Here is a 72,089-nt window from a genome sequence, read left to right as displayed (position 1 = left end):
TTACACAATTTGTTCATGTATTGAGAATGCTTCAAGCAGATGGCTGGAACCTAACTTTGTAAGGCACATCAGTGAGAGCCACACGTTGATTCCCATTACTATCCCTAAAGACTCCAACATTTCTGCACAAGGGCTTGCAAAAGTTGCATACAGTAGGGCAAAACACAAGCTTATAGTCATCTTCATACCTCTCAATCTTGAACCAATTGCTAATGGTGTCTTTACCAGGATTTCCAACAACCCCGCCCGTAGTCACAAACCATTGTCCGGCTGAGGAATCAAAATCATCAAGTGTCCATACTGTGGACTCTTCACACACTGTATCAAGGGAAGTTTTAATGTTGAGATCAGTGGAAACCCTAATAACACCTTTCTTAGGGTTAACTGGTGTAAATGTTACTCCTTGGCCACGGAAACCTTCGACCACTACAACATTAAGTGGACATGTCTCGTTTGGTGATCTTGCTACAAGAACAAAACCACTTCCAACAACACAAGGCCCGCGACCGTTGCACGGGGTTGTTGGGACCGGTCGGATGTAGTAGTCTACTCCGACCCGAACCTTGTTGCCTTCTATGTCAACCACTTGCTCAGGTGAAGCATCAACTTCTCTGTGCAAGGGTTGGGTGGACATGCCAAAGAGAATCACAAATGATAGAAATATAGATTTCATAGTTAACTTGTAATTTTAGCTTCGAGTATGTTTGTATTGATGGGAGCTTAGAAAGGTTGCAGGACTCAATTTATAGATAATGATGTGATCTAAAACTATGGATTCAATTGATTTTTAATAAGAATCAAAGTCAATAATGATTTTGGCCAACTCATAAAATTTCTTTATTAAATTATACAACTTCCAATTTCCCAACTCTTGTTAGCTATGTTAACATTAATTGATTGTGTTGGAAATATGGTGAGGCAATTCAACAAGTTAGGATGACATGAAATAAACAAATCGGTTTGCAATTCAGGGACACCAAATTTGAAACAGCCTTCTCATACTTGGTGATTGAGGTATTTTGTCAACATTTTTGACTTTTTAACTAAAGAAACTGAATAACACATATTTGTTTGTTTGTTTGTAGACATATAATTAGGAATTTAATAGTCTAACTGTCTGTTTAGAAATGTATTTTGGATGCTATAATCGCATGATTAGAATGAAACTACTAGCTGAAGCTTCTGTTTAAACTCACGTTAAATTAGTAAAACCTTCACGCGAACATACACTAAATCTTGAGCTGGTTATGAACACACTTCAATTTTAATTGAAAATTTGAAACCGCTTGTTTTTAGCTTGTCCTAGATATAGATTGAGAGCATACACATAGTTATATCATATAGGAATGTCAATGGGGCGGGGGCAGAAGGTACCTTCCCGTCCTTGCGACCAAATCTATTCTCCGATGGAGAACTTTTTATCTCCGCAAGTTTGCCGTCGATAACCTTCTCTCAATGTTTCAAAGTTCTACTAAATTCTCCGTAAGCACAACACTAAGAAATAAATTATCCATAAGCACCACACTATTAGAGAATTCCTCTATATGTGAGCTATTAGAATGGATCAAGTATACAGTGATGAGAAGTTAAATGATCCTTGATTAGAAAATACATCTAAAAGGATGAGACTATTGACAATAGAAATCTCAAAAATAAAGTTTAATGGATAATAACATGTTGTGAAGTTATATGAGAATGAACATACTATTAATCATGATTTCTGAAGTAATTAGAGGTTCAGGTAATAAAAACTCTTAGGGTTTGTTTGGGAATTTGGAGGGAAAGAGAGGGGGAGGACTTTCTAAAAAGAGAAAGATCGAGTGAAAAAAATTGAAGGATTTTGATTGGAAATGTTTGTTTTTATTCATAATATCGAAAACTCATTAATTTGGGGAAATTCAAAAATTGTATTGAAGGAGGGTTTTGAAGGGTTTGCAATATTTTTTCAAAAATACTTTATCTTGTTATAATATTCTAAAAAATTAAAAATATAGTAATGATAAACACTCTTTTACCATTCTATACAAATCATTCTATCAAAAGTCCTCCCTTTCCCTCCAAACTCCCAAACACATCCTTAATGAAATATATATTCTATGTGGAGTGGAGTACCTAAATACAAGAGTACTCTTGATAGACTCAACCTCATGAATGTGATAGTGTAACCACTTCCTATGGAACCTCAAGCTAAGAAAAAGTTATAAATTTAATGTCTAAGATAGAGTTCAAGAGAATAATCACTTTGCTAAAATTTAAATCTTACCATTAAGGTTCAAATCTATCTATACCTTTTTAGATGTACTACTTCATAGTAGGCGTTTATGCTAAATATTGTGGAATTGTTGGAACATTTAATGTCTAAGCATTAATGTTAGAACATTTTCTAAAATATATGAAGTGGGTATTGAATTGAAAAAAAATACTCTTTAAGTTTCTCTTCAGACAACTTTCACATTTTTAAAGTGTTTATATAATGGAGGGAGTCTCATTTGAGTGTGTCCAATAGGATATAAAATTTTTGCGATTAGCTTGGTATTAATCCTATTTCTTTAGCACTAGAAACTTCATTATTTTAAGATGAAATTATATTTGAATTTGACATGTCATTCGTTACAATCAGCATTGATTAAGCAAGCTGAGATCGGGTTTAGGATTTAGGTTACTTTGTCGCCTCTCTCCAAATTATTTCCTATTCAGCTTGATCAAACATCTATTTTTCACATCTCTTTCACTTTTTTTTCTCGGAATGGCTGTCCACTTCCATAACGGTCAAAGGGTCAAATGATCTAGTTTGTTCATTCATAAGTTGGATCCATTTTTTTTTACTATAAATAGAGACCTTTTAGACGCATCTCAAAACCAAATTTTTTTCCCCACTCTCTTTTATGCTCTATGAATTTTTGGATCCCCTTCTTCTCTTTCTATTTATTGAGGTTTCCAAATATTTCTTAAAATTCTATGAAAATAATTAATTGCTCGTTTTTTTTTTCCTATCTTTGTCAAAAAATTATTACGAGTGGTCTTACTATCATAAGAAATAGTTTTTACTAATTCGAAAAATTAATCTCAATAATTATGATAAGAGATATAAATAATTTATACAAATAAAAAAACAAAATTTGCAATAGATGGAGAAAAGTATAGATTGATGAAAATTTTATTGATTGATATAATTTTATTCTTCACAAGGAAAATCAAACTCCATAATCTTTATAAACACACTTATAATTTGTTACACTGGAAAAGCTTAATTATGAGTTTTTTGAAACTTAACTTTGAAGGGAACATTAGTGAGTGCCAAACGCATTTCCCTAGTCTTATACACATAATACCCAATGTCTTTGCATGCATGCTTGCAAGAAGGACATACATTGGGACAATAGACCAACTTATAAGCATCATCGTACTTCTCAATCTTGAACCAATTTCCGATTGTTTGCGAACCCGGGTTGCCCAATACACCATTCGTGGTCACAAATGTTTCTTCCTTAGAAAAAGGATCAATCTTCCACACTAAGAAATGGTGGGGACATCTAGAATCATAAGCTTCATTAGAGAACATTATGTTGAGATCAGTAGAAATACGAATAACGCCTTTCTTGTTATTAACGGGTGTGAACCTCAACGGTAACCCTGGATTTTGTTTCACAACGACTACATCAAGAGGACAAGATTCACCGGTAGCTTCAAGGGCAACACCTCCACTAGTATTGAAACAACTAACAAAGCCGCATATGGTAAATGGCTCTGTTGGAATGATGTAGTAATTGGCATCAGCTCGAAGCTTCTTTCCCAATGTGTCGAGGACTTCATCGGGGGAAGCTTCAGCTGATCCAAGTAGTGGTTGTGAGGACAAGACATTCATTTTTTTTTGTGTGTATATATGTTTTTATGTGTTAATATTGTGTTTGTTTTGCAAATGAATGAGGATATGATGGATGGTAGAGCATCAATTTATACATGCTACTACAATTACTTCTCTATGGATTTCATAAGATTATAATACTAGATTTGAGGTCAATGATTTTGACAATACAATTGGCAACATTTGTTAATTAATTGTTGTATTTGTGATTGCATTTAAGAACTCCTTTCAAAATCTATGGTTGTTGTGTCCCTATGTCTTTAAAGTATAAATAAAAATGTTATTAGTACTTGGTTCTTTACCCAAGCCTCCAACTGAGACCTGTCATGTAAAAACAGTGTGCAACTAGCTCTATATATTTTCGAGATAGCTGTATATACGGATAAGTTAGATAATCTTCAATTTCAAAGATATTTTTTTAAAGAATGGAGAGATTAACATAAGAAAGTAATCAGGGGAATGAACCTAGAATGAGAAATCCAACTTAACAAGTTTGCAAAGTACCTCTAAAAATGCTTAAATACACTACCATTTTTTATATTAAAATAGATTATATATAAAAGTACCTCTAAAAATGCTTAAATACACTACCAATATAGAGTTTATACAAAAAAAAATAGAAGGACAAATGACAACAAATTGTGCCGCTATCTTTTTTTTAAAGTTAAAATCAATCTTTTTAAAAGTTACATCTATTGACTTAGAAGATACAATATTGTTATTTATAAGTTTTTGAATTCTGTAAAAAATGAACTACTTCTGGTGTTAAGAAACCAAATGTGTCAATGATAAATGGTATGAAACTATGTTGATTGTCGGAACACGCTTTTTTATATTTGACCACATTAGTTGAAGCGACTTTGAGGGTTGCTTGTCCCACAATAAAACTTTATGTCCTCCGTAACACTAGTGGAGAAACCTCTATCAAGTCCATACATGCATGTATCCCTCCTACCCGCCCGTATACCAGAACATCTCCTATCTTAAGTGTCGATCTCCCCTCATATGGATAAGTCAAGAAATTCACAGGTGCCTCTTTCTTCACAGATACTCTGACCCGTCGAAATATATCAAATAGGACATCGCTAACAAGTTCAGGTCGGTATTTGATGTCCGAAAGCTCCCTATAATGAATTATGTGTTCCCCAAATGTATCTAAAATTTTGTTCTAGCTCAAGGACAAATGTTGGACCAGATGTTTAAGCCAATGTGTTCAACATCTTATACCCGAATTAATAGATAATAGAAAACAGAATGATAAATCATAAAGAAAATAAAGAACACAAGAGAATTATTAACACAGTTCAGTGCAACTACACCTACATCTAGAGGGTTCTTATCAAAGAAAGGAAATTCATTCTCAATAGTATTAATACAAAGTGCTCACGTGAACAACCCTTATTCACTGACCATTTTCTTAATACTACCAGTGTGTTTCTATTTAGGACTCCTCCTAAATATGAGAATCTCTCTCACTCTCTCTTAGCCACTAATCCTAGTGATCAATATAATAAACAGTTTAAGGATTGTGAATTACAACTCAACTAATAATCAACCTATATGCCTTGAATATTTAGTTTATGCTTCTTATAGAGGTGTACAAAAACAAAAAATTATAAAGATTCAATGAATCAAATCCTAACACACTAGATCTTCAATATACACGCTCACTTCAAATGTTAGGTTTGAGTTTCCTTAAATAGAAATGCAGCCTTTGGACTTTTCTCCAACAAAAAGATTTGATTTATTTTGATTCAAATTTAAATCTCTAAATAATTAGATTTAATCTTGTTCAATTTGTCAAACAAGTCTAATTGACACATTGCTAAACTATAGCAACAAATTTGTTTTCGCTCAAAACAGCAACAACCATGGCCTACTGACAAAGCTCAGATGTTGCACACATGCTCAAACATTTGGCCTGACATATGTCGAGGTAACGCAATTCTGAATTTTGAACAAATCAATTAAAATCATTACTTGATATAAATCACAATTCTAACTTCTCAAGTAAAACTCTTGCCAAAACTGAATCACACTTTAAATCATCTTTAATAGAGATTGTAGATTTTCTCATTAAGTGCAAATCCAAATCTCGTAATTAAAAAAATCTAATAAAATATCTTCATGGAAAAATTGTTTAATTAAAACTTCAACCAATATATTTGTATATAAATTTAAACAAATGTTGGAATGAATATAACTTCACAGAATCTTCCTTCAAAGCATATCCAATTAAATCTTCTCTTATTTAAACCAAAACCAAACCTCTTTTTCAATCTGATTTGGATTAATAAACCTCTTCGAAAAGTAATCTTCTGATCATATCAAAATCAATGCAGAATCATATAATGCAGTATGAGTAGAATGCACACCTAGGTGTCATATAACATGTTCATGACATCTTGCTTAACAAGTTGTCTGAAGTAACTATTTGTAATAACCTCTTGAATCAAACATAAATAAAGTTCAAATTTTCTCATGAAATCTGGCTTACATACTGAGACCAGATGCAACACACATGCTGGAACATCTTGTCTAACATGTTGCATCTTCACTAAAATAAATCATGTACTACACGTGCTATTTTACCAAATGGAGCCAATCAAAAGGAACACAAATCTCCCCCTTTTGCAAATTTTGGTTAAAGCAACTTACAATATGTGTTGGTGTAAATATTCAAAAACTAGAACTCCACATCAGAACATACAACAACAACGAACGTATCAGAGATCATTCAAGGTGGTGGTTTCTACACATAGAAAACAGAGTAAGACAAGCTCAGACCAGCTCATATACACATATCATATGCACACATCAATCACCCCTCCCCATTTTTGCCATAATTTGGCAAAGGTATAGATAGAAAAACCAGAGCAATACTTCCAAGCCATTATTAAAATAAAAAAACAGTAGCCAACAACTTCGTATGAACACCAAATAAAGGCAACATCTTTTCTTGAATCTCATCATATCACCATCTCCCCCTAATTTTCTCCAAATGGGCAAGGGGTAACAGAAAAATCTAGCCCAAAATGGGCACATGTACTAGATAACAAGAATCCAAGAACACATACCACAAAATTGCAGTAGCAACAATTTTGTTCTTCAGATGGATAGATTTCAAACACAATGTCTAACACAATTTGTATGACAATGTACATATGTAGCAGCAATAACAAATTGAGGTAAAAAAGATCCAACATTTCTCCATCAAAAACCAAATCAGTTTTATCAACCGGTGTACATATATTGGACACAATGTATGCTACATATTTCCCAACATTCAGTATGTAACTCAAAGTAAAAACATTTTGGGCAACACCAATCTCATCATCATAAACAACAATACATTTATTTTGAACACTCAAAATTTATTATAGAGGGAAAACTAATAAGTGGTTGGATGCCATGAAACTCAACATGTTTAACCAATTGACAAAGACAACAATCTCCATATTCTAAGATAGCATAAGTTCCTACTTGATACATAAAACTAGTGATGCAACAATAAATTGCTTCTGATTGCAGACTTAGCATATTACCAAAACCAGATTCATCAATAACAAGAACATTGGGAGGACTAATGTCTAGGACATCTTTCCCAACAAACAACTCACAATTGTAATTAAACAACCCATGAGGAATACCATCATTCTTAACCATACATTCCTTCATCAATCTTCGAATAACCAGATCCATCATTCAACACTATTTTCAAAAATTGAGCATCACTACGAAGCTCCATAATTTCATTATACTGCAGCGCTTCAACACAGTGTTCTTCTTCATCCTCACTTGCAGTTTCCTCTTCTTCCTCATTGTCAGTTTCTTCTTCTTCCTCAGCTTCCTTTTCCTTTGTCATAATCTTGTTAATAAATGGAGCCTTATCAGACCCTGCAGACTTGCTTCTGCCCAAATAGTCATTAATGTTTGAGGGAGAAAACTCCACACACTTACCTCTATCATACACATTTTTATACTCCTTATTGCATTCAAAATTACACTCACTAGTAATTTTCTTAATAAATGTATTGGCCAGCTTTTTTATGACAAGGACCAACAACTTTTATCAACTGAGCAACTTTTAGCAACTCCGAGATTTCTATACATTCAAGATATTCTTTACCTAGATCTCTCTCAGCAGCAATCCTTCTTTGGAACACATATTTCCACTTTTTAACACTTATTTCATAATGAAATGAAACAATATCCATGGGAGCATAAGGGATAGGTATTCACTTTCCACCATCCTTTCTCCTTACAGTGTGCACAATGTCTAGGACATCTTCTTCATCATCCATCTTAGAGTCACTTTTCTAAACAAGCTTTCTCTTTAGAGTTTTTTCTTCAAACTTCCTCTTCTTTCTTACAGACTTTCCTTTTGGAGTGTTTTCCTTCTTAATCTCAGTATCCTTAGCTTTTGTCTTTGGAACATCAACTGGTACAATCATCTGAAGAGGTACAACATTGAGTATCACATCTTGTTCATAAAGCTTGGAAACTTGTTCATCTTTCCTCTGAGTTGGAAAATCAGTCACCAACACGTCATACAGGTTGTTTGGCATATCCTGGTTGACATCTTCATTACCATCTTGAGAATCCTTAGGCTTAAGAAAAGAAGAAACGCCTCCAGATTTACCACTGGCTTTTCCTTTAATTGTTATGCCTTTCATACAAACTCCATGAGCTTTCATAACTACAACATATTTTTCGTGCTTTTTCTTATATGTATTCTTTAGAATTCCATAATTATTCAACAATTTCCTTGTTCCTAACATCCTTTTAGATTGACTTCAGAACTTTGTAGAGGAAGTTGCACAAATGTTGTTGACATCACTACTAGCATCCTGACAGACTTCTACATAATTATCTTTCTTAATTACACCATCCATGTCAGTGACATCATTACTAAGATCATGGTTGACTTCTACATTCAAGTACCTATTGATGAAGACACTTTTCACATCCATCTGATAAAGTGTGAACATATGACTATAAGATAAACTTAGAAACATTTTGATGGCTTCAAGACGAGCAATAAGGATAGAAGCTTCATCAAAGTCAACCCCTTTGATTTGAGCATAGTCTTGTGCTACAAATTGTTCCTTATTTCTAGTAACAATATCATTATTTTTCTTGTTTAGAGGCACCTCTATGTCATTCAAGTTGTCATTAACATGTTCCACATCTTCTGCTGTATAGGCCTTGTTTCTTTTCTTATTATTGTTATTAACACCATCAACATGGACTACAATAATATCAACCTCAACAAGATCATCATCACTTACAAAATTTCCAATAATATCAACCTCAACAAAAACAATAACCAAAATGCAAAGTCTTGTAGGCCTTCCAAAAGTTATCTTCTGTGATTTGTCACTGGTCGTTAAGCACCTATAATTTGAACCACCTTTGGAACCAATTAAGATGATCAATAACGACAATATTAAATCTTTAGTAAAAAGAATATAAAAAGATAAATGAGTAAATATATATTACTAAGTGATATAAAACATTTACTTACCAGTTTTCTCATATCCCCTCTTGATGATCATGACGAATAATATGCACATCATTATCAAAATCATTTTCTTGATTTTCATAATTATTAGAAATATATTTTCCATGTAGAACAATTTAACATATTGTGTTATAAGGATCAATGACATAAAAAACTTATTTTTCTTGGGATGTCGTGATGAATGATTTGTTCATATAAGTAGCCTTTCGAAGATTAATGTAAATCCACTTGAACTTAAATAAAGATACTTTAAAAGTAACATAATAAATCTCCATAATCTCCTCAATTATCCCAAATTATGATCTAGATGCTAGTACAATATTCTTATTTTTCGAACTAGAGAAGTACATGGATTCATCTTCAACCATAACCCCATATTTTATACGGTACTATGATCATCCTTTAATTTTGTATAGAATGAATATTTAGTAATTTAGTATGCATTCCAAGTTATTACATTAAACTTAGGCATATGTAACATCCGTTTAATTTTCTCTGATGCACTACTCTCTTTAGAAACCCTTTCATTAAACCAAGTTATGAAAGTTTTGTTATGCTCTGTCAACAACGTTTTTCAGTCATCTGGGAGAATTTTTCCTTGATAAGACTTTTGTGAATGGTCAAGTAAGGTTTAAATTCACTAACATTATTCAATATCAAATGTACTTGAAGAACTACATCTCGGTCAAATGTCTTGATTTTTAAACCTTGAACACCTCTACCATCATATATTCCATCATGACGAGACTAGGGAATTCCTATGGAGCTTGCTTCTGACAAATAGTTTGTAGAAAACTCAATAACTTCTTATGTGATGTATCGTTCAACAATCGAAGCTTCTAGATGGTGATGATTCTTTTTATACCCTTTAAAGATCTTTAAGTATTGGTTTACTGGTGTCGCAACCTGAAAAATACAGTGCGAAAAAAAACAACCGGCGAAAGAAAAAGACAGAAGAGTCGCCACCGTGCGTTATTCATCCCAAAGGAGGGAAGGGAAACGCTCGAAGTAAACCTGAAAAAGGAAAGGACAAGACGGGGTCTCGCAACCAAATCTTGGGTTCGGGAGTCGGTTATGCGAAGGGAAGGTATTAGCACCCCTACGCATCCGTAGTACTCTACGGGATCCACTTTTGTAGTTCTTGTCTAAAGGGTGTGGGTTTATCTTGTGCTGTTTACCAAAAAAAAGGGTTAAATGAAAATGACTCGCGCGGATGTCGCATCCACTGCATACGTATCTCATCTGAATATGAGAATCAGAGTCTTCGTAGCTCGGCTGACCTATGGGTTGGGGGGATGTGTGCTCGCTAAGACATCGCGTCTTATGCCTACGTATCTCATCTGGCCTGAGAATCAGAGCAAAACGTAGTTCGGCTAACTACGGGGTTATGGATTGGGTTTTGGGCGAACAACGTTACTACGCAATCTACCGGATACTCGACCTTTGGAGACTTACTCGCCTGTAGTAGAAGGAGTTAGCGTGTTGCTTTGGGTTTTAGGGTTTGGGATGCTCGAGGGAAAAAAGGCAGTCCTTGACGAAGGAACCGCGCTACCTGCAGGGATATGAATAGAAAACACAAAACATGTATCTCAAAGTAAAATGCCACCGAGGGGCTCAAACGTTGCCTCCTATCGAGGTCTTCCAGCTAGGAAAGCAGTAAAATGCGGGAAAAATGTAAAAGTACCACACGGATAAAGATCCGAAGTAACAGCAATTAGAGGAATGGGAAACCCTGAGATCCTTCCAAGCTAATGCCATCAAAGAAAAGTGAGTCAGTACAGGTAATCGGAATGAAACTCCAGGGGTTATCCCACAAATAAAGTGGGAAACCACGCAAGTTATCCCTGCAAAAGTCATGTGAGCCCTCACAAAAATTCAACAAAAGGGTTAGTGAAACATCATAAGCATTTTTTTCATGAATAACAGTATGGTTTCAGAAACCTCAAACCCTGTGGCATACACTCAAAAATTAAACGGTTAAACATTCAAGGCATTGTTTATACATTCATATACATATTAAACCCATGGGCAAAGGTAATGGGAATAATGGCAAACCTGATTGGAGAGCTTGATTGAAATTGAGTTGCACCCGTGAGGTTTACAAAACAATCTTCAGGGTTTATGTGAGGCAGAGGTGATTCTGTGTAGTTGAGTTCCCTTCGGGGTTTGGAGGCTGCTCTGAACTCCGTTAGGTCTTCTCTCACTATCTTTTTCCTCAGGGTTTTGTTCCAAGGAAACCTCAGAGTATTTTGCTTCTCTTCAAAATCCCCCTTTGTTCTGTGTTCTCTCAAGTGAAACCTTGGTATTTATAGACTGAATTTCATGGTTTTGTGGGCTCAAATGAGAGAGACCCAAGTCCAAAAATTTTTATTATATTTTATTTATTTATTTATTTAATTAATTAATTAATTAATTAATTAATTAATTAATTAAAATTTTTTTATTATTATTTTTTTTGTAAAAAATTATATTTTTTTTTTCCGTTTTTTTTTCTGTTTTTTTTTTGGATCTAATTCTGATTGATGAGGAGGGCAAATTTTGGGATGTTACAGCTGCCCCTATTCAATCATCAGCTAACCCGAGTAGGATGAAAGCGAACAGCTTATCAGACAAACGGGGTGAGCTGTGATTGAATACCAAAGACAAACCGAAAATTTGTGCTCCGAGAATACCACAAAAACGCGGAAATACACCGTGCTGTTTATTTTTTTTCCGATCCTCTGGCTTAATCTGGAGTTTCGATCCTCTGGCTGGATATTAATTTTGATCCTCGGGCTGGATACGATTTTGATCTTCTGGCTAGATCTTCTTCGTTTCAATTCTCTGGCTGAATCTATTTCCTTTGATTCTCTGGCTGAATCCATTTTCGGTCTTCGGGCTAGACCTGACTTTGATCTTCTGGCTAGATCTCCTTTGTTTCGATTCTCTGGCTGAATCTATTTCGATCTTCTGGCTAGATCTGAATTGTTGCGATTTTCGATCTTCTGGCTAGATCTTCTTTGTTTCGATTCTCTGGCTGAATCTATTTCCTTTGATTCTCTGGCTGAATCTACTTCGATCTTCTGGCTAGATCTGAATTGCTTCGATTCTCTGGCTGAATCTATTTCCGGTCTTCGGGCTAGACCTGACTTCGATCTTCTGGCTAGATCTGGATTGTTTTGATGATAAATTCCCATCATTAGGATCCCGCATCTGAGGCATGCGCTGGTTGACCCTCTTTTGAAATCTACACCCAACCTTCATATTAGATATGCAGCTTCGAGCATATTCCACTTTTGGGCTTCGTACATATTCTTCGGGCTAGAACATGTTGTAACGACTCCTCAATTAGACTTGCTGGGGAAATAAAGCTTGTAGGCAACTTCACTGGGGAATCTTCAAATTGAGCCTCAGGCTGACTCTTGGGAAAACGATTCTCAGGCTGAATCTTCAAAAATGACCCTCATGCTGGATCACGGGAAAACGATTCTCAGGCTGAATCTTCAAAAAGTGACCCTCATGCTGGATCACGGGAAAACGATTCTCAGGTTGAATCTTCAAAATGACCCTCAGGCTGGATCACTCACGCTTGATCCTCTGGCTGGATCTCATGACCTTGGTTGTAAAGTAATTCTTCAGTCTGCTTGGAAGAACCTGTTTATCAGCTTATGTGTATGCTTGATATGATATGCATGCGAATGCAAATGCTATGCATGGTGTAAAAGAAAAAAAAGAAATCTTCTAGGGGAAGCAAACTCCGGTAGGGAACAGATCGCTTTATCGATCCTTGAATGCTCTGTGGGGAATGATCCGTCTACCGGGACCAATGAGCCACCAAAAATAAATTGGCTGCTTGAAAAGTTGACCTTGCGGGGGGAGTATCAACTATGGAAACTTTGTTCGGCGAGGCTCTGTGAGGAGAGTCTGTGGGGAAAACACTTCCTGGGGAAATGTCATAGGAAACGGTCTTTGCTGGGGATATGAACTTGCTAATCGTCCTCTAGCTGGGGATTAGAACAAATCTGTTAGAAATAATGCTGGGGATGAGATGAACACTGGGAACACCACCCTCTTGTCCGTTGGGTATGCAACCACTCCGCTGTTGCTAGGAAGATACAGTCTGACACCGTCAACTCCGCTGGGGATAGACAGTCTGGATACTGTCAACTCTGTTGGGGAACATGCTCTGCTGAGGAGAGACTTTGTCAACCGCTTGGGGATGAGGATTCATGACTTGGCATCCGGTTCCTGTGACCTGCAACCAAAAATACACGTATGCCTCGGGGGAATTACTCGGTTTGAATTCACCGTCCGGGATTAAGCACATTCAAAGCAATTTTAAATGTTTTCCTGTGCAAATCATCTGCAAAAGCCACCATTATGTTCATATGCAATATGTTTTATCAAAAATTCGGACATTTTTGCAAACAAACTGATAAATGAAAAATAAAGAGGCTCTTTAACTGAATTATTCGACTCTTACTGGGGAGAAAATTTGTGCCAGGAATAGGCGAGGGCATCAGGAAGCTGATCCCTAAAAAGAGGTGATCGCTATAAAAAGAGAACTATCCTAATGGCAATGGGGAAACGGGGTCCCACTGAGTTTCGACTCTGCTATGGTTCGTATGTCCTCAAGACGCTCTGCTCATCTTGCTTTCTGAAGTGGATGATTAGTCGATCTTTAACCTTCGAAGATTGCCGGATTGAATGAAACGGTGATATAACACTGATGAACTCAGATCATAGTCATTCGCTTATTCCCTAACTTTTGCCTGGATCGCCCCCTTTTCGGGTTTTCAATCCACCGGGATACCCATTTTTGCCTGAGCCGCCCTTTTGGGTTTTCGACTCACCGGGTGTACTCTTTTTTATATCCCTAATTTTTGCCTGAACCTCTTTATTCTCTTTTTTGGTTCGTCGGGATGCCCCTTTTTTGCCTGGACTATTCTTTTTACTGTCCAGCGGGTCTATTTTATGCGAAGTATTTTTTTTTACTGCGTCTGAGTTAATAGGGGACGGGAATCCTTCGCCCTCCATGGTTGTTAGCGTCAAAGCTCTGCCGGAGAAAACTCTTTTAACCACGTATGGACCCTCGTTGTTCGGTGTCCATTTGCCCCTGTGATCTGTGTTGGGAGGAAGAAATCTTTTGAGTACCAATTCACCGACTCGATACTCCCGAGAGCGCACTTTCTGACCAAATGCTTTCTTCATTCGTCTCTGACCGAGATACGTCAATTCTGGGTACGTAGTTCCAGCATAGCACCATTTCCCTGTTGGTTTAATTGATGACCAAAGCTGAGTCCCCGTATACATCCAGGGATTTAATCTGTATTTTGACGGCTTCCTCAAGTCTTAGGATACAAGCTTCGTATTCGGCTTCATTGTTGGTGCAGGGAAAAGTTATTCTGGCACCAAATGGCATATGAACCCCCTTCCGGTGTGATCAACACTACACCAACTCCGCGACCATTGACGTGGACCGCCTCATCAAACATCATAACCCATTTGGATTCAGGGTCAGGCCCCTCCTCCGAGAGTGGTTCCTCTCAATATTTCGATTTGAGAAACATGATGTCCTCATCAGGAAAGTCAAACCTCATAGGTTGGTAATCATTAATCGGTTGCTCTGCAAGATAGTCTGACAAGACACTTCCCTTGATGGCTTTTTGTGAAGTGTATTGGATGTCATACTCTGTCAGTATCATTTGTCACCTAGTAACTTTTCCGGTAAGTGCTGGCTTTTCAAAAATATACTTGACTGAATCCATTTTTGATATCAATAGAGTCGTGTAAGTCAACATATACTGTCTTAGTCGGCGAGCAGCCCATGCCAAAGCGCGGCAAGTTTTCTCGAGCAATGAGTATCTTTGTTCATAGTCGGTAAACTTTTGCTAAGGTAGTATATTGCATGCTCTTTTCGACCTGACTCGTCATGCTGACCGAGCACACAACCCATTGACCTTTCTAACACAGTCAAGTACATGATCAACGGTCTTTCCTCTCGGCCTGTAGCCTGGCCCCGATCTTGATCTCTTTCTTGTCGTCTTCGGTACCAACGTTGATGGTCTCAACCACCTCCTGATAAGGTGTAATAGCTCGGTCCTCCTGTTTCAACAATCTGGCTAACCCTTCAGGCAATTCACAATCTTCCTCAGCCCCTTCTTCGGCTTGATAGATAGGATTGTCGAAGTCATACTTGGCCATAGCAGTGTCGTTAGCAGTGAGATCCGGGTGGTCGGCTCTGCATGATAGAGGATCATGCTTTACCTTAGAATGAGAGATTTTTTTTTTGAAAGAAAGGAAAAACGAAAAAAGAAACATTGCCATTTTTTGGTAAAAAGTAAAAAAAAACCGAAAGAAAGAGAACACAAAATTGTTTGCAAAAGCCGTCCTTTATTGATGATAAAAATAATTGCGAAACGTAACTAAATGGATGGCCCTACAAATGAGCCGTTACACCTTGGGCAAAGTGTAAGACTTTATTATGCATGTAATAAAGGAAAACAATAAAAATCACTCTTTCAGTAGAGTAACCCGGACGGTTTTTTTAGACGACCAATTGTCGAGCTTTTCTCCCGGGACACACGGGCGAATCCAGCTATCTAAGTCACAGTCGTTGTCAGCCTTGTCTTCATCTGCAGCATTGACGACGTGGGGAGAAACCAAACCCCTGCTGGAGAAAGTACCGACTTTATTCCTCTGAGATCCCAGAGCATACCCCAATCCAAACTTGTCTTCTTTGATGACTGGCTCCACAAATTTGCCCCAGCCTTGAGCATTACCAGCTTCAACCACTTCGACAACATTAATCCCCTGCCCGCCGTGAGCCGGCATCGGGTTCTGGATAACATTAGGCACCGGAGCAAAATTGATAGCCTGAGCATCTCTCAAATCTTGTACCTTTAACTGGAGGGCCTTGCAATTATCTGTAGTATGGCCAGGTGCGTTGGAGTGAAAAGCACATCTGGCGTTGACATCATAACCTCTAGGCAAATTATTGGGATCGATTGGTGGGGCCAGAGTTCTCAGCGTAACCAGATTCATGTCAATCAGCTTGGGAAGTAATACTGAATAAGGCATTGGGATTGGCTCGATGACCCGATCCGTTTGCCTTGGACGTTGTTGATAGTGTCGCTACTGACCCGGATTACCTCCTTGTTGTTGATTGTTGTACCTGGGTTGTTGTTGCGGATGATATTGCGGTTGAGGAACAGGTGTTGGAATAGTGACTGCGGCCACTTGATCTTGATAATAATTAGGGCGTCCTCTACCCCTGCCTCTGCCGGTATACACAGCGCTTGTCTCGCCTTCTTTTCTTCGCTGACCGTTACCAGCAAACGGTCTCTTGGGACCACTATTGTCTTGAATTCGGCCCATCTTCAGCAGAATCTCGATTCTTTCTCCAGCAATTACTATCTCTGCAAAGCTGATTGACGGGCAAGCAGTCAATCTCTCAATATAATTGCCTTGAAGAGTGTTCATGAACATGTCCGCCATCTCCCTTTCAGACATAGGGGGTTGGACGGACGCAACAATCTGTCTCCAACGCTGAGCATACTCTCTAAAGGTTTCCTTGGCAGTCTGAGACATACCTTGCAACAAGGTCCGATTTGGAGCCATGTCCAAGTTGTATTTATATTGCTTGATAAAAGCCTCTGCCAAGTCTTTCCAGCTCTTGATGGTAGTACGAGACAAATGAGAATACCATTCACGAGAAGCTCCAGTTAGACTGTCTTCAAAATAGTACATCCACAGCTTTTCATCTTCCGTGTGAGCTCCCAACCTTCCCAGATAAGATTGGAGATGAGTGCGTGGGCAAGAAGCCCCGTTGTATTTCTCAAAAGTAGGGGGTTTGAACTTGTGAGGAATCCTTACTCCCTGAACCAGACCAAGATTTGTGACATCAAAGCCTAAGGAATTTTGAGACTCCAAAGATTTGAGCTTCTCAGCAAGCTCATCCATACGGCGAGTGGTCTCGAGGGCCTCGTCGTGCAAAGAAAATTGATCATACTGATAATCTTCAGTAATGGGGTGCCCGTTAATCCGAATTCCTTGATTCACATTGTACCTTCTGCCAATACCATTTCCAACATTCCCTGTGTTGCCAACATTACCCGGGTTTCCATCAGCATTTGCGTTACCCGCGTTACCAGTGTTCACAGGGTTATCAGCGTTCCCAGGGTTACCAGGGTTTCCCTCAGCATTTGGTATCTCCAAATCTGGATTGGGCCTCGGTTTCTCAACCAATTCCCTCAGCTTTTCTTGGCCTGCTGCCATACCAGTCATCAATGTCATGAACTGATCCATCCTTTCACGCATATCAGCCAGCTCTTTCTGTACTTGGTCCATTGCTAGTCGTGGACGGTTTTCCTTTGTCGGGTATCTGTGAACTTGCTTGGGACCAATAACTGCCTGATACAGGGAACAAACATTAGACACTGCGGTGACACCTGCAAAACAGACAAGGGTTAATATGCATGGTATGCGATGCACTACTTGTTCAGTTTTAAGGCACCCCTGTTTTGAAAGGGAATACCCTTCAAATGAATAAGCATGAGATGTTGGATGCAAATATGTAGATGATGTTATGCAATGCAAAGGCATGTCAATCAGAATTGATGTATCTGCTTGAACATCTGTCGGGTTGCACTGTCTGGAGAGAAATTAAGAGCACACCAAACAAAGGTCATGGGATGGATCATGTTATCCTTAATATCAACCACCCATTTTGGTGGATTATGGTTTACATCTTATCAACACCCGAGTTCCATTGATATTAAGGATACCTGATCGGATCAACCATGAATCAAGGGTTTGTCGCAAGTCACGAGCATGGAGTTTAGGTTAAGAACCACCCAAAAGGAGTGTACTAAGGTTTAAACCTGCCAAACATGTTCTACAAAAGGTTCCTATAGTCATAATCCCATCTTTCAGATATTATCAGAGGAACGACTACTCGTATTCCAACAATATTCTCAAGAGAGAATCTTATGAGTGTAGTATCGCGTAACAATCGTATCAAATCTCACACTTGAACGACTTTCGCACTACGTCCTACGAATAGGCCAAGATGGGTTTGGTAAACTAAGGTCCTCGGCTTCTTAGGTCTAAGTTGGAACAAGTAATGTCTAACGACAACTTACTTATGTGACATTATTGATCTCAACATGACCTCCACCAAGTGAATGGGCTTGCAAGTCAACTCGCTAAGGAATAACTCCACACAAGTCGACAGGACTATGCCATTCTCCTATCCTAAGTGCACTCGAGTTCGGGTATAGAACTCATCTCACAAAGATCACCAAGCAGCCATAGCCAGCCAACAGATAAAGCAATGATATGTACACAACGCAATAAGGTAAAGCAGGTAAATAAATGACCGTACAAAAGCATGAACACCCAATAAACAAACAAACTACAAAAGCTAGGAGCGACTCGCTTAGGGCAGATGGACCAGCAAGAGGTCAACTTCTTTCAGTCCCCAGCAGAGTCGCCAGCTGTCGCAACCTGAAAAATACAGTGCGAAAAAAAACAACCGGCGAAAGAAAAAGACAAAAGAGTCGCCACCGTGCGTTATTCATCCCAAAGGAGGGAAGGGAAACGCTCGAAGTAAACCTGAAAAAGGAAAGGACAAGACGGGGTCTCGCAACCAAATCTTGGGTTCGGGAGTCGGTTATGCGAAGGGAAGGTATTAGCACCCCTACGCATCCGTAGTACTCTACGGGATCCACTTTTGTAGTTCTTGTCTAAAGGGTGTGGGTTTATCTTGTGCTGTTTACCAAAAAAAAAAGGGTTAAATGAAAATGACTCGCGCGGATGTCGCATCCACTGCATACGTATCTCATATGAATATGAGAATCAGAGTCTTCGTAGCTCGGCTGACCTATGGGTTGGGGGGATGTGTGCTCGCTAAGACATCGCGTCTTATGCCTACGTATCTCATCTGGCCTGAGAATCAGAGCAAAACGTAGTTCGGCTAACTACGGGGTTATGGATTGAGTTTTGGGCGAACAACGTTACTACGCAATCTACCGGATGCTCGACCTTTGGAGACTTACTCGCCTGTAGTAGAAGGAGTTAGCGTGTTGCTTTGGGTTTTAGGGTTTGGGATGCTCGAGGGAAAAAAGGTAGTCCTTGACGAAGGAACCGCGCTACCTGCAGGGATATGAATATAAAACACAAAACATGTATCTCAAAGTAAAATGCCACCGAGGGGCTCAAACGTTGCCTCCTATCGAGGTCTTCCAGCTAGGAAAGCAGTAAAATGCGGGGAAAATGTAAAAGTACCACGCGGATAAAGATCCGAAGTAACAACAATTAGAGGAATGGGAAACCCTGAGATCCTTCCAAGCTAATGCCATCAAAGAAAAGTGAGTCAGTACATGTAATCGGAATGAAACTCCAGGGGTTATCCCACAAATAAAGTGGGAAACCACGCAAGTTATCCCTGCAAAAGTCATGTGAGCCCTCACAAAAATTCAACAAAAGGGTTAGTGAAACATCATAAGCATTTTTTTCATGAATAACAGTATGGTTTCAGAAACCTCAAACCCTGTGGCATACACTCAAAAATTAAACGGTTAAACATTCAAGGCATTGTTTATACATTCATATACATATTAAACCCATGGGCAAAGGTAATGGGAATAATGGCAAACCTGATTGGAGAGCTTGATTGAAATTGAGTTGCACCCGTGAGGTTTACAAAACAATCTTCAGGGTTTATGTGAGGCAGAGGTGATTCTGTGTAGTTGAGTTCCTTTCGGGGTTTGGAGGCTGCTCTGAACTCCGTTAGGTCTTCTCTCACTATCTTTTTCCTCAGGGTTTTGTTCCAAGGAAACCTCAGAGTATTTTGCTTCTCTTCAAAATCCCCCTTTGTTCTGTGTTCTCTCAAGTGAAACCTTGGTATTTATAGACTGAATTTCATGGTTTTGTGGGCTCAAATGAGAGAGACCCAAGTCCAAAATTTTTTATTATATTTTATTTATTTAATTAATTAATTAAAATTTTTTTATTATTAATTTTTTTTGTAAAAAATTATATAATTTTTTTTTTCGTTTTTTTTTTTTTCGTTTTTTTTTTTGGATCTAATTCTGATTGACATGATGAAATGCAATATGAAATGCTAAATGAATGCATGAATGAGGAGGGCAAATTTTGGGATGTTACAACTGGATACATCCATCGTAAATAAAATCGACCATAAATTCTAATATTTCCCTTACTATTTAAGTGAACCATAATGTCAAAAAATTATCGAGAGAAAAATATCTCTAATTGACACAGGATAATTGCAACCTCATGTTCCAACTCATTTAAATTTCCAAGTTCAATGACTTTACTACATATAACATTGAAGAATAAGCATTATCTGATTATAGTTACCCTTACATTTTTTTGGTAGAATGTCATGTATAGCCACTGGTAGAAGTCGTTGCATCAAGATACGATAATCATGAGATTTTAAGTCAACTAATTTGAGATCATTCATTGACACAAGTTTCTTCATATTTGATGAGTACCCTTGGGGAACTTTGATACCCTGCAAACAATCGCAAAAACTTTGTTTTCTTTTTTAGACAGAGTGTGAGATGCTGGGGGAAAATATGTTATATTTTCTATATCTTTTAGGGCTAACTCTTGTCGTATACCCATCACCATCATATCTTAACAGATTTTCTTATTATCTTTTATCTTGCATTTAATGTTTAGAAGTATTATAATCAAACTATCACATACATTTTTCTTCACATGCATCATATTAAGACAATGTCTTACATTGAGGCTAGACCAATATGGAAGATCAAAGAACACTGACCTCATTTTCCAAATATTTTTCTCCACGGGCTCTTTTGATTTCTTTCCAAAGACAACATTAATATGTTGTTGTCTTTCATAAACTCCTTTCCCAGTTAATGGCTTTGGAGCGATACCAAACTCCTATTTTCCATTAAAAGTCTTCTACAATCTACAGTATGGATGACTAGGTCTTAGAAATTTTTGATGTCCATGGTACACAATCTTTTTTCCAATTTTTAATTGGTGGAAGCATGTATCATCTTCACATATTGGTCACGCTTTATGTCCCTTGATGTTGTACCCAGACAAATTATTATATGCAAGAAAGGCATTGATTGTACAAAACAACATGACACGCAGCTTAAAGTTATCACTTGCATACACATCAACAACATCAATACCTTTATCCCAAAAATTCTTAAATCTCCAATCAATGGCGTTAAAGTAACATCAGTTTCGTTCCCTGGTTGTTCTGGACCTGAAATCATCATTGATAACATCATATATTTATGCTTCATGCACAAGCAAGGAGATGAGTTGTAAATTATGAGAATAACATGCCATGAAGTATGGTTAGTAATCAAATTACCAAACGGGTTCACTTCGTCGATGGCAATTCCAAGCATAAGTCTTCTTGGCTCAAGGGGAAAATCTAGAAACAACGAAACAATTTTCTTCCATTGCAATGAATCAGCTACATGGCGAATTTTTCTATCACATAATCTTTCATTTGAATGTCATCTAGTATTCTGTGTCATTTATATTAAAAAATTATTTCTCGAAATTTTCAGTGATTGGTAGGTACCATATCACCTTGGAAGGAACACCCTTTCTAGTTACACCATCATCATCTTCAGCATAATTGTCCTTCTTCTTATAGCATAACTCCCCACACATCGGAAACTCTTTCAAGTTTTCATACTCTTTCCTATATAATAGAAATCGTTATGACATGCATGTATTTTGACATAGTCCAAACCAATTGGTCATACTATCTTCTTGGCCTCATAACTATGGTTCGACAACGTGTTACCTTTTGGAAGCATTTCTTACAACAATTCAAGCAACTTAGTGAAAATTTACCCTTTCACCCACCTCTTGCCTTAAGATTAAATAGTCTTAACACAACTGACAATCTTGTAAAAAGTTTACATCCCAGATATAACGACTCTTCGAGGTTTCTTTGCAAAGTATCTTCCACATGAACTTTCTTAAAAGCATTTACTGCAATATCACAATATCTTCTAGAGTACCATTCATAAATTCACCATCTTCAACTCTATGTGACATAGGTCTTTTTTTGTCAGTTCACCATGTCATGCCCATTTCGTGTAATTTTGATTTCATCACAACCTAAATGATTTAACATAACATTCCTTTGATGTTTTTGCGTATTTCGGCAAATTTTGCAAGGACATCAAAATATCTCATTATCGTTCGGAAGTTTTTCTGCGAATTCAAGAAATTGAATCACTTCATTCCTATTGACTCTCATCCAACTACGGTCCATAATCACATATAGCTTCTGAAATTAAAATTAAAATGAACTTTCCAAAATAAAACAACAATAACAATAAACAACAACAACTACCTGAAAAACAACACTACATTATACCCTAAGTCTAAAAAACCATGACAATAACAATAAAAAAACGACGACGACAACGATAACAACAACAACGGCAGTAGTAACAACAACAACTACTACTACAAATACATAACAACATGGAGAGACTTTTACATATCAGAAACGTGATGAGAGGGTCAAAGAAAAGTGTTGGTTTGAGGTTCGAGCTTCCTTCCTCCTTGGAGAAGATGGTGTTTCAGTTTGTTAGGTGGAAAAAATGGTGTTTCAGTTCGTTAGATTGAGAAGAATGGTGTTTCGTTTGCTAGGGTGTAAAAAGTGAATGAAATTCAATATTTTGTTGAGTGAGTAAAATATTGTTTAGAGTTTACATCTCGGTTTTCAGAAAAACCGAGGGAATATAACCGAGGTAAACATTGAGTTCAACTTAATTAAATAAAATTATACTCAATATTTAATGTCAGTTTTCTAAAAAGCTGAAGGATAAGATGATTTATAAAATAAAAACCGAAATTTTGGTTCTAAATAAAGTATAAATTTGAAGGAACTGTGAATCAAAACTCAAACCCTGAGCTACATATCCTGTCGATTTTCTACAAAGTTGGGGGATAAAACTAAACTATGTAAAAAATAAAATAAAATGACGCATTTTAGGTCATTTAACCTCAAATTTTCGTTGACCGAGGTAAAAACTTTGTTATAAAATGTATTATTTGTAGTAGTACAGAGATCATTGGTCAAACAATAACTCCTTAATCTAAATGGACAATCAAATTTTAAGGATTGGTCTAGATTTCTTACTTTTCTCTTATACTATTTATGTGTATCACCTCTTTAACAACCCAACAAAATAAAAATAAAAAATCTATTTTTTCCACCATGTTCGGGTTTTGTAATTACAATATTAAATCTTAACTTTTTTATATGTCGCGAGCTGTATGCAACAATCAATATAATTCTCAATAAGAGGTATAATATCAGCTTCCACATCAACAAAATAATCATGAAGAGTATCCATATTTGAAAGAGTGCAAACTAAGTTAAAGACATGACTACGCTAATAAATACTTATTTTAGATTATAGTATTTAAATGTAAATCAAGTAGAAGCTCGGATTCTATAATCCAAATTATACCAACATAGGTTGCTTGATGTGGTTGAAACGAAAACAAAAAAAAAATGGAGAAATTTAGTCATATTACCTTTGCATTAAGATGAAGAATAGTGTGTAGAGTCTATCGATGATTTGACCATTATTTGAAAGTAATATTTCATATATATTATGTGTTTTTGGTAGGGCTAAGCAAAAAGTGAAAAATAAGTGAATATAACTCTTTAATTCTAGGTATTATATATTAATTGGTTCGATTTTTAAAATACGAACACTTGAAAAAACATGCTCAAGATTTTAAAATTGAAATCACATTTTAAATTTTTATAAGACTTCTAAAAAGATTGTGAGAGAAAGAACCTAACATGATTCAAATAAAAGGATAAACATAATTAACATTGTATTGTTGATATTTACACTTTCATTTCATTTCTTCTATGGAATGACATATAAAAAATTGTCAAAATGATATAAAAGAAAATGATCTTGGACTTGCCTTTTACTATCATCAGTCTGTCACTACATATTTTAGTAATATATATATAATATATATTGACACCATGGCATTAACGTGCACTTTAGTTATATTATCTTTTGTTATCAATTCAATAATGCATGTTTTCGTTGATAACTTGTTTAATATGGTATTTATACACAAGGACCCAGGCTAAGCAGTATTATTCATTTGATTTTGATGTTGATGTAAATCAAATCTCAAATCTGGTGATCTATATAGTTATGGCGTTGAATAATCTTCTTGCTAGTTTTTTTCTTATTCTTTGTTCAGTGGTTGCCATTGAAGCTGCTACTGGTATTAGTCCCCCGCTTAACCGTAGTAGTTTTCCAGACGGTTTCATTTTCGGAACAGCTTCATCGGCTTACCAGGTACTCCAGTCATTTCAATAATCATTTTTTCAATTGCGTAGATCAAGGGTTCGTTTGTTTTAGCTTTAAAAAAATGAATTTTTTTTTTATATTTTTAAAAATGGATTTTATAAAAATGTTTTTTAAAATATTATAAGTTTTTTTAAATTTTTTTTTTATAAATTAAAAAATTGAATTGTTCATTGTATAACCGAAATATACATTATTGAAGATGAAAACATAGTTAAAATTACAATTTAAAAAAAAAATTATATCTCAAAAATGATTTTTAGAAAAAGCTATTTGAAATAGCTTTAAAATCAAGTGATTTTTTGAAATTTTGATATCCAAAAAAAGTTTGGATAAAATGATAAAATATCTAAAATAATATTTTAAAAATAACTATTCAAACAAAATTTTCATTTGAAGCTTTTATGAAAAATTTCTTTATAAATTTTTTTTATACTAAAATATATAACATTATAAAAATCATTTTTAAAAAAAGTCAAAACAAACTGGACCTATATTGGATAGCTTTGAATTTAAGACTGAGTAAGAAAATCTACCTTAGAAACAGGTCATTAAAACCAGTTCAAAAATAATCTGGTTCTATAGTTAGAAACAGTTCAATATGAATAAAACCGGTTTGAAACTTTAAACTGGTTTGTAACCGAATTGAAACTGGTTTGTGAAATTAAACCGTTTTTACTATATTGATTTTTAAGAACAAAATGAAATCATTAATCCGATTTTATACATTTCTACAATAACTTTCGCAGTGTGAAGGTGCAGCAAATGTTGGTGGCAGGGAACCAAGTATATGGGATACTCACACTCATAATTATCCAGGTATAAACTAACTGTCTTTTAAATATTAATTATAGAATTTGGATGTTGCGAGAAGTTTAACTTTTATTTTAACATTTTTTTAGGGTTATTTTAACATCTTTTTAGGGTGACTGTGCATAGTAATTAATATCTTTAAAATTTTAAATAATTGGCATTTAGATGTTTTCTGTTAGAGATAGTTATGTATCATATTTCGTCTGCTAAATTTGACAGAAAAGATATTCGGCAGAAGCAATGGAGACGTAGCCATAGATGAATATCATCGTTATAAGGTACAAAATTGATGCATTAACTCGTGTATTAATATCGTAAAACAGAATGAAGCTAAAGCATAATTGAGATTCTTCTCAAACATTACTGATATAATATAGGAAGATGTTGAGATTATGAAGGATATTAACATGGACGCTTATAGATTCTCCATCTCTTGGTCCAGAGTACTTCCAAGTAAGAAACTTGAAATTAAGAAACTTTTTAGTTTTCTTCAAACATTCCAAAATAAAAGGTATTTTTTTGTGCAAATGAGTGAGTATTAATTTAAATGTTAGATTTCTTGGCTTATTTCAGGAGGAAAGCTTAGTAGAGGTGTGAACATGGAAGGAATTAATTATTACAACAACCTCATCAATGAACTTCTAGACAAAGGTATTGTCTTTCTTTTCATTTTAAGATTATACAGAAATAGCAGATAAACGAAGAACAAACTGCACCTGCGCCGCTACCTGCTACCTTTTTTAGATGGCAAAATCAATTCTCTTAATTTTGATTTTACTAAATTTGTTCAAAAACGTAGTTACTTTTGTTTAAATGCATCTAAAATAAGTAGTTGGTGCGTAAGGTGTGTGAGTATTTGTAAACCACGTGATACCAAGCTTGATTCCTACTGATAAAAAAAATGCATTTGTTGCTGTAGGAATTAAACCCTTTGTGACGCTTTTTCATTGGGATCTTCCTCAAATACTTGAAGAAGAATATGGTGGCTTTCTAAGTCCTAATATAGTGTACTTCACATACCTTATAATTGATGATAATCAAACAATTTTTTGTTGATGATAAATAATTTGAATAAACTATCGTTTTATTTTCTTATTTTTATCAATATTTGTATGTAGGAATGATTTTCGAGACTATGCAGAGCTTTGCTTTAAGGAATTTGGAGATAGAGTAAAGCATTGGATCACATTAAACGAGCCATGGACCGTAAGCAAGTTCGGTTATGGCGATGGATGGGCAGCACCAGGACGATGTTCATCCTGGCTTAACAAAAATTGCAGTGGCGGTGATTCCGCCACTGAACCTTATATAGTGGCTCACAATCAGTTGCTTGCTCATGCAACTGCTGTCAAAGTATACAAAACCAAGTATCAGGTTTTGCTTTAAACTTTTTTATAAAATCCAATTGTTTGTATTTCAGTGATTTGAACATAAACTTAGAGTCTGATGGTTTTAAACTTCATTACTAGGCATCTCAAAAGGGCTTGATAGGAATAACGCTATCGTGTGACTGGATGGTGCCTCTCCATGATACAGAATCAGACATCCGAGCGACACAAAGAGCCATTGATTTCATATTTGGATGGTAAAGAGCCTCATGAACAACAGAACTTCAATCGCAATTTGAAACCATGATTTTATTCTCTGTGCAAATGCAGTAGTTTTAGACGACGAATTGTTACTCTAAACTCTAGCTTGTCTTATTTTGACATTTTCGTTCATCGCAACATTTTAACAAAATAGTTGATTGGAAAATGAATGTCAGGTTTATGGATCCATTGACACTAGGAGATTATCCAAGTTCCATGCGATCATTGGTAGGAAGCAGATTACCAAAATTCTCTAAACATGAGGTCAAGCTTGTAAAAGGGTCCTTCGATTTTTTAGGATTAAACTATTACACTTCGAATTATGCTACTGATGCGCCCGAATTAAGTATGGCCAGACCTAGCTTGCTCACAGATTCTCAAGTTATTACTACAAGTAAGTATATATTTTATAGATATCTCATTAATCGAACAAATTTGAATGTACACAAAAGTTATATATAATTACATCTTAAATATATAATTAACACAAATGATACTTCCACTATCCTTGATTCAAAGATAGAGTACGATGTTATTGAATCTTTGAAAAAATTCCACAATTAACAATCCATGATTGTGATCAATGATAATTTATGTTGGTATTTGAGTATGACGCATTTTGTTGTCGCAGACGAACGTAATGGAGTACCTATTGGCCCGATGGTATGTACTGGAATCATGCATCATTGTTTCATCTCAATTAGTTTCGTTTATCTTATTTTTGCTTAAATGATGAAAAATGGAAACCTTTGTGCGCACAGACTTCTTCAATATGGAAGCCAGTTTATCCAAAGGGAATTCATGACCTGTTGCTCTATACCAAAACAAAGTACAACAATCCTTTAATCTATATCACAGAAAATGGTAAATCAACAATCCTCTGATTAAAAGCATATATGATATTCGACAAGTGCTAATAGAACCTATGTAATTACATTCAATCACTTCTAGTTCTTAAATTACAATGTGTTTATACGTCACTCTTCGTGTCTTGTGTCTGTGTTTATGTCATTACAAATATTTTATACTAAAGTTGTAGGGAGTAATTTTTTGTATAATTTATCAGGTTTGGACGAGTCCAATGATCCAACACTTTCACTTGAAGAAGCCCTTGCAGATACGCCTAGGATTGATTACTATTATAGTCACCTTTGTTATCTTCAAAGTGCAATCAAGTATGTGTTATGGAATGAAAGAAATAATTTTCTTTTCTAATTATTCTATTGTATGAGTTTTAATATTTTGAATTTGTCAGGGATGGCGTGAATGTAAAAGGATATTTTGCATGGTCATTGCTCGATGACTTCGAATGGACATTAGGGTACGTGGTGAGGACAGGAATAAACTTTGTAGATTATAAAAATGGTTTGAAAAGATATCCAAAAATGTCAGCCTTCTGGTTTAAGAATTTCTTACAAAAGAAGAAAGTTATGCATAGTGAATTGCGCTAATAAGATGAACTTCATTGATTTGTGGCTTAAATATGATTTGTGAGCAATATTGTTCTATTGATACTTTAGTCCTAATGGATGATGCATTGTCTCAAGATATAAGTTTATTTTGCAAAGATGATGCATTGTCTTAAAATGTTAATTCAAATTGATACGGGTTAGAGAAAAAAGATGAGAGAATTGAAATCAGCTCATAATTATGGATTTTACTTTAGTTACAGATGACAATGAGACAAGCAGAAGGTCTTGCCAAATGCAAAATATGTTGTTTATCTGCCTCATATTCATATTCATGTGAATAACAAATGTTTAAGTTTTAAATGAATTTAATGATAATTGTTGGGGTACAAGGGATTCCATAAATATACTCTGTCCGTTCACAATAAGTGACACAATTTTAAAATAAAAGTGTCTCAAAATAAATATATATTCTTTAATTTCTAATGTAATATTAGTTACCTTTTCAAATTATACCTTATAATTAATATAACTTTCACAACTCTCAATATCTAATAAGGAGTACTCTCTTTGTCCCAAAATTATTTGAAGTTTTTTTTTTTGACATTTCACACGAATTAAGAAACGTAACTAATATTGTATGGAAAAGAGAAATTATATATGATTTTATAAAATTGTCCTTCATTCTGATAGATGATAGATGAAAGAGAAATTTAAAAAATTAAAAGAAAAAAAAAGTAGTAAATGATAAATGGTGTATTGAAAAAAATGTCATTAATATTGTATTGGAATTATAAAGTGACTTATAATTTGAGACAATTTTTTTAAAGTGTTTTATAATTTGTGACAAGGGGAGTATTTTAGTAAAAACAAAATGTCATCGATCAGACATTTCCTACATTTTGTTTCCTACATTTTGTTTTCATCTTAAATCTTTTGAGTATTTCGTTTGCATATCTTCTTTGATGCATCATGAAGCCTCTACTACTCTTGTATAATTCAATATCAATGAAGTATGAAGTATTTTCCAGATCAGACATTTCGAGCTCCTTGCTAAGAACACCTTTGAAGTCTTCGATCTCTTTCTTGCAGAGACATAGTATAAGCAATTCACTATTGCTTCTTCTTACATATACTCCATACTCAGTTGTGCACTTCACAAATTCCTTTTCCCTTAGAAAGCTATCTATTTTCTTATTTCAAGCTCTTGGAGCTTGCTTAAGTCCACATAGGGCTTTGTACAGCTTGTATACCTTGCTTTCTTCGCCTTGTTTCACAAACTCAACTAGTTGGGTGATATAAACCTCTCCATCTAAGGGGCCATTCAGGAATGCACTTTTCACATCCATTTGACACATATGCCAGATATTCATGTTTGTTAGACCAACAACGAACCTAATTGTTTCGATCCTAGCAACGACTGCAAAAAGTTCGTCGAAGTTGATTCCTTTTTTCTGAAAAAATTATTTCGCCATAAATTGATTCCTTATAGGATGCTTGCTTCAGAGTTGGGTGAATTGAAGAAGCAACTAAAACATCTGCTTGAGAAGAAGTTTGTTCGTTCGAGTATTTTGCTATGGGGTGCACTAGTGTTAGTGAAGAAGAAGGATGATAGTATGAGGCTATGTGTGGACTACCGATAATTGAATAGGTGACTATCAATAACAAATATCCATTTTTGAGGATTGATGATTTGATAAATCAATTGGTAGGTTCTTATGTGTTTAGCAAGATAGATTTGCATTCGGGTTATCATCACATTCGTGTGAAGCCTCAAGATATTCTGAAGACTTCTTTCAAAATGAGGTATGGTCATTACGAGTATTCGGTACTGTCGTTTGGTATGTCTAATGGGCCTAGAGTTTTCATGGAATACATGAATCGAATATTCCATTCGTATTTAGATCAGTTTATGGTTGTGTTTATCGATGACATATTTATATATTCGAAGTCTGATGAAGAGCATGTGGAAAATTTGAGAATTGTATTGCAGACATTGAAAGAGAACAAGTTGTACGCAAAGTTTTCCAAGTGCGAGTTCTTGTTAAGAGAAGTAAGTTTCCTTGGTCATGTAATTTCTAGTGGTGGTATAGTTGTAGATCTGTTGAAGATGGATGATGTGTTACAATGGGAGGCTCTGAAGTTTGTCACTAAGATTATAAGTTTTCTTGGATTTGCTTGTTACTACAAGAAGTTCACTGAAGGTTTTTCGAAGTTAGCATTGTCATTAACTCAGTTGACTCAAAAGGGGCAAGCCTATGTTTGAGATGTGCATTGTGAAGAGAGTTTCCAAGAAATCAAGAAGAAGTTGACGTCTGCTCCAATTTTTATTTTGTTGAATCCAAGTGATTCCTTTGTTGTATATTATGACGCTTCGAAGATGGGTCTGTGAGGTGTATTGATGCAGAATGGTCAGGTTACGGCTTATGTTTCGAGGCAGTTGAGAGTTCATGCAAGGAATTATTTTATGCATGATCTTGAGTTGGCAGTAGTGGTATTTATGTTAAATATTTGGAGGCACTACTTGTTTGGCTACAGATTCAAAGTGTTCAGTGATCACAACATTTTGAAATATTGATTTGATCAGAAGGAATTGAATATGAGGCAGAGGAGGTGGCTCGAGTTTCTGAAAGATTATGATTTTGACTTGAGTTACCATTTGGTTAAGGATAACATTGTAGATGACACTTTGAGTAGGAAATCCTTGCATATGTTAATGTTGATGGTTCGAGAGCTAGAGTTGATCGAGCAATTCAGAGACATGAGTTTAGTATGTGAAGAGACCCTTAAGAGTGTGAAACTGGGAATGTTGAAGCTAATGAGTGGAATTCTTGAAGAGATCAGAAAGGGTCAGAAGACTGATGAGGGGTTGGTTGACCGACTTGTGTTTATCAATCAGAATAAGGGTGGCGACTTCAGAGTTGATTAGAATGACGTGATGAGGTTCAAAGACAGGGTTTGTGTACCAGATGTACCCAAGCTTAAAAAGAGTATTCTTGAGAAGGGTCACAGAAGTGAATTGAGTATTCATCTCGATGCCACTAAGATGTATCGGGACTTAAAGAAATTAATTTGGTGGCCAGGAATGAAAAAGGAAGTAGTTGGATTTGTCTATGCTTGTTATACTTGTTAGAAGTCAAAAATTGAATAGTAGAGACCGTCAGGTCTGATGCAACCTTTGAGTATTCTAGAGTGGAAGTGGGATATCATTTCCATGGATTTCGTAACTAGTTTATCGAAGACGGCGAAGGGATGTGATTCTCTTTGGGTGATTGTTAATGGGCTGACTAAATCAGCTTATTTCATACTGATCAAGATAAATTATAACTTGCAGAAGTTAGTTAAGTTGTATATTGAGAAGATTGTTTGTCTGCATGGTATTCCATCAAGTGTTGTGTCAGATAGAGATCTGAGGTTTACGTCGAGGTTTCGGTAGAGTTTGCAAGAAGTCTTAGGTATTAAGCTGAAGTTGAGTTCCGCTTATCACCCGCAGACTGATGGGAAAACAGAGAGGACTATCCATTCCTTGGAGGATCTGTTAAGGGTTTGTGGGCTAGAACAAGGAAGTTCTTAGGATAGATACTTGTCGTTGATTGAGTTCACTTACAATAATAGTTTCTATTAAAGTATTAGGATGGCCTCATTTGAGATGTTGTATGGCAGGAGGTGTAGGACACCTCTATGTTGGTATGAATCTTCTGAGGGTGCACTAATTGGACCTGATATTGTGCAACAAACTTCTGAGAAGATTAAGATGATTCAAGGGAAGATGATAGCTTCGCAGAATTGTCAGAAGAGTTACCATGATAAGAAGATAAAGGCATTTGAGTTCCAGGAAGGGGAACATGTGTTTTTTAGGGTTACCCCAGTAACCGGTGTTGGTCGAGCCTTGAAGTCTCAAAAGCTCATGCCACATTTTGTTGGTCCATACCATATCTTGCAGAAGATAAGAGAGGTGGCCTATCAGATTACCTTGCCACCACAACTTGCTAATCTTCATGATGTGTTTCATGTGTCTCAGTTGATGAGATAGATTTCTCATGTGATCCAAGTGGATGATATACAAGTGAGAGGGAACCTGATTGTGGAGACATCGCCCATGCGGATAGAGGTTCGGGAAGTGAAGTTGTAACATGGTAAGTAAATTGCCTTGGTGAAGGTAGTGTGGGGAGGACCAACTGGTGGGAGCATAACTTAGAAGTTGGAGAGTCAAACGAGAGAGTCGTATCCGACTCTGTTTCCTTCAGGTTATTTTTGAGGGAGAAAATTCTTCTAAGTGGGGGAGAGTTGTAACACCCCAAATTCAATTAATCAATTTAATTGAATTATTTAGGATCTTATTTGAATTGACTGACATTTTAAATTATTTATGGTCTAATTGTTGAGTAAGTGTTCTTGAAATAGAGGTATAGAGAGAGTAAGAGTTTGACATATTTGTTTAGAAATTATTTAGAACTTTAATTGATTATTAGAATAAATAATATCTTTATTTGAAATAATTGATTAAATAATGAGAAAATAAGATGTGTAGAGAAATTAAGGGCAATGTTGAAATAAAGGAAAATATGGTGGATAAGAAAAGGATAAAAGGACAAATTGGAGGGTAAAAGGGGAATAGTCTATTTGTAAGGAAATAGGTCTTGGAATATAAATAGGGAATTTGAGAACCTGAGAAAGTCAAGTTGGAGAGTTGGAGCAAAAGGGGCAAAGAGGGAGAGCAAGAGCTTGAGGTTGAAGAAGAACTCTAAGGATCAAAAGGCTTTTGCTGAAAATCAGGTAAGGGGGAAGAAAAGGATACCAATTAGGTGTAAAGCATGTGGGGTAGATGGAGGAACCCTTAACCTCCTTAGAATTGGGTGTTCTAAATCTCAGTTCTGATTTTTTGTTATAATTATTGTTGTATGATGAAATTGGTGTGAATGTCGTGTACCCTATGTATGCATATATTTTATTTGATGTTGTTGATGATATTATGCCATTGATTGATTTTTGAAGGTTTTAAGCTTGAATGTGTTATTAGTGATTTAGAGATGATGAGTATGACGACGTTGTTGTATTATGATGTTGATTCCTGAACCTATGGAGTAAATGATGAATTAGGAAGCTATAACCACGAGAAATTGGATATATTTGATTGATTTTCGTAATATAAGTTTTTGGCACACGAGGTAGTGTTTGGATGGTTGAAAAACTGATTTTTGGAAGAAAAAAATTGCAGTATGAGTCGACCTAAGAAGGTCATGTGTCGACCTATGAAGGTCACGTGTCGACACATGTTGTCGGCACATCTTACAGAACATTATAGGCTTTAAAAATGAAGTACATGAGTCGATCTGTAACTCGTATATGTCGATATATAAACAAAATTTTCTTCTATATGTCGACCTATGGATTATATGTGTCGGCACATAGACTGCTTTTTCACTTAAAAACTTATTTTTCAAGCATGAAACCTTTTCTAACTTATTTCAAAAGTCTTATATGCTTTTTAATGCTAAGTTGCACTTATAGTAGTCAATTGTCTATTGTAGAGATGTTTGTGATGACTTGTATGATTAGTTAGTGAATTGTTATATTGAATAAGATGATATGCTATTGTTTTTGGGTAAAGTGATATGAATGAATTCCTTTAGAACCATGTATGATGAGTTGCAGTTGTTCTTTGATGTTATTGATATTGTAACATGAATTGATGGTTGCATGATGAATGATGTGATACATAAATGGTGAGATGTATATGGAGATCCTTTTGGTGAACTTTGTTGTGATAATGCATATTATTTAAGAGTCATGCATCATGGAGTACTATGGTGGGGATCGAGCATGAGTAGTTGGTTCCAGGTGGGAATTAGTGAAACGTTACCTATGGTGATGGTAACAATTTGGTGTGCTATAGTCCTATGGTGGGGATCGAGAGCGAGATGAACCTGAGTCTTCTGAATGGTACCACATGTATAATGAGTCATTTATGGAGTGCATTTGCATATATGATTGCACATGTTATTGATTTTTCATGATGTTATGATGGGATGCGATTATGTGATTGCTGTTATGAATTATGTGTTAGATTATATCGTATATATTTGTGTAATGAATGTCTATATGACGTGTGTTCTCTACCTTAGCATTCCTCACACTATTTATATTGGTTCGTTGTTTCTCACCTCTTATGTTTGAATGTTGTCTTTACATAGGCGTCATGTAGATACTCAGGAGTAGATTTGCTAAAGTAAATGGAAAGTAGCTCTTGGAGTGGCTTCCTATAGTTTATCGTTTCCTTTTCTTGCTTTGATAAATGTAACATCGGGCTCAGAACGTTTGCTATAATTTATTTTATTTTGTTGAAATTGTTATTTATGTTTGGTGAGATTTCAACATGGCGATGAGTTGAATATTTTGACTCTTGTTATTGCGTTATGAAGTTGAAAGTTATGAGATTTAACATCCTGAGTTAAAATTATTCTAATTGTTCTATTCTAATTATTCTATTGTATGAGTTTTAATATTTTGAATTTGTCAGGGATGGCGTGAATGTAAAAGGATATTTTGCATGGTCACTGCTCGATGACTTCGAATGGACATTAGGGTACGTGGTGAGGACAGGAATAAACTTTGTAGATTATAAAAATGGTTTGAAAAGATATCCAAAAATGTCAGCCATCTGGTTTAAGAATTTATTACAAAAGAAGAAAGTTATGCATAATGATTTGCGCTAATAAGATGAACTTCATTGATTTGTGGCTTAAATATGATTTCTGAGCAATATTGTTCTATTGATACTTTAGTCCTAATGGATGATGCATTGTCTCAAGATACAAGTTTATTTTGCAAAGATGAGTCTTAAAATGTTAATTCAAATTTATATGGGTTAGGGAAAAAAGATGACAGAATTGAAATTAGCTCATAGTTATGGATTTTTACTCTAGTTATGGATGACAGAGACAAGCAGAAGGTCTTGCCGAATGCAAAATATTCATGTGAATAACAATTGTTTAAGTTTTAAATGAATTTAATGATAATTGTGAGGGACAAGGGATTCCATAAATATACTCTCACAATAAGCGACACAATTGTAAAATAAAAGGGTCTCAAAATAAATGATTTTTTTCAATTTCTAATGTAATATTAGTTATTTTTTCAAATTATACCCTCTAATTAATAAAACTTTTACAATTTTCAATATTTGATAAGAAGTACTCCCTTTGTCCTAAATTATTAACGTTTTTGGATATTTTACACGAATTAAGAAATATAATTTATGTTGTATGGGAAAGAGAAATTATGTATGACTTTGTAATATTGTCTTTCATTTATTATAGATGAAAGCGAAATTTAAAGAATTTGAGACAAAGGGAGTATTTTAGTAAAGTGACTTATAATTTGAGACAAATTTTTTTCAGAGTGTATTAGAATTTGTGACAAAGGGAGTATTTTAGTAAAAACATTATTTTCTCTTTCATTTATTTATTTTTCTTAGTCCGTGTGAAATTATCAATTTGGTCACTCATTATGGAACATTTGGAGTATCTATTAGATTGTGGAGGTAGATACATTCAAGTCTTCATAGACACCGTTAAGTGATCCTAAGATCTACTTAGATGATTATACCAAAAAACAATAAAGTTGAGCAATAGCTCCTGAAATTTGGGGTATTTCTCCAAGTCACTTATAAGTTTCCTATTTGCTACTTCTTCTCGAAGTTAATGGAATGTCATTTCAATGTATTTACTTCTTCAATGTGCTATCAAATTCTTCGTCAGATTGATAGCAGACATGTTGTCGATCTTCATCGTAATTGCTCCATGATTCTTTGCTATAATTTCTTCGACCAAATTGACCATCCATGTTGCTTGACATGCATAAAGAGAAGCAATTATGTACCCTGCTTCACACGACGATGATTTCACTACTGGTTCTTTTCTTCAGTTCCAAGCAACTGGTGCACCACCTAGCATAAACATATAACCAGCTATGGATTTTCTATCCTCAGCAACACTACACCAACTTGAGTTGGTGTAACTCACTAGTTTGCATTCTTTTCCTTCATCAGATGTAGGAAACAAAATGTCATAGTTTAGAGTTTCTTTCAGATACCTTAGTATCCTCTTCGTCGCTGCTAGATGTGATATCTTTGACTTCTGCATGAATCTACTCATCATACCTACAATGTATACTAGATAATGCCTTGTGTGACAAAGGTATCTTAATGGTCCAATAAATCTTCTGTATATTATGTTGGATCGACATCATCTTCTTATGAGTTTTACGACAGTTGCAATCTTGGTTCAGTAGGTGTCAGAGTTGCATTGTAGTCTTCCATCTCAAATCTTTTGAGTATTTCGTTTTCGTATCTTATTTGATGCATCATGAAGCCTCTACTACTTTTGTATAATTAGATACCAATGAAGTATGAAATATTGCCCATATCAGACATTTCAAACTCCTTGCTAAGAACACCTTTGAAGTCTTCGATCTCTATCTTGCAGCTACATGTTACCAACAAGTCATCGACATAGAGATATAGTATACGCAATTCACTATTGCTTCTTATTACATATACTCCATGCTCAGTTATGCACTTCACAAATTCTTTTTCCCTTAGAAAGCTATCTATTTTCTTATTCCAAGCTCTTGGAGCTTGCTTAAGTCCGCATAGAGCTTGGTGCAACCTGAATACCCTGCTTTTTTCACCTTGTTTCACAAATCCAACCAATTGGGTGACATAAACTTCTTCATCTCATGGGTCATTTAGGAATTCACTTTTCACATCCATCTGACCCATATGCCAATTACTCATGTTTGCTAGACCAACAACCAACCTGATTGTTTTGATCCTAGAGACAATTGCAAAAAGTTCGTCGAAGTTGATTCCTTCTTTATGAATAAATTCTTTCTCCATAAGTCGATTCCTTAGAGGATGTTTGCTTCAGAGTTGGTTGAATTGAAGAAGCAACTAGGAGATCTTCTTGAGAAGAAGTTTGTTCGTCTGACTATTTCGTTGTGGGATGCGTCAGTGTTGTTAGTGAAGAAGAAGGATGATAGTATGAGGCTATATATAGACTACCGACAACTAAATAAGTGACTATCAATAACAAGTATCCACTTCCGATGATTGATGATTTTATGGATCAGTCGGTAGGTGCTTATGTGCTTAGCAAGATAGATTTGCGTTCAGGTTATCATCAGATTCGTGTGAAGCCTGAAGATATTTTGTATGTAGGAATGATTTGAAGTTTTTTTTTGGACATTTCACACGAATTAAGAAACGTAACTAATATTGTATGAAAAAGAGAAATTATGTATGATTTTATAAAATTGTCCTTCATTCTGATAGATGAAAGAGAAATTTAAAGAATTAAAAGGAAAAAAGAATAATAAATGATAAATGGTGTATTGAAAAAAATGTCATTAATATTGTATAGGAATTGTAAAGTGACTTATAATTTGAGACAATTTTTTTAAAGTGTTTTATAATTTGTGACAAGGGGAGTATTTTAGTAAAAACAAAATGTTGTCGATCGGACATTTCCTACATTTTGTTTTCATCTTAAATCTTTTGAGTATTTCGTTTGCATATCTTCTCTGATGCATCATGAAGCCTCTACTACTCTTGTATAATTCAATATCAATGAAGTATGAAATATTTTCCAGATCAGACATTTCGAGCTCCTTGCTAAGAACACCTTTGAAGTCTTCGATCTCTTTCTTGCAGAGACATAGTATAAGCAATTCACTATTGCTTCTTCTTACATATACTCCATGCTCAGTTGTGCACTTCACAAATTCCTTTTCCCTTAGAAAGCTATCTATTTTCTTATTTCAAGCTCTTGGAGCTTGCTTAAGTCCACATAGGGCTTTGTACAGCCTGTATACCTTGCTTTCTTCGCCTTGTTTCACAAATCCAACTAGTTGGGTGATATAAACTTCTCCATCTAAGGGGCCATTAAGAAATGCACTTTTCACATCCATTTGACACATATGCCAGATATTCATGTTTGTTAGACCAACAACCAACCTGATTGTTTCGATCCTAACAACGACTGCAAAAAGTTCGTCGAAGTTGATTCCTTCTTTCTGAAGAAATTATTTCGCCATAAATTGATTCCTTATAGGATGCCTGCTTCAGAGTTGGGTAAATTGAAGAAGCAACTAAAATATCTGCTTGAGAAGAAGTTTGTTCGTCCGAGTATTTTGCTATGGGGTGCACCAGTGTTGTTAGTGAAGAAGAAGGATGACAATATGAGGCTATGTATGGACTACCGACAATTGAATAGGTGACTATCAATAACAAATATCCATTTTCGAGGATTGATGATTTGATGGATCAATTGGTAGGTTCTTGTGTGTTTAGCAAGATAGATTTGCATTCGGGTTATCATTAGATTCGTGGGAAGCCTCAAGATATTCTGAAGACTTCTTTCAAAATGAGGTATGGTCATTACGAGTATTCGGTACTGTCGTTTAGAATGTCTAATGGGCCTAGAGTTTTCATGGAATACATGAATCGAATATTCCATTCGTATTTAGATCAATTTATGGTTGTGTTTATCGATGACATGTTTATATATTCGAAGTCTGATGAAGAGCATGTGGAAAATTTGAGAATTGTATTGCAGACATTGAAAGAGAACAAGTTGTACGCAAAGTTTTCCAAGTGTGAGTTCTGGTTAAGAGAAGTAAGTTTCCTTAGTCATGTAATTTCTAGTGGTGGTATAGTTGTAGATCTGTTGAAAATGGATGATGTGTTACAATGGGAGGCTCTGAAGTTTGTCACTGAGATTATAAGTTTTCTTGGATTTGCTTGTTACTACAAGAAGTTCACTGAAGGTTTTTCGAAGTTAGCATTGTCATTAACTCAGTTGACTCAAAAGGGGCAAGCATATGTTTGATATGTGCATTGCGAAGAGAGTTTCCAAGAACTCAAGAAGAAGTTGACGTCTGCTCCAATTTTTATTTTGGTGAATCCAAGTGATTCCTTTGTTGTATATTATGATGCTTCGAAGATGGGTCTGTGAGGTATATTGATGCAGAATGGTCAGGTTATGGCTTATGTTTCGAGGCAGTTGAGAGTTCATGCAAGGAATCATTTTATGCCTGATCTTGAGTTGGCAGTAGTGGTATTCGTGTTAAAAATTTGGAGGCACTACTTGTTTGGCTACAGATTCAAAGTGTTCAGTGATCACAATATTTTGAAATATTGATTTGATCAGAAGGAATTGAATATGAGGCAGAAGAGGTGGCTCGAGTTTCTGAAAGATTATGATTTTGACTTGAGTTACCATTTGGGTAAGGATAACATTGTAGATGACACTTTGAGTAGGAAATCCTTGCATATGTCAATGTTGATGGTTCGAGAGCTAGAGTTGATCGAGCAATTCAGAGACATGAGTTTAGTATGTGAAGAGACCCTTAAGAGGGTGAAATTGGGAATGTTGAAGCTAACGAGTGGAATTCTTGAAGAGATCAGAAAGGGTCAGAAGACTGATGAGGGGTTGGTTGACCGACTTGTGTTTATCAATCAGAATAAGGGTGGCGACTTCAGAGTTGATTAGAATGGCGTGATGAGGTTCAAAGACAGGGTTTGTGTACCAGATGTACCCAAGCTTAAAAAGAGTATTCTTGAGAAGGGTCACAAAAGTGAATTGAGTATTCATCCCGATGTCACTAAGATGTATCGGGACTTAAAGCAATTACTTTGGTGGCCAGGAATGAAAAAGGAAGTAGTTGGATTTGTCTATGCTTGTTATACTTGTTAGAAGTCAAAAATTGAATAGTAGAGACCGTCAGGTCTGATGCAACCTTTGAGTATTCCAGAGTGGAAGTGGGATATCATTTCCATGGATTTCGTAACTAGTTTATCGAAGACGGCGAAGGGATGTGATTCTCTTTGGGTGATTGTTAATAGGCTGACTAAACTAGCTTATTTCATACTGATCAAGATAAATGATAACTTGCAGAAGTTAGTTAAGTTGTATATTGAGAAGATTGTTTGTCTGCATGGTATTCCATCAAGTGTTGTGTCAGATAGAGATCTGAGGTTTACGTCGAGGTTTCGGTAGAGTTTTCAAGAAGTCTTAGGTATTAAGCTGAAGTTGAGTTCCGCTTATCACCCGCATACTGATGGAAAAACAGAGAGGAATATCCATTCCTTGGAGGATCTGTTAAGGGTTTGTGGGCTAGAACAAGGAAGTTCTTGGGATAGATACTTGTCGCTGTTTGAGTTCACTTACAATAATAGTTTCCATTAAAGTTTTAGGATGGCCTCATTTGAGACGTTGTATGGCAGAAGGTGTAGGACACCTCTATGTTGGTACGAATCTTCTGAGGATGCACTAATTGGACCTGTTATTGTGCAACAGACTTCTAAGAAGATTAAGATGATTCAAGGGAAGATGATAGCTTCGCAGAATTGTCAGAAGAGTTACCATGATAAGAAGAGAAAGGCATTTGAGTTCCAGGAAGGGGACCATGTGTTTTTTAGGGTTACCCCAGTAACCGGTGTTGGTCGAGCCTTGAAGTCTTAAAAGCTCATGCCACATTTTGTTGGTCCATACCATATCTTGCAGAAGATAAGAGAGATGGCCTATCAGATTTCCTTGCCACCACAACTTGCTAATCTTCATGATGTGTTTCATGTGTCTCAGTTGATGAGATACATTTCTCATGTGATCCAAGTGGATGATATACAAGTGAGAGGGAACCTGATTGTGGAGACATCGCCCATGCGGATAGAGGATCGGGAAGTGAAGTTGTAACTGAAGGAGAATTGTCATCCGAGGCGCAGCGGAATTTAAAAATTTCTCCATTTAGTGATCCTTACGAATGGGCATGATCAGTGATAGAATCGTTACCTCTTGTGGCGATTCACACCTTTGGTGCAGATCTCTTATAACGATCAAAACCTTGGACACAAATCCACGGAGCGATCACGAACGTTGAATGATGACAACGTCTCTACTCAGTCCACACGAATGGATTCCTTCAATCGCAGTGCTAGCTGTTATCACTACGCCAAAAAGTGCTTTTGGCAGCACCAAAAAGAAAGCGCTTTTTAAAAAAAGCGCTGTAATAGCTTGAAAAAAAATTCGCCTATGTAAAGAAAGCGCTTTTAAGGTAAAAGCGCTCTTATAGGTCTCCACTTATGAAAGCGCTTTTAAGGTAAAAGCGCTCTTATAGGTCTCAGTCTCACATCTATGAGTTTCACACTTATGAAAGCGCTTTTAAGGTAAAAGCGCTCTTATAGGTCTCATGGGTTTCACACTTATGAAAGCGCTTTTAAGGTAAAAGCGCTCTTATAGGTCTCAGTCTCACATCTATGAGTTTCACACTTATGAAAGCGCTTTTAAGGTAAAAGCGCTCTTATAGGTCTCATGGGTTTCACACTTATGAAAGCGCTTTTAAGGTAAAAGCGCTCTTATAGGTCTCAGTCTCACACACTTATGAAAGCGCTTTTAAGGTAAAAGCGCTCTTATAGGTCTCATGGTAAAAGCGCTCTCATAGGTCATTTATAAAAATTATAATAAATCTAATATTACAAAATCCCTGACTTTCAGAAATCCCTCTTTCACTCTCTCTCGTTCGAAGCTCTCGCTGCCCTGGAAAAAATTCCACAGAGTACCTGGAAATCTCAACGATAAACACTGCAAATTTGAAAGAGACTGCATTCGAAAGAGAAGGATTCAATACCTGGAAATCTCATTGCGTTTTAAGGTTAGGTTTTCGTGTCTTTCTGTTTTGCCCTAACTTTATGCAAATTTCATTCTCCATCTTTTCAGAAATGTCACACATTGCTTTAACTGCATCACCCACCGTAGTCGCTTTTCACCGTATGCTCTATTTCTCTTCTATCAATCATCAAATTATCGCTGTTTTCGTTTTCCTATTTTAACAATTACTGTAAATTTCAACACTATCGGATTCACTTTTTCTTCTTCTTTCTATAAGGTGGAGCGAAACAATGGAGCACGCTGTTTCCGAGTAGCTGGAGAAGCAGGGGAATCAATCCATCCTCATTTCCAAATTCCACCAGAAAACGGTTACCGTTGCGGTTTTTTGCTTCTGGAAAAAATGGCGTCAATGGAGGTGTTGTGGATGAGATATCTGAAACAGTAAAGGCGCACACGGATTTCGTTTGGCCTGATAACAAGGTTTCGTATGGTTATTTTTGTTAATTTTGGATACTGAAGTTGTATAGAGTTTGCTAGTTTGTTTGTAATTGTATGTTTATTCTCTGATTCACGTTTTGCAGAAGCCTAGAGTGTGTATTTTAGGTGGTGGATTCGGTGGTTTATATACTGCTTTAAGGTTGGAATCACTCCAGTGGCCCGAAGACAAAAAGCCACATGTGAGTATTCGAACATTCAAATTCAATTCAGTTCTTTCAAGTGTGTGGAAATTGATGCAAAATCTGTGATAGGAATAACTTAGGAGCATCTTTCTTGATGAGATTATGTCTCGGTACAGAACATTCATCAATGGAGCAAAAGAGAAAAAAAAAAGAATCATATAACAACGTGGAAATGCCTTACTCCTATATTAGTTTCCTTAACAAGTTCCCTAATGACACTCTTTAGAATATTCCTTATATTTATATTTAGTGGAGCATTATGTTAGATTGTAAGAGATGAGAGGAACTGAGTTTAAATTTAATCCCAATTATATGTTATGATTGCATGGTGAGGAATGGATTAGGAGTATGTTTGGATTGACTTATTTAAATTTATCTCCTGACATAAGCACTTGTGAGTATGTTTGAAAGAACTTATGGAAACAGCTTATGACATGGCTATAAAATGTTTTCAACTTATATCTATAAGCTCTCCATGATAGGTTATGAAAACAACTTATAGCTTATAAGAGTATAGTATAACTTTATTTTATCTTTTATTATGGAAATAGTTTATACTAAAACCACTATATGATAAACACTTATGCTATAAGCGCTATATTGAACTGTTTATCCAAGCTGAGCTTAACTCTCATGAATCATGGTAAGCTGCAATATATTTTGTTCTTATTTTGCAAGTTGATTGTACCACTCATTATAAATCTTGCTTATATCCTTGCACTGTGGCTTAGTTGTTGATTTTTCTGCACTTTTTCTGAAAAGCAATGTGTGACATTTCTGAAAAGATGGAGAATGAAATTTGCATAAAGTTAGGGTTGGATTTATCGAAGTCAAGAACTTAGAGCAATGTCTCATATTTTGGCAATCCTATTACATGTTGGTTTGAATGAACAGTTAAACTTCAAAATGTACATTCATATTTTGGCATAACTTTGTCTGCTACAGTCATATTTTGGTTCTTACTTGTGAATTGAATTTCTTGAATGATCGATTACTTGGTTCTTGAATTGTTCATGTGCATCATATAAGTTTCTTGAATTGTTTTATACGTTATGACTTATCCTTGATGTTGTTTTATATGTACAGCGCTCATTCCCTGTGTTTCCGTGAGTTTGACCTTCTCGACGTTGCTGTTCGGTAAATCCGAGGTAAATTTCTTCCTCAAATTACTGGTACACTGTGATGAATTTGTCTGAAATTGCGTGAATATGTTGTGTTTTCTTGCTCCGTATTCATTCCGTGTATACTTTGGGTTTTGACAGAAACGCGTTATACCGTTTTGTACCCTAATTACTTTGCGTTAAAACCATGGATAAGACATGGATGTATTCCAATCGATTGTCGAAAGAGTACGAGAATGGGGTATCGAAATTTGTTAAGTTTGCTATTGCGCACGCCAAAGACCCCAATCGAATGACATGTCCTTGCTTGAGTTGCTGTTATGGGAGTCAGGTTGACGCGGTTCAGTTGGCATCGCATTTACTACGGTATGGAATTGATAGAAGTTATACATGTTGGAATTTGCATGGTGAGAAAAGTAACGAGAATGTTGAATCGGGGTATAATACGACCTATGCTTCAAACGACGATTGCACAGATACATATGATTATGATCGAGTCGAAGAGATTGCAGAAGCGCTTGAAGAAGATCTTAAGGACTGTCCCAAAATGTTCGAGAGGTTGGTAAGCGATGCAGAGAAACCGTTGTATAATGGTTGTACAAAATTCACAAGATTGTCTGCGTTATTAAAGTTGTACAACTTAAAGGCGGGCAATGGATGGTCGGATAAAAGTTTCACAGAGTTATTAGCTCTTATGAAAGATATACTACCAGAGGATAATGTTCTTCCCAATCGAACGTATGAGGCCAAAAAGATGTTGTGCTCTATTGGCATGAGCTATGATAAGATACATGCCTGTTCAAACGATTGCGTTTTGTTTCGAAACGAGTATGCATCGTTAAATGAGTGTCCTAAATGTGGTGCCCCTCGATATAAGAAAAAGTTGTCTCCAGCAAAAGTCTTATGGTATTTTCCTATAATTCCGAGATTTAGACGCATGTATCGTAGTGAAACCGATTCAAGACACTTGACTTGGCATGCAGATGAAAGAATTATTGATGGAAAGTTTCGACATCCGGCAGATTCACCCCAGTGGATGAAAATTGATAATGATTATCCTGAATTTGGAAAAGAAGCAAGAAACCTTCGCTTGGCATTGTCTACTGATGGAATGAACCCACATGGTATTCAAAGTATCTCGCATAGCACATGGCTTGTGATTCTTATGATTTATAACCTACCTCCATGGCTATGTATGAAGCGTAAGTACATGATGTTATCTATGTTAATTTCTGGGCCTAAACAACCAGGGAATGACATAGACGTATACTTGACACCCTTAATCGAAGATTTAAAGTTTTTGTGGGAGAACGGTGTGGAGGTTTATGATGGGTATAGGAAAGAAAGTTTCAACTTGAGGGCGATGTTGTTTGGAACAATTAATGATTTTCCAGCATACGGAAATCTATCAGGGTACAACATTAAAGGTGAAAAAGCGTGTCCTGTTTGTGAAGACGGAACCGATACGATGCGATTGGACCTTTGTCATAAGAATGTCTTTCTCGGTCATCGTAGATTCTTAAATTCTAATCATCACTACCGTGGGTGGAGAAAAGCATTCAATGGAAATACAGAAGAAGGTAGAGCTCCAACAATGTTGACAGGTGATCAAATTTTTGAAAAGGTGAAGGACGTAAGTACTAAGTTTGGCAAGCCTTTTGCACATACACTTGTCAAGAGTGGGTGGAAGAAAAGGTCAATTTTTTTTGAACTGCCATATTGGAAGTCTTTGTATGTAAGACATTTCCTCGATGTTATGCATATTGAAAAAAATGTATTTGACAGTGTTATTGGTACGTTACTCAATATACAAGGAAAGTCTAAGGATGGCCTTAATGTAAGGAAGGACATGGTAAACATGGGAATGAGAACTGAATTGGGACCCGTGAAGAAAGGAAAACGAACATATCTACCACCTGCTGTTTACACTCTATCTAGAAAGGAGAAAAAAATATTGTGTAAGTTCCTAAGTGAAGTTAAAGTTCCAGAAGGCTACTCATCAGATATTAGAAGACTTGTGTCTATGAAAGACCTCAAGTTAAAGAGTTTAAAGACGCATGATTGCCATGTTATAATGGAACATTTTCTACCGATAAGTATACGTTCTATTCTGCCAGAAAAAGTAAGAAGCGCAATAACTAAATTGTGTTTTTTCTTCAAGTCAATTTGCAGTAAGATGATCGATCCTGCGATCTTACCAACATTGCAAAAAGAAATAGTTGTTACTTTGTGTGATCTTGAAATGTATTTTCCTCCCTCGTTTTTTGACATAATGGTCCATCTAGTCGTTCATCTTGTGAAAGAGACACAATTGTGCGGACCAGCTTATATGAGATGGATGTACCCTGCTGAACGTTATATGAAAATATTAAAAGGGTATGTGAAAAACCGAAGTCGACCAGAGGGTTGTATTGCCGAACGATACATTGTTGAAGAAGCGGTTGAGTTTTGTACAGAATATTTGTCAAATGTTCAATCAATTGGACTCCCCAAATCTCATATTGTTGAAAAAAAAGAAGGTAAACAGCTAATTGGAAATAAAGTTGTGACAGTATCAAGGGTCGAACGAGATCAAGTGCATTTGTATGTTCTGCACAATGAGATTGAGGTTGAGCCGTATGTTGAAATGCACAAGGGTGTTCTTCGAGGTTTAAATCCGAATAGAAATGAGAATTGGATAGTACGAGAGCACAATCGAAGTTTCATACCATGGTTTAAGGAACATATTTATTCAAAGTATCGTTCAGATCCCGCTTCAATAACAGAAAGGTTGAGATGTTTAGCATATGGTCCAAGTTTGGTTGTGTTTTCTTATAGCGCATACGCAATTAATGGATACACATTTTATACCAAAGAACAAGATGATAAAAGTACTATGCAAAATAGTGGTGTCACCTTGGTAGCTGAAGCAATGCACATATCAAGTGTGAAGGACTTAAACCCGAAATTTGCAAATCTGTCATATTTTGGGGTTATCGAGCGCATTTTGGTGTTTGATTATGAGAAGTTTCAGATTCCTATATTTGGTTGCAAGTGGGTTGAAAATAATAATGGCATACGAGTGGATAAGTCAGGATTTTTGCAAGTTGATCTTAATAGGGTGGGTTACACAGATGAGCCTTTCATTCTAGCCTCTCAAGCTAAACAAGTATTCTATGTCACTGATCCGACAAGTACGAAATGGTCTATAGTGCTTTTATCTAACAAAGTAATTGATGAAAGAATTGGAGATCAAGGTGATATTGATGTTGAGATTGAATCTTTTACCATAAATGATCAAAATGAGAATGAATCATGTATTAGAAATGATCATAATGAGGGTATTTGGATCAATCCAACCGTCCGCGTTGTTAAAAGAAAAGTAGAACATATTCCTACCAAGAAAAGAAAGAGACATTACTGAAAAAGGTAATAGTATAATTATAGCCTATGTCATTCAAGAAAATTTAATTATAGCCTATGTCATTTTATATTATTCAATATATATATGGATTATTGATTATGGATTTTTATATTTTTCATTTCATTTTTATATTTTTTCTTTATTACAGGTTAAATGGCTAGTGATCAAGAAAACTCACAAGATGCAAATGCTCCTGATGATACTTCAGAAAAAGAAATTACACGAGGCATCACTATTATGAAGAGTATCATTCGTGATAGAGATAAAGCAGTAACATATAATGTAAATTGGAATGCTGATAACCAACTAATTGGGTCTAATGCTGCAAAGTTGGCAAGCTACATTGGTACACTTGTTCGTATGCACATTCCAATCACTGCTACAAGATGGAGTAATAAAGAGTTGGGTAGCGCTAAAGATAAGATTTGGACTGAGATACTGGTACAATATATGATTGTTTATATTTTCTTTATATTGACGATAATGTGTTTAAATTACTTATACTAACACACTCTATTCCAATATTTTTTCGTAGAGGTCTTTTAACATTGAAGATACAACTATCCGAAAAAAGTATATACTTCAATTGGCCGGAAAAAGACACAGAGGGTGGAGAACGTTTTTAACAAACAAGTATCTTAAGGACAAAGAAAAATTTTTGTTGAATATGATCCGGAATATCCAGTGAAGTATGCGATCTTCATTACAGAAGAAGAATGGGTTGCTTTTGTAGCCCAAAGAAGAGACGAAAATTTCAAGAAAGTGAGTGCCACAAATCGCGAGAGAGCGTCAAATCCCACGTATGCATACAAAAAAGGGCGTTTGGGATATGCACGCTTAGAGGAAAAAATTGTAAGTATACAAAAATGCTACGATCTTATTAATTGTCTCAATGTGTTATAATTGATTATCTTATTATTTGTGTCAATGCGTAGTTAGACGAGACGAAAAGTGACGCAACATCACTTCCGCCACATGTTTTGTGGAAAGAAGCTCGTGTGGGAAAGGATGGAACTGTTAGGGATGACGTTCAACATATTTATGATGAATGTGTAAGTAGAACATTGTGTCTTTAATTAAATCAAAATTTTAATAATATATAATTAATTTTTTTATCTCCACTAATAATTTCTGATATGTAAATGAATTTCAGGAGACCCTATCTCAATCGATAAGCACAGCTGAGGACCAGGAGAACAGGAGCGTACTTAGTAGAGCACTAAATGTTCCTGAGTATCCCGGTCGGGTGAGGGGTAAAGGGCATGGTTGTACTCCAACTTCCTTGTATAAGAATCCAAGGAGAAGAAATCCTAGCAATCAAGAAGTGATGGAGACGTTGCAGGCATTACAAGCGCAAGTTCTTCAATTGCAAAAGGATAATGAGAGATATAGGTGTATGGAAAAGTGCAGTTCACAGTTGAAAGAAACTAGTGAGAAAGCCAGTATCAATTGTCAAAATAAATTTCCCGAGGTAATTATATATGTTATTTTGAAATTAAAATAGCACATTTATGTTAATTGAAATATATACACATTAAAAGTAACATATTTATTATTGGTTTAGGGCATTTCATCTTGTCAGCTATACTTATCGTCACCGACTTATCGCCTAGTTGGCAAGGGAAAAGTGCACAACACTTCGGGAGATTTACTTCACCATAGACCGCTCCCGGATGGACACCTTAAAGTATCGGTTGATGTTGTATTAGATAAGGATGCGTTGCTACCGATACCTGACATTGTTTCAGAGACAACATTCCTGCGAGATGCAATAGGATCATTTGTTGCATGGCCCTTGGATCTCATTTTCATTGATGATGAGGTATGTTGAATTCAAAAACCACTATGAATCTTTTAGTATTCAAATGTCAATTCTGAACCGTTAAGTTAATTTTTTTTACATGGTAATTTTAGACGCCTACAAAACCCGCATCTAAGGATAAAGGGATTTCGCGGCACAACGAGTCTGTTGCATCACAAAAAGAGGTATATTGAAAGTGTTAATTATATGATCCGAATCAAAAAATGCATGATTTTATAATTTACCTATGTTATATGATTTATAGGTATTTGCTCAAGGGTCACAACAACTGAGCCAGAAAATTGGTAGTCGACAGAAAAACAAAAGGGATCTTCCAGTGACTTCTTTGCCAAAAAAAGGTGCTTTTGTGCCTCGATACCAGATATCTCTTGAAACACTTGTTGACTCATCAGATATGGCAACAGCTGGTGCTATTCGCTTACTGGATATGGAGGAAGATATCTTTGGTTATTCATGCACTGAAACAATCGGAAAAGAAGATCTGGAACATATTTTTCGGCATCAAGAATTAGGCGTCGGTGTTATACACACATACATCCGGTAATCCGATCTATATATTATTTAATTACTTGAACAAAGCATTAATTTGTAGGGAACCGGATTCATGTAGAGAGTACTTAGTCAAGAGATTCATGGCCAGCAGTACAAACAACTTGTATCTTTGGCCGTATAATTCAGGGTTAGATTTTAATTCTAAGTTTATTCTAATCTTTAATTGTTTCTTTTACGTAAAAAATTTCCATATAAACTTTTGTTTTAATTTATAGGTGTCACTGGTTGTTGCTTGCTATTGATCCTTTAAAAGAAGTGGTATATTTTCTGAATTCGATAGATGGTGAATGGACAAATTATCCGGATATGAAGCAATTAGTTGATACGTAAGTGAGACTGTTCTAAATATTCGTGTATATTTATGTGAGATTGTTCTAAATATATGTTTTTATTTTGTTAGATCAATAAAAGTGTTCCGATCTCAAAGACAAGCTCGAGTACCACGTACTAAATCCAGCAACATTACGTGGATAAAAGTGCAGGTACTTTAATTTTCACAATTTTGCTTATAATAGTGATGCTACTTGATAAGAAAAGATAACTATACATTCTTATTTATTTTTCTATGTAGTGTCCTCTACAGCGCAACGGTATCGATTGCGGATACTTTGTAATGAGGTTTATGAGGGAAATCATTAATATGAATCAAATAGAGATTCCAATCACGGTATGGATTTATAACTTAGGATTTGTTTTAATATTTATCGAATATTTCATATTATTTATTACTTTTAACTAAATCATGCATATTATGTTTTGTTATGTAGTACTTTGATGAATACAAGTGTGCTCATTACACGAGACTGCAGTTGGAACAAATCAAGGAGGAATTGTGTCAATATTTTATTGAGAAAAGATTAATTATATAATGGTTTCAAAATAACATGAATACTTTGATGAAGAATGGTTTCTGGTTGGCAAGTGTATAGTTCTTTATATTTTTAACAGATTAGTTATGACTCCAAATAGGCCGTATAACATATTAGTTTTGACTTGTGTATAGTTCTTTATAATTTTAGTGATATCTTTAATTTCATGGATAGATTAATGTGTTCATTCTTGTGTTGGTTTGCTTTAAAAAATTACAAATGCTTGAATTATGACTCCAAATGTGTTCAGTGCCTATCTATCCTTGTGTTGGTTTGCTTGAATTATGACTCCAAATGTGTTCATTCTTGTGTTGGTTTGCTTGTGTTGGTTTAAAAAATTACAAATGCTTGAATTATGACTCCAAATGCTTGAATTAGAGAGGCTTGATTTACAGGTTTATGGGATTATTCCCAAAAAATATTACAGGTTGAAATGGTAGGCTTAAACTGAAGGCAGCGTTTTGTTATTTTACTAGAGGAAAAGACAGCGCTTTTTAGTAAAAAGCGCTGCTAAAGGTTGTCAATAGAGAGCGCTTTTTACTAAAAAGCGCTGCTAAAGGTTGTCAATAGAGAGCGCTTTTTAGTAAAAAGCGCTGCTATAGGTTGTCAATAGAGAGCGCTTTTTACTAAAAAGCGCTGCTATAGGTTGTCAATAGAGAGCGCTTTTTAGTAAAAAGCGCTGCTATAGGTGGTATATAGACAACCTTTAAGAGCGCTTTTTACTCACAAGCGCTGCTAAAGGTTGTCAATAGAGAGCACTTTTTAGTAAAAAGCGCTCTTAAAGGTTGTCTATATACCACCTTTAGCAGCGCTTTTTACTAAAAAGCGCTCTCTATTGACAACCTTTAGCAGCGCTTTTTAGTAAACAAAAAGCGCTGCTAAAACCTATAGCAGCGCCACCTACGGCAGCGCTTTTAAGCGCTTTTAAAGGCCAAAAAAAGCGCTCTCATAGGTCTTTTTTGGCGTAGTGTATGAATGAATGCTTTGAATGAGAGAAAGAGAGATACGAAATTCCAACTCTTCAGATGTGTTGTATTCCCTTACAATGCTTCTGCACAAGAGTTCTATTTATAGAACCACTTGTGTGGGCTTCAAGCCAAAAAGCCCACCTAAGTGTATTTTGGCCCATATCTCATAATATGTCAAAATCACTTAAGTATTTGGTACCTTACCATACTTCGTATTCTACTTAAGTACACTGTACCTTACGATGTTCCTTAGTTACTCTATCTCTCATCAATCCGTCCTTTGTGTGTGACCCTGTAGGTTTTCGTGACGTTGGCAATTATATTAAATCACGCATTTAACATAATAAACAGTGAGCGGTATCTAGCAACACATCACTGCTACCCAAGTCAAGAAAATGTCATGTGATCTGACAAAACCTCCTGTGATAATAATTATGTGTATAATTACCCTTTTGCCCTTATGTCTATATTGAACACAAGGTATAGACCGTGTCATCCTTGTCCAGTTCAATATTGGGCCCATAGACATTTATCCTGTTACGCAGGATGGGAAAATTCCATCTAGGACACTCATGTCCCTCATCATGCTTCGTGGAGTACCCATCAACTGTCTTTATGGTTATCCAGTTACGGACAATGTTGGATCAGCAACAAAGCACTCGACTCTACATCTAGGGTCCATAGTGGTTTCAGGTCGAAGAGTGGCATACACCATTATCACCATGAGAATAACTTATGACACTTTGCATAACTTTCTATATAGTATTCTCATAGCGGGTCAATCCGATATAAATATTACTCTTAATATTCATACCTATGTTTAAGACTTGATAACTCTTTATCCATGATCCATGAGATGTGATCATCAGTCTACAAACATAATAGTCTTAATGCTTTAATGTTATCCCACTTCACAATAAAGCTCGACTACGGATACTTTAAGAATAATGTCCCTATGTTTAATGTGGTCTCATGATCAAGTCACACTTGATGCATTAAGCGGACTAGCTATTCTAGGGACTTTATTAAACAACCGTAATAAAGAAAAAGCCTTTTATTATTAATAAATAATTCGATACAAGTACCAAAAGTATTGGCCTCTAGGGCTTACACCAACAACCTCCCACTAGCACTAGAGCCAATCAGGCATTCCCCTAATGCCCATTGATCTAGTATGGCCATCATGCTTCTGCTGCGCAAGAGGCTTTGTTAGTGGGTCAGCAATATTGTCAAGTGTAGGTACTCTACATATTTTCACATCTCCTATATCTATTATCTCTCGAATGAGATGATAACACCTAATTATGTGTTTTGATCGTTGGTGAGATCTAGGCTCCTTAGCTTGTGCGATAGCACCATTGTTATCATAATAGAGACCAATGGGATCCACAATGCTAGTGACTATGCCAAGTTCACTAAGGAAATTTTGATCCAAACAACTTCCTTTGCTGCACTTGAGGCAGCAATATACTCGACCTCGGTTGTAGAATCAGCAACTGTATCTTGCTTTGAACTTTTCTAGCTCACAGCGCCACCATTTAAACAAAACACATAACCATTGGAATCATGCATATTAAAGCGTCTCAACACTTTGTCTATGTATGTACTCTGACTTAGGCCAAGCAGTTTTGTGATCTATCTCTATAGATTCTGATTCCTAATATATAGGCTGCTTCACCTAGGTCCTTCATAAAAAAGTATTTCCCCAACCAAGACTTTACTTATTACAGGGTAGGGATATCGTTTCCAATGAGTAATATGTCATCTACATATAATACCAGGAACACGATCATGCTCCCACTAACCTTCTTGTAGACACAAGGCTCATCTTCGTTTTAATGAATCCATGAGTAATACATCACCTTGACCAGATATCCATATATCTCAGGTAGGTGACGTATCCTGCCTGACCTATGCTGCTCTTGTTCTACTTGAGCAGGTTGCTCTTACATAACTGCTTGTGTTTCCTTCTCTAATTCCTCCATAGGTGTATCGATGCTTTGTGATTCTTGAATTTCTTCAAGATCTACTTTCATCCCACTGATTCCTTTGGAAATAAAATCCTTTCTAGGAAAACTCCAGTTCGAGCGACAAACACTTTGCCCTCAGAAGGATTGTAGAAGTGATACCCTCTTGTTTCTTTAGGATACCCCACAAATAAGCATTTGTCAGATTTGGGCTCAAGCTTATTTGAAATTTGTCGTTTCACATAAACTTCGCAACCCCAAATCTTCATGTAAGACATATGTGGTTTCTTACCACTCCATATCTCATATGGTGTCTTCTCAACCTTTTGGATAGAACACGGTTAAGTGTGTAAGCTGATGTCAATAGTGCATGTCCTCAAAAGGAGTTTGGAAGATCGGCGTGACTCATCATGGATCGGACCATGTCCAACAGGGTTCGATTTCTTCTCTCAGATACACCATTCCATTGGGGTGTTCCAGGAGGAGTAAGTTGGGATAGGATCCCACACTCTTTCAGATGGTCATCAAACTCTAGGCTTAAATACTCACCACCTCGATCTGATCGAAGCTTTAATATTCTTACCTAGTTGGTTTTGTACTTCATTCTTGAATTCCTTGAACTCTTCAAAGGACTATGATTTGTGTTTCATTAAATACACATAACCATATTTACTGAAATCATCAGTGAATGTGATGAAGTATTGAAAACCTCCTCTGGCTGGTATGTTCAGTGGTCCACATACATCAGTATGTATGAGGGACAAAAGATCATTATCTCTTTCACCTTTTCCTGTGAATGGATACTTTGTCATCTTTCCAATTAAACAAGATTTGCATGTCTCATATGATTCATAATCAAAAGAGTCCAACAGTCCATCTTTATGGAGTTTGGAAATGCGTTTCTCATTTATGTGGCTTAATCGACAATGTCAAAGGTAAGTTGGATTTAACTCATTAGGTTTCATCCTTTTAGTATTAATGTTATAAATTGGCATTTCAAGATCAAGGACATATAGTCCATTGTTCATTTGTGCAGTAGCATAGAATATATCATTCAGATAAATTGAGCAACAGTTGTTCTTTATTATGAATGAAAAACCAAACTTGTCCAAACAAGAAACGGAAGTAATATTCCTGCTAATTGCAGGTACATAATAACAGTTCTCTAACTGAATTATTAAACCATTAGGTAAAGTCAATACATAAGTTCCTACGGCTAAAGCAGCAACCTTTGCTCCATAGCCAACTCGTAGGTCGACTTCACCTTTTGCCAAATCTCTACTCCTTTTTAGTCCCTGCACATTTGTACAAATGTGAGAACCGCATCCAGTATCTAATACCCATTATGCTGAAGTAGATTAATTAATTTCAATAACAAAAATACCTGAAGTTGAAGTCTCTACTCCATTCTTCTTATCTTCCAGGTACTTTGGGCAGTTTCTCTTCCAATGTCCGGTCTTACCGCAATGGAAGCAAGTGCCTTCTTTTGCTATGCCTCCACTAGGCTTTAAAGCAACAACGGTGGGTTTGGGTTTGGCAACTTCCTTGCCTTTCCCTTTATCACCCTGCTTAGTGGGCCTTTTGTTCTGTCTCTTTCCATTTCTGATTATCAGAATGGACTTCCCTTTTGACTTCAGATTCTGCTCGGCAGTTCTTAACATGGCGAGCAGTTCAGGAAGCGATTTGTCCATATCATTCATATTGAAATTTAGGACAAATTGACTAAACCCATCTGGCAACGATTGCAAGATCAAACCAGACGCAAGTTCCTTTCCGAGGGGAAAACCCAATCTCTCAAGGTTTTCCACATACCTAATCATCTTGAGTACATGGGGACCTACAGGGGCTCCCTCAGCTAACTTGCCTTGAAAAAAGGGTTTTGAAACTTCAAACCTCTCATGCCTTGCTTGCTCTTGATAGAGCAACTTCAGGTGTTCGATCATATTGAATGTTGACATGTTCTCATGTTGCTTTTGCAATTCTGAGTTCATGGTAGCTAGCATGAGACAAGCAGTTTCATTGGCATCATCGACATGCTTCTTATAAGCATCTCTTTCTGCCTTAGGTGCAGAGCTAGGAGGTTCCTCTTCAGGAACAGGTGTCTCCAAGACATACAACTTTTTATCATGTTTGAGGACAATCCTCAGGTTTCGGTGCCAATCCAGAAAATTTGTCCCAGACAATTTTTCCTTATCAAGGATTGATCGCAGGATGTTGTTAGAGGTGTTTGCTGTCATGGTAATATACATAAGGATTAATGAAAATATAAGTATCATTGACATATTTAATTAGGCCTTTAATTAAATATGCTCCCACTATTTTACTCAAAATAAATTACCCTCATCATTTGATTCGAAAAATCCCGTTGGAAGATTTTCTAGTGGGTCGAGATCCATATTTCACTTCTTTCTAAGTCCGCGTAGGCGGATTACACAAAACTAGGTTACTTAGGTAGGAACTCCTTCCAATTGTATCTCATACAACTCTCGAAAATTTCAGTTGGGTGAATAACTCCTTATTCCAATCCATCATATGGATCATTCCCAACTCTTGCTTCTAAACATATATATAATCTTATTATAATTTATTTAGTTAAGTGTGACCCATTGTTTTAACAGTTGGATATTACAATTATCCCATCGCACCTTACTAATATAGAACATGCACCTCGCGTAGGCGAAACCTACATTATTCGATACTAGTCTTGATGAGTGTTAAAACTTGGGAAGCATAAACTTAATATTTAATTTGAGGAAATTGCAATTTTTCTGATCTCACCGACTTATTTATCATATAAATCGCCTCTCACATGCATCAACATACATTCACATGCATCAACATACATACATACATAATGAAACAATTATGGCCCCTAGCGCAATTGTTCTCCCAAGCCAATGAGAGAACCTAAGCTAACCTAACAACGATCTAAGCTTCTCCAAGCAAGATCTCCAAGGTTGTCCTCCTTTGGCACTGACTTCTTTGCTTTCTTCATAACATTACATTACATAAAGAAACTCGTTTTACATACGAGGGAGTGAGATAAGAAAAGAAGTTACATTTGGGAGATTAAGAGAGAGGCACGACACGCAGGCCGTATTTTAAAACCCAAAGCAGAATAAAGGAAAACTAAGGCCATAACCAATCACCACAAGACAATAATAAACACTTTATTATTATTAATTCCTTTAATTAATTAAAATCAAATTAAATCTCGACGACCGATCACACTACGCAGAGTTAGCCAGGGGTCCGCTGCCCGGTCAGCGGACGGTGGTCAAGGGGGCAGCGCCCCTTGCGGGGTTGAAGGGGCAGCGCCCCTGCTCGAAAATTTTAATGAACAATTCATTTAAAATTGACGTCGTTTTTCGCATCAACACTTGATACTTTTAAAGCATTGATTTAGCCGAACGGGTGAATTTTGCCTTGTGTTAACCGGTTAACCAAATGCGTTAATCGGTTAACACTGTTTGAAATCTGTTCAAAAAATTATTTTCTGCCTTGCGTTAACCGGTTAACCAAATACGTTAACCGGTTAACACTGTTTGAAAATGTCTTGGAAAACTGTTTTCCGTCTTGCATTAACCGGTTAACCAAATGCGTTAACCGGTTAACACTGTTTGAAAAACTCAATTTTTTTATTTCGTATTGCGTTAACCGGTTAACCATATGCGTTAACCGGTTAACACTGTTCGGAAAAGTGTTTGGAAAGCACAACTCTTGTGCAGTCACAACCCCAATCGCATAACTCTCTGACAACACAACCCTTGTGCCGTCACTAACCCTGATGCACCAATTTCAGACCGTCAAACATATCTCGATTGTTGATTCAGTATGATTGATCAACACGTCATTGCTTCACCATACTAATGTCGTATCAAGAAGCAAATGACCATTGATCGCTTAAAGGAAAACAATCATTGAGTGATTGAATGAACGAAACGAGAACACTATATCATATATAATGTATTTTGCATCAAGATTACATATATCATATATATGACTTGATCGATCTCAATTTAATCTTTGATTCATTATGTCTTTAATCATATTAAAACAGAACAAAAACAGTTATCAGATTCATGGTTTCGTAAGTGGCTCTGATACCACTAAAGGAGAATTGCCATCCGAGGCGCAGCGGAATTTAAAAATTTCTCCATTTAGTGATCCTTACGAATGGGCACGATCAGTGATAGAATCGTTACCTCTTGTGGCGATTCACACCTTTGGTGCAGATCTCTTGTAACGATCAAAACCTTGGACACAAATCCACGGAGCGATCACGAATGTTGAATGATGACAACGTCTCTACTCAGTCCACACGAACGGATTCCTTCAATCGCAGTGCTAGCTGTTATGAATGAATGCTTTGAATGAGAGAAAGAGAGATACGAAATTCCAACTCTTCAGATGTGTTATATTCCCTTACAATGCTTCTGCACAAGAGTTCTATTTATAGAACCACTTGTGTGGGCTTCAAGCCAAAAAGCCCACCTAAGTGTATTTTGGCCCATATCTCATAATATGCCAAAATCACTTAAGTATTTGGTACCTTACCATACTTCGTATTCTACTTAAGTACACCGTACCTTACGATGTTCCTTAGTTACTCTATCTCTCATCAATCCGTCCTTTGTGTGTGACCCTGTAGGTTTTCGTGACGTTGGCAATTATATTAAATCACGCATTTAACATAATAAACAGTTAGCGGTATCTAGCAACACATCACTGCTACCCAAGTCACGAAAATGTCATGTGATCTGACAAAACCTCCTGTGATAATAATTATGTGTATAATTACCCTTTTTCCCTTATGTCTATATTGAACACAAGGTATAGACCGTGACATCCTTGTCCAGTTCAATATTGGGCCCATAGACATTTATCCTGTTACGTAGGATGGGAAAATTCCATCTAGGACACTCATGTCCCTCAGCATGCTTCGTGGGGTACCCATCAACTGTCTTTATGGTTATCCAGTTACGGACAATGTTGGATCAGCAACAAAGCACTCGACTCTACATCTAGGGTCCATAGTGGTTTTAGGTCAAAGAGTGGCATACACCATTATCACCATGAGAATAACTTATGACACTTTTCATAACTTTCTATATAGTATTCTCATAGTGGGTCAATCCGGTATAAATATTACTCTTAATATTCATACCTATGTTTAAGACTTGATAACTCTTTATCCATGATCCATGAGATGTGATCATCAGTCTACAAATATAATAGTCTTAATGCTTTAATGTTATCCCACTTCACAATAAAGCTCGACTACGGATACTTTAAGAATAATGTCCCTATGTTTAATGTGGTCTCATGATCAAGTCACACTTGATGCATTAAGCGGACTAGCTATTCTAGGGACTTTATTAAACAACCGTAATAAAGAAAAAGCCTTTTATTATTAATAAATAATTCAATACAAGTACCAAAAGTATTGGCCTCTAGGGCTTACACCAACACTTGCATATGTCAATGTTGATGGTTCGAGAGCTAGAGTTGATCGAGCAATTCAAAGACATGAGTTTAGTATGTGAAGAGACCTCTAAGAGTGTGAAGTTGGGTAAGTTGAAGCTAACGAGTGGCATTCTTTAAGAGATCAGAGAGGGTTAGAAGACCAATGTGGGGTTGGTTGACCGACTTGTGTTTATCAATCAGAATAAGGGTGACGATTTTAGAATTGATGAGAATGGCCTGATGAGGTTCAGAGACAGGGTTTACGTACCAGATATATCCGAGCCTAAGAAGAGTATTCTTGAGTAGGGTCAGAGAAGTGAATTGAGTATTCATCCTGGTGCCACTAAGATGTATCAGGACTTAAAGAAATTATTTTGGTGGCCAGGAATGAAAAAGGAAGTAGCTAGATTTGTAGATGCTTGTTTTACTTGTCAGAAGCCAAAAATTGAACATTAGACACCATCGGGTTTGATGCAACCTTTGAGTATTCCAAAATGGAAATGGGATATAATTTCCATGGAATTCGTAAACAGTTTATCAAAGACGACAAATGGATGTGATTCTATTTGGGTGATTATTAATAGGCTGACTAAATCAGCTTATTTCATACCAATCAGGATCAACTAGAACTTGCAGAAGTTAGTTGAGCTGTATATTGAGAAGATTGTTAGTTTGCATGATATTCCATCAAGCGTTGTGTTAGATAGAGATTTGAGGTTCACGTCGAGATTTTGGCAGAGTTTGCAAGAAGCCTTATGAACTAAGCTGAAGTTGAGTTTCGCTTATCACCCGTAGACCGATGGGCAAACATATAGGACTATCTAATCCTTGGAGGATCTGTTGAGGGCTTGTATGCTAGAACGAGGAAGTGCTTGGGATATCTACTTGTCGCTGATTGAGTTCACTTACAATAATTGTTTCCATTCGAGTATTGGGATGGCCTCATTTGAGATGTTGTATGGTAGGAGGTGTAGGACATCTCTGTGTTGGTACGAATCTTCTGAGAGTGCACTAATTGGACCTAAGATTATGCAACAGACTTATGAGAAGATTAAGATGATTCAAGCAAAAATGATAGCTTCGTATAGTCATCAGAAGAGTTACCATGATAAGAGGATAAATACATTTGAGTTCCAAGAGGGGGACCATGTGTTTTTTAGGGTTACCCAAGTAACCGGTGTTGGTCGAGCCTTGAAGTCTCAAAAGCTCACGCCATATTTTGTTAGTCCATACCAGATCTTGCAGAAGATAGGAGAGGTTGCATATCAGATTTCCTTGCCACCGCAGCTTGCTAATTTTCATGATGGGTTTCATATGTCTTAGTCGAGGAGATACATTTCTCATGTGATCCAAGTGGATGATATACAAGTGAGAGAGAACCTGAATGTGGAGACATTGTAACGCCCCGATTTTATTTAAATTATTTTTTGTAAATTAATTATGTGATAGTTGTGGTTATGTTGTGTTTTGAGGTGTTGTGTTACCCTTGGTGTGGGGTAATTGCCTTAGAATTATATAAATTAAGGTATTGGGAGGGTGGAGGTGAGCAAAAGTGTAGAAATGGTAGTGTGGTGAGTAAAACTAAGTAATTATATTAGTTATTATTTAGTTAATTAATTAATATTAGTTGATTATTAATTTAATTAGTTAATTGAGTGGGTTGTTATTATTATTATTAGTGATAATAGTAATAAGTTAATAAAATAATAAGAATTATAATAAAATAAATATAAAGGGGGATGGTGAGATAGAAAACACGGAGAACGTGACATTTGGGAGAAAAGAGAAGAAATTGAGAAAGGGAGAAGAAGAGGCTGGGGCTCAAGAGGAGAATTCAACATTGTTGAACGTTAAAGAATCAATTGCTAAAAACTCTAAGGTAAGGGTGGAGTTCTGATTATCTAAGGGTTAACATGATGATGGTAGGTAGATTATGACATGTAGGTTTTGTGTTTTTCTTCTCTATATTCATGATCAAGGTGAATATTTGGTCATTGTTGAATTGTATGGTATGATGATGTTGTGACTGATGATGAAATGATGAATTATTGTTATAGTTGTTGTTGGAATTATAAAATTGATTAGATTGTATTATGTTAATGTTGTGTGATTGATGTTGTTTCGAGTCAAAGTCGGAACCGAGTTATGCATGTTTTCGGTGTAAATAAGTTGGGGTTTTGAACGTTGGAAAAGTTCCTTTTCGTGTTAAAATATAATACAAACTATTTGTAAGAAAAATGAGATTTTTGGATGAATTTTTAAGTGATTTCGTTTTGAAAAGTTGCAGAAAAGTGCTTCTGTAATAGTGTAATCGGTTACCAGAATTTGAGTAACTGGTTACATTGCTTAAAAAATATATTTCTGGGCAAAAATTGGGGGATGTAACCGGTTACCGGTTTTTGAGTAACCGGTTACACTATAAATAGAAATTACGCAAGAGCTAGACAAAGAGGGTGTAACCGGTTACCAATTTTTGGGTAACCGGTTACCGTGTGTGTGTGGCAGTGTGGGTTGCGCTACAGGGTGTAGTGTAATCGGTTACTAGTTTTGGGGTAACTGGTTACACCGGGAGCATTTTTTTTAAAAACTTAAAAAATTCATAACTTTTGTTCCGAGTGTCGTTCGAAGTGTCGGAAAGCTGAGACCGTATAATTTAATTTAAAATTTGTTCCAGTACCTAAAAATAAATATTTTATGTGTGATGGTTTTGAAATGCATTGTAATGTTTATGTGGTGGTGTGACATAACCTTAAATGCATTATTGTTGCTTGTTACGTTGTATGTTGATGTTATTGAATTGTATAATGTATGTTTAATGCATGGTGGTCAGTATTGGCGGTGTACTTTGACTATGATGGTGGGTCATTGTGCATGACGTTGTTGTTGCATGTATAATATGTTGCATGCATTCATGTTGTTATACAAATGGTCAGTTGTTGGTGAACCTCAAATCCCATTGTGTGGATTAGGCCAGTAGCTGATTTTGGAGGTGATGGAATTAATGAGATGTTATCGGAGGTGATGGTAACAAATTGGTGGCTTGATCCTAGGAGGTGAGGATCAAAACGGTGAACCTGAGTGTTCACGTATTGGTACCACATGTATTAAGTCGAGTTGTAGAGTCTCATTGCATTATACATTGGTTGCATTTGTTATTATATTGGATGGTTGTTATGTTGCTATTATATGTGGATAATTGTTGTGTGGATTATGTGAAATTATATTGTGGAATAGGTGATGTGCATGTAATAATTTGATGTTTACTTATTATCATGCTTTCCTTTATATAATTACGATATCTCACCCCTTCTGTTTGAATGTTGCCTCCACGTGGGTAACGTGCAAATAATCCACAGCAAGAGCTCAGATATGAGTAGAAGATGAAGTCTTCCGTTTATTTTCGTGTCGATGTCTGCTCTGATGTGTAACACTGAGAATTGGGAATGTTGTGTATTTCATTATGTTTTAACATTCCTGATAATGACATGTTATGTTGAAGTTGGATATGTTGAGCTAATTGTTTGTTACTGTTGTTTCGTTGCTATTTAATTAAAGTTAACATTCAGACATGTATGTATTACTATTATTTTTGTAAATGCCAAGTGTTACATGTCTTTTTGATTAAGCATGTTGATTGTATGTTGTAGTTTAGCATCCTAAATTTCATATTGAATTGTTTTACTCTGATAAATGTTTTAAATTTATGCGGGGGAAATTTAGGGTGTTACAGACATCGCTCATGCGAATAGAGGACCGGGAAGTGAAGTTGTTGCATGGTAAGGAAATTGTCTTGGTGAAGGTAGTGTGGGAAGGACCAGCTGGTGGGAGCATAATTTGGGAGCTGGAGAGTCATAAGAGAGAGTCGTATTTGACTCTGTTTCCTTCAGGTAATTTTTGAGGACGAAAATTCTTCTAAGTTGGGGAGAGTTGTAACACCCGGAATTCAATTAATCAATTTAATTGAATTATTTAGGATATTATTTGAATTGATTGGCATTTTAAATTGTTTATAGTGTAACTATTGGGGTAAGTGTCCTTGAAGTAGAGGTATAGAGAGAGTAAGAACTTGACATATTTGTTTAGAAATTATTTAGAATTTTAATTTATTATTAGAATAAATAATATTTTTATTTGAATTAATTAATTAAATAATAAGAAAATAAGATGCGTAGAGAAATTGAGGGCAAGGTTGAAATAAAGGAAAATATGAAGGATAAGAAAAGGATAAAAGGACAAGTTGGAGGGTAAAACGGGAATAGTCTATTTGGAAGGAAATAGGTCTTGGAATAAGATATAGAATTTGAGAACCTGAGAGAGTCAATACGTATTTTGGAGAGTTGGAGCAAAAAGGGCAAAGAGGGAGAGCAAAAGCTTAAGGTTGAAGAAGAAGTCTAAAGATCAAAGGGTTTATGTTGGAAATAAGGTAAGGGGGAAGAAAAGGCTACCAATTAGGTATAAAACATGTGGGGTAGATGGAGGGATCCTTAACCTCCTTAGGATTTGGTGTTTTAAATCTCAGTTCTAATTTTTTATGTTATAGTTGTTGTTGTATGATGGAATTGATGTGAATTTCGTGTACCCTATGTATGCATATATTTTGTTTGATGTTGTTGATGATATTATGCCATTGATTCATGTTTGAAGGTTTTAACCTTGAATGTGTTATTGGTGACTTATAGATGATGAGCATGGTGATGTTGTTGTATTATGATGTTGATTCATGAGCCTATGGAGTAAATGATGAATTAGGAAGCTATAACCATGAGAAATTGGATTTATTTTATGGATTTTCATAATATAAGTTTTTGGCACACGAGGTAGTGTTTGAAGATCATGTGTTAACCTATGAAGGTCATGTATCGACACATGTAATCGGTACATCTAACAGAACTTTAAAAGCTTTAAAAATAAAGTACATGAGCCGACCTGTAACTTGTATGTGTCGATACATATGCAAATTTTTCTTCTATGTGTCGACCTATGAATCGTATGTGTCAGCACATAGACTGCTTTTTCACTTAAAAACTTATTTTTCAAGCATGGAACTTTTTCTAACTTATTTCAAAATTCTTATATGCTTCCTAATGCTAATTTGCACTCATAATAGTCAATTGTCTATTGTATAGATGTTTGTGCTAACTTGTATGATTAGTTAATGAATCGTTATATTGAATATAATGATATGTTATCGTTTTTAGGTAAAGTGATATGAATGAATGCCCGTGGAACCATGTATGATGAGTTGTTGTTGTTCGTTGATGTTATTGTCATTGTAACATGAATTGATGGTTGCATGATAAATGATATGATACATAAATGGTTAGATGTATATGTGGATCCTTTTGGTGAACCTTGTTGTGATAATGCATGTTATTTGGGAGTCATGTGTCATGGAGTGCGGGCTTCAATCCAATTTTGGTGTGCTCGGGTGTAGCACCTCAAATTTGCACCTATCATTGTACATACATTCTCATATTAGGTCATAGCATAACATGGTCCACTGCATAGCATTGCATCGTCCCATCTGCCTCAAGTGCAAGCCAATCAAGAGAATTAGGTCAAACTGGTCAGGAGATCAGTCAGTCAAGCAAGCAAATGTGTTTCTCATTGAGCCAAGGCCCTAGGGTTGGTCCAACATGTTCACATGACTTGGGGATCCATTTGAAGTGCTTAGGTCAAATATTGGATGTTCAGAAGTCATCAGTCAATGCACAGTCAGTCAGAAACCCTAAAAAGTCAAACTTGGTCAACTGGGCTTGATTTTATGATTTGGATGGATGGATTTGGTTTGAGAGAGCTTATTCATGTCCCTATAGGCCTCATATATCATGTCAAACACCATCATGGAAGAATTTGAAGCCAGATCAGAAATTTCCAAAAATAGAAACTGGACCTGTAATTGAAACCTGCCAAAAATGGAAAGTCTTGATCCTCAAACTTACATCATGATACAAGCTTCAAATGAATTTTTGCCCAACATGAAAGTTGAAGATCTTGTTCTCCCATTTCCAAAAAGTCTAAGAACACTCAATTCCCATGTATGGTTGGCAAGTTATGATCAAATCATTTTCAGAAATTCTTGAACTTCAAAAGGCCATATCTCTCAAACCATTTGGCCAATTTGGGTGGGGTTTTTTCCTACAAGTCACATTTGATCCCCTCTTTCCAAATATGTAACCCTCATGCACCAAAACCTCATGGATCAAAATGGCATTTTTGGACTTGCATGAATTGATTTCAAGTGTGGTACAAAAGTGAATTTTTGAGATAGCCATTTCTAATCAATTTGGCCATTCAAATATGTTCAGAAATCATATTTTGGTCATGTTACAAAGTCATTTTCGTGCAGTACACACAGCCATTCCTAACTTGCTTGAAAATTGGCCAAAAGTACATTTTTCACCAACTCCATCCCACCTTTTCATGGACTGTGATTTGTACCCTTAAACAGAGTATTTAAACATCATTTTTCTGCAAAATGAAACCCTAGCAGCAGCCACACAAACTCAGAATTCACTCACTCTCTCAAAACTTCATCTTTGGCCATTTTCAAAATCTGTCAAAAACTCTCAAAGACCACGGGCAAGCTTTGTTTGTTTCATCATCCAAGCATCGTTTTAGGCTCATTGCAACCACTATTCCACATCTGTAAGAGGGTTTTGCTGGACTGTTTTTCAGAACCTCATCCATGGCAGAAATCGTGTACCTCCATGCCAAGCTTCATTGAGCCAAAGTAACTTCACCATTCACCTTGTAGAGGCTAAATCTTCATCTGTTAGAGCTCATACTAGCCAAATAGCAACTGTTTCACAATTTTCTTCGAAAACAAGTAAGAAATCGATCTCTCTATTTCTCAAATCCATGCCATGCTTTAGGTAGGCCTTGTTTCGCTGATTCTAATGAACCTTAGATCACTAAAAATGGTTGAGTATTGAGTGAGTAATTTGGTTTTAAAGATTGATGTTCAAATGATGTTTTGTTTGATTCTTCCATATGAGCTCGAATTAATGGTTATGGTTGTTGGATTATGTATGGACATTGCTTGCTGGTCATGTTGATGTCCTCAATTTTTGTTTCTGGGCATTTTGAAAAATCACGATTGAAGGAAGGAGATGAAGCTTACTGTAAGCGATAAACCCTAACCCTCCTTGAAGCTGCCCAGATTTTCTTGTCTTATTCACGCGTTGCATGGTCTTGGTCCATACTGACCAATGAACACATTTCCTTGCCTCGCCCTAAACGCGACCGTTTTAGTTAAGTGACCCCATAATTTCAAAAATGCCATTCGTGGCACATGGCTTATTGGATTTATGTTATTTCTTTTCCTTTTTATTTCATTTTGTGACCAATCTTCAAAAAATCATAGAGCTCTCAATTTTCATCCAAAATTCATGGGGTTTTTTGCCAAATGCTCATCTTGGTCTCTAGTTTTTTATCATATATTTTCCAGATTTTTGGCATGAATGGTTTTTAATTGGTATTAGGTTTTGTGACATGTGCTCATATTTTGCACCTTTTGCCAAAACATTTGTGAAATGGTGATACTTTATCCAATGGCTCCCAAATGTTTTGTGCTTAAACTAGACACACTCATGGTGATTTTGGTGTAGAGTTTGTGAATTTATCATTGCTGGTTTGTGAGTTATGATTTTTTGAATTAGGGTGTGACAATTTGTGTCACACCAATGATGTCTAACTTCATGATTTTTGTATCCATGCTTCTTGACCTCCAAATGAATTGATTTTTTGCATGAATGTACTCTTGTATGTCTAGTTTACATGTGAATTTTCCTGGAATTATTTGAGGCATTTCCTAATTGTTTGAGATTTTCTCCCCTGTTTGACCAAAATGTTGACTTCTTGTGGCACATGTTGCCATTTCATTTGTGAAATTCTCATACTTTATTAGATGGACATGAAATTTTACATGAGATAACTAGACATCCTAACCTTTGACATGGTTTTAGTCCCATTCATTTATCATATGCCCTCTCTGATTTATGAATTTTTCAAGTTGATGCATGTTTGGTTGACTTCTTTGAGCATGTTCAAAATTGCTTTGACTTTCTGATTTTCATTGACTGCCTTCCACTTGTCCAAATGAGATGAAATTTGACATGCTTACCATGCTATGTGTGAATATTGATCATGATTTATTTGGTGATTTTTGGAAATGTTTGAGTTGACTTTTGATGCAAGTCTTGCTGTTGACTTCTATGAGCTCTCATTTGCCATGCTTTAACTTCTTTTGCTTATGAATTGATGATGATGCATGATATGAACATGAAACCAATTGGGTTTACTTCCTAAATGTTTGAATTTGATTTTGATTGGATATTGCTTGCTGTTTTGACTTTCTCATTCATTTTTGACCCTAGGCTTGTCCTAGTGGTCCTGTGGCTTATGTTTAAGTTCATGTTTTCAGGTTAAGCTACAAATGCTTCAAAGAGATCATTACAATTTAATTGAGCTTGCTTAAATATCATTGACTAACTTGTGTGTTTTGTAGGTGGCTTGGCTCACATGCCTTGAGCATTGTGCTTTGCACATTTGTTAATTATTTTGACTGTTGATTCCTACCTCCTTTTGCTTTGATTTGAAGTTGCATACTAACATCTGCTTGACTATTTCAGGTGCTTTTAGTTGCTCAGTTCCTTGTGAACTTTTGCTTTGCTTTGCTTATATAAGCAATTTGCATTGAGGTATATTTCTAATCTCCATGTAGTCTGGAAGACCTGGCCTGTTACTTGGCCAGGCACCTGTCTGAAGTCCTCCTTAAGAGGCAATGTTTGTGATTGTTTACATTTGTCCTTGTACAGAGTCAAAGACCTCCTAAGTGAAGAGGCATTGGCAGACACAAGGGATATGCAATCTATCCCCTGCTATTCTGTGTGTCATCTGCTTTGCTCACACCACTGTGTTGATGCATTGCAGATACAAACCTAAGATCTTGTACAATTGTACAGTTGAGTCAGTTCTAAATGTGTAGAAGGGTTCCCACTTTCTGAACCCACACATTCTTGTCTTAAGCTCTCCCAGGCCAGGGATAAGAGCTGTGAAGTCTTATCTTCACTCACCTTTCATCTGCTTCACCTTAGCCCCTCAATGGCAAGGTTAAGAGCACATTCACCCAGTTCCAGAGGTTTGTTTGTTGAGGTTGATATGACCCCTCGACTAAAACCTAACCCTTGTTTGAGCCCATTGCTTGCATATAGTGTGTGCTACTTGTGCTTGTATGTTTGTTTGACTTGCTTCCTGTGCAAGTTAGGTTTAGTTTAGACTTGCTTCCTGTGCAAGTTAGGTTTTGCTTGGCTTGCTCCCTGTGCAAGTTAAATGTGTGTGTGGCTTGCTTCCTGTGCAAGTCATGATTAGGATAGGCTGGCTCCCTGTGCCAGTTAGCTAGAAACCTTAACTTAGGGATGATTTTGCATGACAACATCTAGGCTCGAGTCGTAGTCTCCCTAGTGTTGTGTCTCCCTCTGTTATCTGGTTAGGCTAGTCCTGTATCCCTCCGTAGGGGAACTACGTCGCCCTGATCCTCATACCAGATGAGGTACGTAGGCAGGAGATGAGCTGATCTCTCCGGGCGCCTTTTTCTTTTTGTGAGTGTGTGCTTGACAGTTATAGGCTCGAGTCCCCGACTCCCTATTAACTTGTTTTGTCTGTTGTGTGCTTGGAAGCTGATGTAAGTCCATCGAGTGGCATTCGGGTTCCAGTGTGGGTTTGTTGGTTCGGATGCTGATGTAAGTCCAGTGATTGGCGTTCAGGCTCCATGTTTGCCTTTGCCTGTGTTTGTTTGTGTGCGTGTCAGCCGAGCTACGAATGCTCTGATTCTCCTTCGTCCAAGGAGATACGTATGCATAGGATGCGATATCCTAGAGAGCATGTGTCGTTTCCCCAGTCCGAACTACTTCGACTCTGATGTCTATGCCTGATAGACTAAGTAGGCCCAGGATGCGATATCCTGCCGAGTCAGTTTCAGTTTTGTTTTCTTGTGTCTCTTTCAGCCAGTGTGTGTGTGTGAGCAGTGTTTTAGCAACCATTTATCCTTCCTTTTGTGCGTGGATCCCGTCGAGTACGACGGATGCGTAGGGGTGCTAATACCTTCCCTTCGCATAACCGACTCCCGAACCCATTCTCTTTGGTCGCGAGACCATGTCTTTTCCAGGTTTACTCTGAGCGTTTCCTTTCCCTCTTTTGGGATAAATAACGCACGGTGGCGGCTCTGTTGTTCTTGTTTTCCCGCCGGTTTTTCGCGCGATGCGACAGCTGGCGACTCTGCTGGGGACTAAGAGAAGTTGACCTGTGCTGGTCCGTCTTCCCTAAGCGAGTCTCTCCTAGCGCTCTCTAGGTTAGGGTTTTGGTTGCTGTTTGCTGTTATTTATTGCATTCATTTATTTATTGTTTGGATTTATGTTTGCATTAATGTTTGCATTCATATTCATCTGTTCATCTGGCTGGCTGGTTGTCTGTTTCTCTCTGTTGGGGTGGGAGTTACATGAGGTAAAAGGCCCAATACCCAGGCTATGAGTGAAATCTAGGATACCTAGGAATAGAGTGATTCATGGGAAGCGGGTGGTATTGCGCCACTTAGCGGAACATTGATATCACGAGCAGTTCAGACCCTGGTGGGACATTATCGTTACATACTTCGGGTGTGTATATGATGATGTTCTGCGAAAGGTTATTTATGCTGCGTTTCTTTCGACCTTGCCCTGGCCTAGACGACACCCGTGAGTGGGGAGGGGATGATCATTATTACAGGTACAGGTACTTGTTGGTGACTTGTTGGTGACTTGTTGGTGACTTGTGATCCTGTTGGTGACTATTGGTTCAGAATTTTGGGGTCTCAGATGACTTTGGGTTTCAGATGAATTTGTGGTTCCGAGTTCAAGCCGAAGCTTTGATCCTGTGTTCTGAGAGACACAGCCAACCAGTCTTGTCTGCATCATTTGCATCATAACATGTTTATTTTCAAAAAAAATACGCAAAAAAAAAAAAGAAAAGAAAAGAAAAGAAAAAACAAAAAAAAAACTAATCCCTGCATGCATATCATTTCTCAGGTACATTCCAGAGCTTGTTCACTGATAGAGATGGCAACAGTCCCAGAGTTGAAGCGGAAGACTTGTTCCTACAGCTTTCACCGTGAACCTTTGACGTCTCTGATTGAGTTGAGCAACCTTATGACCAGTGGTAACCAGAAGGGGTTTGTTGACCAGTATGGAGATATTCTGACCCTGTTGAAGATGGTAGTCGATCCGGTGCCGTTGCAGACTCTTCTACAGTTCTACGACCCAGAGCTTCATTGTTTCACCTTTCAAGATTATCAGTTGGCGCCTACTCTTGAGGAGTATTCCATTCTGCTGAGTGTCCCGGTCCGGTATCAGGTTCCTTTCTTGGATGTGCCCAAGGAGGTTGATTTCAGAGTTGTTGCCAGAGCTCTCCATTTGGGTATCAAGGAAGTCAGTGATAGTTGGAAGTCCAGTGGGGATGTTGTAGGATTGCCTTTGAAGTTTCTGTTAAGGGTAGCTAGAGAAGAAGCAGAGAAGGGAAGTTGGGAAGCCTTTCATGCTCAGTTGGCCGTCATGATCTATGGGATCGTCCTGTTTCCGAGTATGCCTAATTTTGTTGACTATGCTGCAGTCAGTATTTTCATTGGAGGAAATCCAGTTCCTACTCGGTTGGCTGACACTTACTATGCTATTCACAGTAGGCATGGTAAGGGTGGGGCTATCAGGTGTTGTCTCCCGCTTTTGCTCAGGTGGTTCTTGTCTCTTCTGCCAGTCAGTGGACCTTTTGTGGATGCTCAGAGCACGCATAAGTGGACTCAGAGGGTTATGTCTCTTACTTCCTATGATATCAGATGGCAATCTTACCGGATGGATGTGCGTAACGTCATTATGAGCTGTGGAGGATTCCGTAATGTGCCACTCGTAGGGACTAGGGGTTGCATCAATTACAACCCGGTTCTTTCTCTCCGCCAGTTGGGGTTTGTGATGAAGGGAAGACCACTTGAGGCTGAGGTAGCTGAAAGTGTGTATTTTGAGAAGCAGAGTGACCCGGCTAGATTGGAGCAGATAGGAGGAGCTTGGAAGTCTATTGGTATGAAGGATGGATCTGTCTTAGGGAAGAAGTTTGCCGTTGCTATGCCTGATTACACTGATTGGGTCAAGGAGAGAGTAGAAACTTTGTTGTTACCCTACGATAGGATGGAGCCGTTGCAGGATCAACCACCTTTGATCCTTGCTGAGAGTGTGCCTGCGGAGCACTACAAGCAAGCCCTGATGGAGAATCGCCGTTTGAGAGAGAAGGAGCAGGATACCCAGATGGAGTTGTACAAAGCCAAAGTTGATAGTTTGAACTTGGCTCATCAACTCAGAGGAGTGCGAGGAGAAGATGCTAGCAGACTGAGAAGCAAGAAGAGATCCTACGAGGAGGTGGAGAGCATGTTAGATGCAGAACACCGGGAGTGCTTGAGGCTGCAGAGAGTTGAGGCCAGCTATCAGAAGAAGATCGGAGACTTGGAGAAGCAACTCAGAGATAAAGACATCCAGTTGAAGAAGGAAGTAGACTTGAGACAGGCATCAGAGAACCACCTTGGAGGAGAAGTGGTAGAGCTTAGACGACAACTGAAGGAGAAGATCACTCTTTTGCCAGAATGTTCAGAATGTGACCTGTTGATAGACCAGTGTCAGTACTTGAAGACTCTCATTCCGGGAGGCCGTTTGTCTTAGCTTGTATCTTTGATATGTATGTTGAGAATCACCTCCAGGCTTGTTGGATGGGATTCATTGTTGTACTCCGATTGTTTGGACTTTCTTTGTCGACTTTGTTGTATAATCCTGTTACTCATATAGATGAGGTTGTTGGTTTCACCTTGTACTCATCACTCTTGTGTATGTTGTTTCTGTGCTTCTATGTTGTTCTTGCTGCAGGTTGCCATCTTTTGAGGATGACTCGGGCTCTTTGAATGCCTGAGGAATGAACATATCATGTGCATCATACG

At 36.6% G+C, this 72,089-nt stretch overlaps 4 protein-coding genes and 1 long non-coding RNA gene across 6 annotated transcripts in view; 3 read left to right on the top strand and 2 right to left on the bottom strand.

The window, feature by feature from the left end:
* The window catches only part of LOC127132470 (kunitz trypsin inhibitor 5), an 837-nt gene extending 83 nt beyond the window's left edge, over positions 1–754 (bottom strand). Inside the window, exon 1 of the mRNA XM_051061421.1 lies at positions 1–754. This exon is cut by the window's left edge and continues 83 nt beyond it. Within this exon, the coding sequence (XP_050917378.1) occupies positions 32–673 (642 nt within the window). The 5' untranslated portion in view covers positions 674–754 and the 3' untranslated portion in view covers positions 1–31.
* A 2,378-nt stretch (positions 755–3,132) lies between these two features.
* On the bottom strand, positions 3,133–3,919 carry LOC127115701 (miraculin). Its single transcript, XM_051047174.1, has one exon. It carries the CDS (start codon positions 3,863–3,865, stop codon positions 3,248–3,250), a length of 618 nt encoding a protein of 205 aa, XP_050903131.1. The 5' UTR covers positions 3,866–3,919; the 3' UTR covers positions 3,133–3,247.
* Positions 3,920–24,483: 20,564 nt separating this feature from the next.
* LOC127115700 (beta-glucosidase 12) lies at positions 24,484–28,629 on the top strand. The gene is made up of 13 exons (XM_051047172.1): positions 24,484–24,748; positions 25,507–25,576; positions 25,790–25,848; positions 25,948–26,023; positions 26,144–26,221; positions 26,490–26,577; positions 26,689–26,944; positions 27,040–27,155; positions 27,336–27,553; positions 27,791–27,822; positions 27,921–28,023; positions 28,226–28,334; positions 28,415–28,629. The coding sequence occupies exons 1-13, from the start codon at positions 24,602–24,604 to the stop codon at positions 28,608–28,610; spliced, it is 1,548 nt and encodes a 515-aa protein (XP_050903129.1). The 5' UTR covers positions 24,484–24,601; the 3' UTR covers positions 28,611–28,629.
* Positions 28,630–42,284: 13,655 nt separating this feature from the next.
* Positions 42,285–44,547, top strand: LOC127115699 (alternative NAD(P)H-ubiquinone oxidoreductase C1, chloroplastic/mitochondrial). 2 transcript variants are annotated; one of them, XR_007800847.1, is made up of 5 exons: positions 42,285–42,394; positions 42,513–42,715; positions 42,817–42,912; positions 42,985–44,063; positions 44,178–44,547. XR_007800847.1 is itself a non-coding variant. In XM_051047171.1 (4 exons), the coding sequence occupies exons 1-4, from the start codon at positions 42,316–42,318 to the stop codon at positions 42,988–42,990; spliced, it is 384 nt and encodes a 127-aa protein (XP_050903128.1). In that variant the 5' UTR covers positions 42,285–42,315; the 3' UTR covers positions 42,991–44,065. The 2 variants fall into 2 exon arrangements, 1 of the variants encoding a protein (XP_050903128.1); XM_051047171.1 differs by lacking the exon at positions 44,178–44,547 and having other exon boundaries at positions 42,985–44,065.
* Positions 44,548–50,233: 5,686 nt separating this feature from the next.
* Positions 50,234–50,817, top strand: LOC127115698 (uncharacterized). Its single transcript, XR_007800846.1, has 3 exons — positions 50,234–50,295; positions 50,385–50,480; positions 50,581–50,817. It is a non-coding gene; the product is annotated as an uncharacterized LOC127115698 (long non-coding RNA).
* The last annotated feature ends 21,272 nt before the right edge of the window (positions 50,818–72,089 follow it).

The sequence above is a fragment of the Lathyrus oleraceus genome, chromosome 1, assembly GCF_024323335.1.
Source record: "Lathyrus oleraceus cultivar Zhongwan6 chromosome 1, CAAS_Psat_ZW6_1.0, whole genome shotgun sequence".
Lineage (NCBI taxonomy): Eukaryota > Viridiplantae > Streptophyta > Magnoliopsida > Fabales > Fabaceae > Lathyrus > Lathyrus oleraceus.
The sequence above is the reverse complement of the archived record's forward strand: the minus strand, read 5'-3'. Positions and strand labels throughout refer to the sequence as shown.

Coding starts and splice junctions, on each gene's coding strand:
- LOC127115699 (XM_051047171.1), top strand. CDS start 42,316: ATGCAAATTTCATTCTCCATCTTTTCAGAAATGTCACACATTGCTTTA. Junction 42,395..42,512: donor CACCGTAGTCGCTTTTCACC/GTATGCTCTATT, acceptor TCTTTCTATAAG/GTGGAGCGAAACAATGGAGC. Junction 42,716..42,816: donor TCGTTTGGCCTGATAACAAG/GTTTCGTATGGT, acceptor CACGTTTTGCAG/AAGCCTAGAGTGTGTATTTT.
- LOC127115700 (XM_051047172.1), top strand. CDS start 24,602: ATGGCGTTGAATAATCTTCTTGCTAGTTTTTTTCTTATTCTTTGTTCA. Junction 26,945..27,039: donor TATACAAAACCAAGTATCAG/GTTTTGCTTTAA, acceptor CTTCATTACTAG/GCATCTCAAAAGGGCTTGAT. Junction 27,156..27,335: donor ATTGATTTCATATTTGGATG/GTAAAGAGCCTC, acceptor AATGAATGTCAG/GTTTATGGATCCATTGACAC.
- LOC127115701 (XM_051047174.1), bottom strand. CDS start 3,865: ATGAATGTCTTGTCCTCACAACCACTACTTGGATCAGCTGAAGCTTCC.